Source organism: Cucumis sativus, unplaced genomic scaffold (assembly GCF_000004075.3).
Source record: "Cucumis sativus cultivar 9930 unplaced genomic scaffold, Cucumber_9930_V3 scaffold99, whole genome shotgun sequence".
NCBI classification, from domain to species: Eukaryota; Viridiplantae; Streptophyta; class Magnoliopsida; order Cucurbitales; family Cucurbitaceae; genus Cucumis; species Cucumis sativus.
Window position 1 is genome coordinate 29,534 of NW_022279586.1, and position 72,089 is coordinate 101,622.

General features: G+C 37.7%; 2 protein-coding genes and 1 long non-coding RNA gene across 16 annotated transcripts in view; 1 reads left to right on the forward strand and 2 right to left on the reverse strand.

Moving 5' to 3' along the window:
* Positions 1–823: 823 nt before the first annotated feature.
* Positions 824–47,248, reverse strand: LOC116406416 (meiotic recombination protein SPO11-1-like). Of its 12 annotated transcripts, none has more exons than XM_031890128.1 (17): positions 44,134–44,198; positions 43,656–43,889; positions 29,410–29,495; positions 29,209–29,308; positions 28,601–28,674; positions 28,406–28,507; positions 28,115–28,188; positions 27,817–27,833; positions 27,537–27,606; positions 27,410–27,446; positions 5,375–5,422; positions 5,211–5,269; positions 5,115–5,146; positions 4,922–5,027; positions 4,659–4,779; positions 4,478–4,541; positions 836–1,181 (listed from the first exon to the last, which is right to left on the reverse strand). In XM_031890128.1, exons 2-17 carry the CDS (start codon positions 43,739–43,741, stop codon positions 1,178–1,180), a joined length of 1,080 nt encoding a protein of 359 aa, XP_031745988.1. In that variant the 5' UTR covers positions 43,742–43,889; positions 44,134–44,198; the 3' UTR covers positions 836–1,177. The 12 variants fall into 12 exon arrangements, with proteins under 12 accessions (XP_031745990.1, XP_031745987.1, XP_031745988.1 ...); XM_031890121.1 differs by lacking the exon at positions 836–1,181 and adding exons at positions 4,086–4,389; positions 47,197–47,248 and having other exon boundaries at positions 4,478–4,779; positions 44,134–44,192; XM_031890122.1 differs by lacking the exon at positions 836–1,181 and adding exons at positions 4,086–4,389; positions 47,197–47,220 and having other exon boundaries at positions 4,478–4,779; positions 44,130–44,192.
* On the forward strand, positions 16,064–16,771 carry LOC116406419. The gene is made up of 2 exons (XR_004219419.1): positions 16,064–16,122; positions 16,359–16,771. It is a non-coding gene; the product is annotated as an uncharacterized LOC116406419 (long non-coding RNA).
* A 19,528-nt stretch (positions 47,249–66,776) lies between the features above and the next one.
* The window catches only part of LOC116406418 (meiotic recombination protein SPO11-1-like), a 22,908-nt gene continuing 17,595 nt past the window's right edge, over positions 66,777–72,089 (reverse strand). Inside the window, exons 10-18 of one of the 3 annotated variants that reach the window (XM_031890134.1) lie at positions 69,195–69,495; positions 68,870–68,955; positions 68,669–68,768; positions 68,061–68,134; positions 67,866–67,967; positions 67,575–67,648; positions 67,277–67,293; positions 66,997–67,066; positions 66,777–66,906 (exon numbers count right to left, since the gene is read on the reverse strand). In XM_031890134.1, coding sequence (XP_031745994.1) covers positions 66,853–66,906; positions 66,997–67,066; positions 67,277–67,293; positions 67,575–67,648; positions 67,866–67,967; positions 68,061–68,134; positions 68,669–68,768; positions 68,870–68,924 — 546 coding nt within the window. In that variant the 5' untranslated portion in view covers positions 68,925–68,955; positions 69,195–69,495 and the 3' untranslated portion in view covers positions 66,777–66,852. The remainder of the gene's footprint in view (positions 66,907–66,996; positions 67,067–67,276; positions 67,294–67,574; positions 67,649–67,865; positions 67,968–68,060; positions 68,135–68,668; positions 68,769–68,869; positions 68,956–69,194; positions 69,496–72,089) is intronic. The other 2 variants (XM_031890135.1, XM_031890133.1) reach the window with 2 other exon arrangements.

A 72,089-nucleotide genomic window follows, 5' to 3' on the forward strand; every position in this document is an offset into this window, starting at 1 on the left:
GTAAAGATGTAATTGACAGGCATAATGATTCTGCGAAAAAGACTATGTTATGCGAAGCACATACTATGCAATTTGGTGAATAACGAACAAAGTGAATTTTCTGATGATTTACGAATTGTTGATAAAATTGAGATGTTGAAGGATGCCTAATGCCTTCAGTGATTGTTTTAAACCTAAAGATATAGTGATTGACTTGCATATTATTTATATCGCTTGATTTGGTAAAATGTGTATATTGCGTTAAGGTGAAGTTGACCTTTCAAATGTTTTGTTTTGTTTTATCCCCTTCTCTCAAATAGTGAAGAGTATCCAGCGTTGAAGTTTCAGTCTTGATTGTCTACTGTGTCTTTTGAAAACTCTTTATTTTGATAGTGGTCACTGTCAACTCGCATAGTATATAGTAGCTAGGCAAGGAGAGTATAAGTGTTGTTTAAAATTATGTTTATTGGTTTTGTAAAGAATGTTGTATAAAGTACTAAATATACCTTATTATTTGAAATATCAATGAAGTTTCCACATTTCATCTAAGTCCATATTCCACATTCAAATTTTACAGTTGTTTTTAGTTCCGCTTACTAGGCGTTTTATGTGTTGCTTCATGGAGAATCTCGTGTAGAATGTCTAGGCGGTCTCGCCTCCACTCCATCACATAGAGTGTTTAGAGCAAGCGTGATATTTAGAATTTTGCAACGTATTATTTGTTCCTTTAATATACATAAGTATCTATAAATTTTTCGCCTCTCAAGAAATCCATTTGTTCCTGTAATATGTGTTCAAAATGTGTTCATTTGTTCCTTTAATAAGATCAATTTGAACTTTTGAATGAACTTTGAACTTTGAAATCTTCATCGACTTTTAAAAATGAAAATTAGTTTACATTACGGAGAGATTAAAAAAAAAATTCTCGCCAACCCAACCCAGATTTCTTGAGTCGGGTTGGGTTGGATTGGATTGGATTGGATTGATCCTTGCATATTAAATCGATAGGGTTCATTTTATGACAACCTGGATACTTTGGATTGGTCTACAATTTTTCTCCAACCCAGCCCAACTTGACTTATGTGCACTTCTACCAACGGTTGAAAACGATTTGGTAACGGCTCAAACAATTCACTTATTTTATTCCTCACCTCACCATGCCGGACCAACTGGATAGATGGCAGCAGCATGACCACTCTCACCTATACAAATCAAAAAATTGTTGTTATAAGCAGGAGTTCACAATTTTACTCCGAACTAAAGGTTAGTCTCTTACGGTCATTTGAGTGAAATACTAGTTTCTTCAAGTAACGATGTATAAAGAGAAACCAATTATTTCGTGGTTTGGTCTATATATAAACTCCTTTATACATGAGACTTCTACTCACATGTCTTCACAACAACAATATGATTTATATTATCAATAACACTTGCATCTCATGTAACAAGTACAAAGTGAAGTTGTGTTAGCAGGATAAGATAGGCACCCAACATTTATCCATTTACTGTAGAGACCTTTTAGGATAGAACTTGAACATGCACCACTTTGTATGTTAACCACGTACTTTTCAAGTGACATCATATTACCTTGAATCTTAGTTTATTAGATTGAATTAATACGGTTTAATTGTTAAATAAACTACTTCTTATTTTATTAGATAAATAATTTGTGTTATGAAACTATAAACCATGAGATACACTAGATTTTGGGTTTTGACCAAATCCAAATCCCAACATTATGTCGTTACAATACTTCCATAGCAGAAATGTGCCCACTGAACCCACGCTTATCTACAAAAAGAACACTTTTTTTTTTTTGTGTACAATAACTCGTGGACGAAAGATGGAACCTACAAAAATGATTGCTGCAAGGGGAATGAGTCGTAGACAAAGAATTGAATGCTCTAAGTTCCTATTGCACGGTGTTAACATCATATAAGCAAAGTAATAGACACAGCTTCACCTCTAATAATTATAATGGTTGTCTTTGTACAAGAGAAATGTAGAGTAAGCATTAGAATTTGAAATGATGAGAAGGAAGTGAAAACCCCCTTTGTTAGGGAAAATAAAATCTTTCATTATTACTCACATAATTCAATTTATATATATGTGTGGTTTTTCTTTATTGTTCATTTTGCTTTCAGTTGGTACAATCTAGTGGTTGCAATCTTTGTCCCACATGTCACCAACCAACTTCTAGCTTTGTAATTAATATGTTATTAAATGTATAACATCAAATCTTATTTTAAACTATTTTTATTTCCTAAATTGTGGCTATTATTCTCATGACTATAATTTACAAAATTAGATGTTTAAAATGATTACACGATTATGTGGTTTCTTAAAAAATAAATGTGGTATGTGTTCATTTTTCATGTAGGGACAATTCAAATTTATAAATTGTGCCCATGCAAAAAAAAAAAAAAAAAAAATGCCTCTCATGAAATTCATTCTTTACCTCACCCAATCTGTGTTTGCCTCTCTTTTTTTATTCTTTTATAATAAGAAAGGTAACATGTTATTATTAGGGTTATTTTCAAATATAGCAAAAAAACCAAAATATTTATAAAATATCATAATATATCTATAATAAACCACAACAGATCAGGATAGATTATTATTCATATATATTTGTATCATGATAGATACAATTTTTCACCAATAAATTGGGATATTTAATTATATAGTTAACAAATATGGGAGTAAAAGGGTACTGAAGAAGAGAAGGAAAATAAAATGGAAAATAGAGATAGGTAAGACGATATTAATGATTTATAACCATAGGAGTTTTTTTTTTCCTTTCTTTTTTTATAACTTTTTTCTAATTAAAGGTATTTTTTACACTTTTAAAACTTTATGAGTACTTCAACCCCGAAATACTAATAGATGTATCTTTTTAACACATTTTGAAAGTGGAAGGATATTTTTGAAAATTTTGAACTTTACGAACATTTTTAACTGAAAGTGTAAAATTCAAGACATTTTTTATATATATAATCTAGCCTAATTTGTTTTAGTACATAAAGTGGAACTATTGCCATTCAGCAACTTTGTGTGATATTGGCTTTATTTGAAGGATATCTTCAACAAAATTGTCAATTGTTGTAGTCTCAACGGTTGGATCATGCTAAATTTTGGTCAGCTCGTTGGAAATACATTTTCACGTTTTGAACTATGGTTTGTTTATGGTAACTATTAAACATAATTGGTAAAACTAGGTGATTTTCATTCAATCCTCTCAATGGTTGATCTCTAATGCATGAAAATGTTGGCAGGTCATGAATCTTCGTATCATTGATTTGAGTTCTTACAATTTATTGAAGTTGAGAGGATGTGACAAGGGTGAACTTCTCACAAGTATCGTAGTTTTCACTCTACACATCCAATGAGTTTTCCACGTATAATTTGTGTGTTATTTTCTTTTAGTCTTCCAAATTTTCATGATTTACTACGGTCTATTATTAGTTGATTCCTTGGTAATTAATTGGTGAAGTATTGGAGTAATGTTGTTTAGTTTATTGTTTTGGAAGTGATTCTAGTGAGTTTGCTGATAGTACTTGGATACTATCAACATGGTTAATTTTAAAATCACACAGAGAGAAAAAATATGATTTTATGTCAAATAAATTTTCTCATCTTAAAAAATTTTAAAAACATTTCAAATATTTCAAATCCTATTGCACACAAAATAATAAATAATAATTTATCAAATATGTTTTCTAAGTCAAGACACATCTTAAACATAAAATTAAAAGTTAATAGACCTATTAGATATGAAACTTTTTAGAAGCTCGTGGCCAAACATTTCTATTGAGATGGATTTGATCATTTTTGCTGGCTTTGTTCATTTTGATCTCTTTTGTCATATGTCTACTTACACCATTCCAACAAAATTGTCAAATTTATGAATTCAAACTCCCCTGACATCTTGCTTTGCTAGGAAAATTCAGGGAATTTATCCTACTCAAAGTTTCACCGTCTTGACTTAAACAAACACCTAATATTTGAAAGATCAATGATCTGGGATCATGAAACTTCTAATGACAATTTTATGGGGTGCTGAAATGTAATCGAGATTATGAAGAATTAGTTGAATGAAAATTGGATGGTGAAAAATATGAAATCGATCGAAAATATGGTTAAGTCGAAGCTGGGTTTAGTATTATAAATTGGATCAAAAACATTTGATCCAAATATGAGTTTTTTATACTAACTCATTCCATTACGGTTCCAAATCAACCCCATGTTGGTAGAGTGTATGGATTGGTAATTACCTATGAGTTCAACAGTGTTAGTTCACTTTCAATTTTGGATGGTAAATACTCGTCGGACAAAAATGAAATATTGTGCACAGACAGTGCTTCTATCTCAAATTTCACCCCTCTTTCCAGCATTGACTCCAATTCCAACCTAAGGGAGGAAGTACTCTTTGTAGAAAATGGCAATGCATGTAACAATGATAAAAGAAAACTAGAGCTGTAATGGTAGAAAATTTTACCTCCAATGTTGTACCTCTCTACGCAAGTAGCATCTTTGTAACAAGGCTTCAGTTCTACTCTTGTCTGACAGGTTAAACATGACCTTCAACATATCAGAAATACAGAAAATAACATTTGAAAATGCAGTGTGCGTGTGTGTGCGTGTGTGTGCGCGGTGTGCCTGCATGAGAGATCCCGCACCCTTGAAAGTCAATGGGATGAGACATTGTTCTGGCAGATTGTATTTCTCAAAATCTGAAGCAAAAGCTCCAAGCCATCGTAGTTGTGGGATTTTGAGATACTTTGCATCGTAGGCCATTTGCTTTTGGAAAGGAAATGGGTCGAAAACATTGAAGGGAAAGTGAGTTATCATGCTCTCATTGTTTCACATGTGATACAACTGGTTAGTTCGCAGTTCGCATTAAATAATTTAGTAGATAAATTGTTCAATTGAGGAGTCTAACCATAGAACCGAAACGATATGTCGTCAGAATGTCAAAACCGTATGGATCACAATCTACCAAACAAAATGCAGGCAATGCCAAAACATCAACGAGAAGCCGCAAAAACCTGATCAATACATGTGTGCATATTTCAATGACTCACATCATCAATTAAAAAAGGAGATTGCCATGTTTATGACTATAATTTCTTTACCTTCTACTGGGAACATCTGGATATCCACGTCCCTAAAAGAAAAAAGTTAGCATTTGAGTAGGAGAAATTTCAAGTTTGTAGGACTTGTGTGCTCACCGTGATTACAATGCACCGGTTTCTGCTGCAGAACCGGTCATTTGCTAAACGCTGAAAAACTGCACGCTCAAAAAATGAAACACCAGATACTTTAAATGATCAAAGTGAAAGTTAATATTGAGCTTCCTTGAACAGTGACCAGCTTTTATCACTATAGCTTTGACCTGATTCTTTCTCTACAACGAGTATGTAATCTGCAGCACTAGTAATATCTGCATATAAAAATAAAAAATAATCATAAAGCATGGAGAACTCGGTCAAAATGCTTTTAAGAAGAGTAATACTTGGATGCATCCAAGGATTTAAAAATTTACCCCACTCTCATTACATAACATAAAAAATTAATTGAAATATTTTTTAAAAAAAGTAGAAAGAGTCTGTATGACCCCCAATCGTTCACATATATAAAAGGAGGGGCAGAAACGAAATGAACAAACAATTAATGATGAGGGAATGATGGAAAGGGATCATTCGAGTGGGGCCCATGTGCAGGAATGAAAGATTGATGTAAGGAGGTATATAAATAGGTCTTTTCAGGATTGGGTAGGTAGGTTTTATTTTCTTTATGTCAAGTCGGCTGCCATAACCTGGGGAGGATATCCAGCTATCACAAAAGGAAGCTGGGTATGTTCTTTACTATTTATCTTGTTATTTTGGATATTGCGACTAGTGTAATCTTTTGGCTTATACATAAATAAAGTTTAGCAGAGTGTTGTCTCTGTTTTGCCATTATGTGTGTGGAAATATTTGTGTGTGTTTAGTAGAGTCGTTACATCTGGTATCAGGGCCACCACACTGGGGTGGTAACACGTCTAATGGCTCAGCGACAAATTGAAGAAAGGGTAGATGTGAAGGAAAAAGAAAATATGGGCTTAAAGGAAATGATCCTATAGATGAAGAAATCGATGAATCGAACGGCGGATGAAATGCGAGAAGGCCACATGTACAAAAGAAGAGAAGAGTGAGGGACTGACGATGGCTCGATGTTCAAACTTAAAGGAAGGGTAGAGGACACAGAGACAACCATGGAAGCCAATGTAGGTAACACAGACCGTAGTAAGTACAAGAAGCTTGAAATGCCAATGTTCACGGAGGTGAATCTCGAATCCTGGGCATACCGTGCAAAGCATTTTTTTGAAATTAATAACCTACTTGAAGCGGAGAAAGTCAAGGTGACCTTTGTTAGTTTCGGACAGGAAGAAGAAGTAGATTGGTATAGGTGGAGCCACCATCGAAAGAAGGTTGAATCCTGGGAGGACTTGAAAGTAAGGATGTTCGAATTTTTCAATGACACGGGACAGAAGAGCTTAGGGGCACGACTTATCCGTATCAAGCAAGAAGGATCTTATAGTGATTATGTCAAGGAATTCGTTGAATCCACTGCCCGACATGGCAGAAAATGTACTCCAAGACGCATTTTTTACTGGGCTCAAACCATCACTACAAGCTGAAGTGATTAGTAGACACCCTCAAACCTTAGAGGAGTGTATCAAGGAGGCTCAACTCGTGAATGATAGAAATTTAGCCTTACAATTAGCCAAGGCAAATTGGGGCAAAAGTGAGCTCAAAAGAAGTGAGAGCACACACAAGAATCAAAGTAAAAATGAGAAGAATGAGCCAAAGAAAACGGAGTTTGCCATGAAATAAATAATCATTCCGGTTAAAGGGGTTACCAAAAAAATGATCTACCATTTAAGAGGCTATCAGACACAGTTTAGAGCAAGGCTTGACAAAGAGTTGTGATTCAAATGTAATGAAAAATATTCACCCGGCCATAAATGCAAGGTCATAGAAAAAAGAGAGTTGATACTTCTTATACTTAATGAGGAAGAGAGTAACGAGGAGGAAGCTCCTGCAGAGGGTGAGGCCGCTGAGGTTGAATTAAGAGCTATCACGGGAGTCACGTCCAAGAGAACTATGAAATTGAAAGGTCAGGTGAATGGAAAGGAGGTAGTAATCCTTATTGACAGTGGCGCGACAAATAAAAGAATGTGCAGGTGGGTCCCACTGGGTAGGAATTTGAGGGTGAGTATAAATAGAATGATTGAGAAATAGGGATAGGTATCTTTTTGGTTATCTTTTAAGTAAGGGAGGCGGCAGCAGTCGATAGGAGAGGGGTATCCTTCTTGTGAAGGGTGCTGGTATGTTCTTGTTGTTCATTGTTCTTGTTTTCATTCCTTATTGTAGCTGTAACTTTGGGCTATATATATAAATAAAGGATCATAAGGTGCTGTCTCTGTTTAGCCATAGTTGGGTATTTTATTAGAAAGGGTGTAGAATCCTAACATTTGGTATCAGAGCCCGACAAAAAGAAAAAACTGGGGGTGGTTACGCGTCGCATGGCACAAAGACAAATGGAGGAACGAATGGAAGGAACCGAGAAGGAGCTGCTGAGCATGAAAGAAATGCTACTGGAAATGAAGAAATCTATGGAAAGACTGACAGAGGAACTAAGAGAGAATCATAGCTATAAGAAAAGAGATGAATCCGGAACATCTGATGGATCCAGCATGAAGTTGAAAGGAAAAGTAGAAGAATCGGAAGTCTGTAATGAGGTAAATGGAAGCAATGTGGATCGAAGTAAGTACGCAAAGTTAGAAATGCCTATGTTCTTAGGTGAAAATCCAGAATCCTGGGTATATAGAGCAGAACATTTCTTTGAGATGAACAACCTGCCAGAAAACGAGAAGATCAGAGTGGCGGTGGTCAGTTTTGGGCAAGAGGAAGTGGACTGGTACAGGTGGACGCATAATAGGAAGAAAGTAGAGTCATGGGAAGATTTGAAAGGGAGGATGTTTGATTTCTTCAAGGACTCAGGACAAACAAGTCTAGTGGCACGCTTGATTAGGATTCAACAAGATAGATCCTACAGTGAGTATGTGAAGAAATTTGTCACATATTCAGCTCCCCTCCCTCACATGGAGGAAAGTGTGTTACGCGATGCTTTTCTGACCGGTCTGGAACCCAATCTTCAGGCAGAAGTCGTTAGTCGTTACCCTCGAACATTGGAAGATTGTATGAGGGAGGCTCAACTAGTCAATGATCGGAATGTAGCAATGAAATTGACTAAGATCGAGGGCAGGACAGTGGAACCAAAGAAAAAAGAAGAGTATGCAGGAAAAATCCAAGATGGAACAGACAAAGGCTACATGAGGAGGACAGATTTCCCCATAAAACAAGTAACTATACCTATTAAGGGTAGTTATCAAAAAAATGAACCTCCTATCAAACGACTTTCAGATGCAGAATTCAGGTCCAGATTGGATAAGGGCCTATGTTTTAAATGCAATGAGAAATATACACCAGGGCACAGATGTAGAGTGAAGGAAAAAAGGGAGCTGATGTTATTTATCATGAATGAAGAGGAGAGCAAGGAAGAGGAAGGCAAGATGGAAGAGGAACCAGGGGAAACAGTGGAATTAAACCATCTGGATTTTGCTGGGGGAGGAAATAGAATTAAAGACAATCCATGGGATGGCATCGAAGGGAACGATGAAGCTGAAGGGAAATATAAAGGGCAAAGGAGTGATAGTGCTGATTGATAGTGGAGCAACCCATAATTTTATACATAACCGGACAGTAAAGGAAAAGAACTTATATTTGGAAAAAGGTAACCCGTTTGCAGTTACAATTGGAGATGGCACCAAGTGTACAGGCAAGGGTGTTTGCAAGAGAGTGGAATTGGAACTACAAGGGGTGGTGGTGGTGGCTGATTTTTTTGCTATTGAGTTGGGAAATGTGGATGTAATATTGGGTATGCAGTGGCTGGATACAACAGGCACCATGAAGATACATTGGCCATCTCTAACAATGTCCTTCTGGTTAGGCAAACAGAAAATTATCTTGAAAGGAGACCCATCCCTCATCCAAGCAGAATGTTCCCTGAAAACCATTGAGAAAACGTGGGAAAATGAAGATCAGGGTTTTCTGTTGGAATTCCAAAAGTATGAAGTAGACACGGAGGTGGAAGTGGAGCAGGAAATGAAAAGGGACGAGGAAGAGATTCCAATGATTAAAAATCTGTTACAACAGTATGCAGACATCTTTGAGGATCCAAAAAAACTACCCCCTAAGAGAGAAATAGATCACCGTATATTGGTTTTACCGAACCAAAGGCCCATCAATGTCAGACCATATAAATATGGTTATGTACAGAAGGAGGAAATTGAGAAATTGGTGGTGGAAATGCTGCAAGCAGGTGTGATACGTCCCAGTCATAGCCCTTACTCCAGCCCTGTTTTATTGGTCAAAAAGAAAGATGGAGGGTGGCGCTTTTGTGTAGATTACCGGAAACTCAACCAAGTAACCATATCGGACAAATTTCCTATCCCAGTGATAGAAGAACTGCTGGATGAATTACATGGAGCCACGGTTTTCTCAAAACTAGATCTGAAGTCCGGTTACCATCAAATAAGGATGCATAAGGAAGATGTTGAGAAGACCGCGTTCAGAACACATGAGGGTCACTATGAATTTTTGGTAATGCCCTTCGGTCTTACAAACGCACCAGCCACCTTCCAATCCTTGATGAATCAGGTATTCAAACCTTTTTTAAGAAGGTGTGTATTGGTATTCTTCGATGATATACTTGTATATAGCAAGGATATATCAGAACATGAGAAACATCTAGGGATGGTATTTGCAGTGTTAGGGATAACCATCTATTTGCAAATAAGAAGAAGTGTGTCATAGCTCACTCCAAAATCCAATATTTGGGGCATATAATTTCGAGTAAAGGAGTACAGGCTGATGAGGAGAAGATCAAAGACATGGTGAAATGGCCTCAGCCGAAAGATGTCACGGGTCTGAGAGGATTTCTGGGATTATCGGGCTATTATCGTAGGTTTGTGAAAGGATACGGAGAAATTGCAGCCCCCTTGACCAGATTGTTGCAAAAGAATTCTTTTGCGTGGGATGAACAAGCAACCGAGGCTTTTGAAAAATTAAAGATGGCCATGACTACTATCCCGGTGCTAGCACTGCCGAATTGGGATCTACCTTTTTTAATCGAAACAGATGCTTCAAGGACAGGATTGGGAGCTGTACTTTCACAGAATGGTCACCCCATAGCCTTCTTCAGCCAGAAATTGTCGACACGAGCTCAGGCCAAGTCCATTTACGAAAGAGAACCGATGGCTGTAGTATTATCAGTGCAGAAATGGCGTTATTATCTATTAGGAAGGAAGTTTACAATTATCTCATATCAAAAGGCATTGAAATTTCTCCTAGAGCAGAGGGAAGTACAACCCCAATTTCAGAAATGGCTGACCAAACTGCTGGGATACGATTTTGAAATATTATACCAACCTGGATTACAAAACAAAGCAGCAGATGCCCTTTCTAGGATGGAATATCCGCTGGAAGTAAACTCCTTGACGACAACTGGCATTGTAGACATGGAAGTGATAGACAAGGAAGTCAACCAAGATGAGGAATTACAGAAAACCATTAAAGAATTGAAACAGAATCCAGAGGGAATTAGCAAATTTAGCTGGGAGAATGGGAAACTGTTCTACAAGAAGAGAGTGGTATTATCAAAGAAGTCGTCAGTGATCCCCACATTGCTGCATACATTCCATGACTCCATCTTGGGAGGACACTCGGGATTCTTGAGGACATATAAAAGGATGAGCGGAGAGCTGTACTGGGAGGGAATGAAGGCTGATATAAAGAAATACGTGGAACAGTGTGAGATTTGTCAAAGGAACAAATATGAGGCCACGAAACCAGCAGGGGTATTACATCCACTTCCTGCTCCGGAAGCCATACTAGAAGAATGGTCAATGGATTTCATAGAAGGGTTACCGAAGGCAGGGGGAATGAATGTGATAATGGTGGTGGTAGACAGATTGAGCAAGTACGCGTATTTCATCACTATGAAGCACCCTTTCACAGCTAAACAAGTGGCGACGACATTCATTGAAAAGATCATCAGCAAGCATGGGGTTCCAAAATCCATAGTATCCGACAGGGATAAAGTTTTCATTAGTCATTTTTGGAAGGAGTTATTTACAACTATGGGAACTAAACTGAAAAGAAGCACGGCGTTCCACCCACAAACAGATGGGCAAACGGAAAGGGTAAACCAATGTCTGGAGACATACTTGAGATGCTTTTGCAATGAGCAACCTCAAAGGTGGCATAAGTTCATTCCATGGGCTGAACTGTGGTATAACACTACTTTCCATTCATCCATACGTTCCAACCCTTTCAAGATTGTATATGGAAGGCAACCACCCCCGATTCTATCCTACGGAACCCGAAAAACTCAGAATGATGAGGTAGAAATAATGCTCAAGGAGAGAGATCTGGCATTGAACGCCTTGAAGGAGAATCTTCACTTAGCCCAAAACCGCATGAAGAAATGGGCAGACACCAAAAGAAGGGAATTGAAGTTCAAGGTGGGTGATGAAGTATACTTAAAGCTCAGACCTTATAGGCAGAGAACCTTAGCTCGGAAAAGGTGTGAAAAGCTGGCTCCAAAATTCTACGGGCCTTACACAATCATTGAAGAGATAGGAGAGGTGGCCTATAGATTGAAACTTCCACCAGAGGCGAGTATTCATGATGTGTTCCACATCTCACAGTTGAAGCTCAATTTAGGTAAGCAGAAGGTTGTGCAGCAACAGCAACCTATGTTGACAACAGATTTCGAATTACAACTATGGCCAGAACAGGTATTGGGAATTCGCTGGAACAAAGAATTGGGAGCTAACGAATGACTGTTATGTTCTTGTGAAGGGTGCTGGTATGTTCTTGTTGTTCATTGTTCTTGTTTTCATTCCTTATTGTAGCTGTAACTTTGGGCTATATATATAAATAAAGGATCACAGGGTGCTGTCTCTGTTTAGCCATAGTTGGGTATTTTATTAGAAAGGGTGTAGAATCCTAACATAGACACCCTCAAACCTTAGAGGAGTGTATCAAGGAGGCTCAACTCGTGAATGATAGAAATTTAGCCTTACAATTAGCCAAGGCAGATTGGGGCAAAAGTGAGCTCAAAAGAAGTGAGAGCACACACAAGAATCGAAGTAAAAATGAGAAGAATGAGCCAAAGAAAACGGAGTTTGCCATGAAATAAATAATCATTCCGGTTAAGGGGTTACCAAAAAAATGATCTACCAGTTAAGAGGCTATCAGACACAGAGTTTAGAGCAAGGCTTGACAAAGAGTTGTGCTTCAGATGTAATGAAAAATATTCACCCGGCCATAAATGCAAGGTCACAGAAAAAAGAGAGTTGATACTTCTTATACTTAATGAGGAAGAGAGTAACGAGGAGGAGGCTCCTGCAGAGGTGAGGCAGAGGAAATGATAGAGCTGAATCAATTAGATTTGAATGAAGCCGCTGAGGTTGAATTAAGAGCTATCACGGGAGTCACATCCAAGAGAACTATGAAATTGAAAGGTCAGGTGAATGGAAAGGAGGTAGTAATCCTTATTGACAGTGGCGCGACAAATAATTTCATCAGTCAAGAGTTGGTGGAAGATCTGCGATTAGTCATTGATCCAAGTACCCAATTTGGAGTAACCATTGGAGATGGTACACGTTGTGAAGGAAAGGGAACCTGTAAGAGGGTAAAATTGAGGTTGAAAGAGATAACGATCATAGCTGACTTCTTAGCTTGGAACTAGGGAATGTGGACTTGGTGTTGGGAATGCAATGGCTGGATTCTACTGGAACCATGAAGGTGCATTGGCCATCCCTAACTATGACATTCTGGACAAAAGGAAGAAGAGTAATACTCAAAGGGGATCCTTCACTCATTAAGGCAGAATGCTCGTTGAGGACCCTAGAAAAAACATGGCAGACAAGGGACCAAGGATTCCTTTTAGAACTACAAAACTATGAAATCGAATGGGAGGATGAGTATGAAGAAAAAACCGAGCAAAAAGGAGATGAGAAAGAACTACCCATGGTTCAAAGTTTACTCAAACAATACATGGACATATTTGAATCACCCGAGGGTTTACCTCCCAAGAGACCGATTGACCATCGCATATTAACCATGCTAGATCAAAGGCCAATCAACGTTCGACAAGTATGGACATGTACAAAATGAAAATTGAAAAATTGGTGATAGAAATGCTACAGGCAGAGGTGATTAGATCGAGTAACAGCCCTTACTCCAGTCCGGTGTTATTAGTGAAAAAAAAAATGGGGGTTGGAGATTTTGTGTGGACTACCGCAAGCTAAACCAGGTAACAGTATCAGACAAATTCCCTATCCCGATAATTGAAGAACTACTAGATAAACTACATGGGGCAACTATGTTCTCCAAATTAGATTTAAAATCAGGATACCATCAAATAAGGATGAAGGAGGAAGATGTGGAGAAACAACATTTCGCACTCACGAAGGACACTACGAATTCTTAGTTATGCCCTTCAGCCTCAGCAATGCCCCAGCCACATTCCAATCTCTAATGAATCAGGTATTCAAACCCTTTCTTAGGAGATGTGTTCTTGTATTTTTTGATGATATTTTAGTCTATAGTGCTATATAAATGAGCATGTGAAACATTTGGGAATGGTTTTTTCAATACTGAAGGATAATTAATTATTTGCAAATAGAAGAAAATGTGTTATAGCACACCCCCAAGTTCAGTATTTGGGGCACATAATTTCTAGCCGAGGAGTTGAAGCTGACGAAGAAAAGATTCGAAGCATAATTAATTTGCCACAACCAAAAGACATCACTGGCTGAGAGGATTTCTAGAATTAACCGGTTATTATAGAAGGTTTGTGAAGATTTATGGGGAAATTGCAGCACATTTAACTAAGTTACTTCAGAAGAATGCATTCAAATGGAATGAGGAAGCAACATCAGTCTTTGAGCAACCGAAATTAGCAATGACAACCATATCAGTCCTAGCACTGCCTGATTGGTCATTGTCGTTTACTATTGAGACTGATGCTTCAAGAGTGGGATTAGCAGTGGTGCTGTCACAAGGAGACATCCTATCGCCTTCTTCAATCAGAAACTATCAAGAGCCCAATCTAAGTCTATATATGAAAGGGAATTGATGGCAGTTGTTTTATCAGTGCAGAAATGGAGGCACTACCTACTGGGAAGGAAATTCACTATTACTTCAGATCAGGAAAGCTCTCAAATTCTTGTTAGAACAAAGGGAGGTTCAACCTCAATTTCAGAAATAGTTAACAAAACTCTTGGGCTATGATTTCGAGATATTGTATCAACCGGACTTGCAGAATAAAGCCGCTGATGCTCTTTCAAGGAAGGATCAAACCGTGGAATTGAACACAATGACTACAACCGGCATCGTTGATATTGAGCTAATAGAGAAGGAAGTTGAGAATGATAAAGAACTCCAAGAGATCATAGCAGAGGTGAAAGGGGGTGGACCAGGGAGGGAAATATCAATGGATTAATGATAAGCTGCTGTATAAAGGAAGGATAGTGTTATCACGACATTCCTCCCTCATTCCTAGGTTGTTGCACACCTTCCCATGACTCCATACTAGGAGGTCATTCCGATTTCTTGAGAACTTACAAAAGGATTAGTGGAGAATTGTTTTGGAAGGGAATGAAAGCAGATGTGAAGAAGTACGTGGAAGAATGTGACATATGCCAACAAAACAAATTCGAAGCTACCAAACCAGCCAGAGTTGCAACCCATTCCCATTCTCGAGAGGATATTGGAAGATTAGACAATGGATTTTATAGAAGGACTACCCTTAGTTGGAGATATAATGTAATTATGGTGAACCATTGTTTCCTGCCAGTCTGTACCATTGGGTCTATCAAATAACATTCGGGTTTGACGAAAACCGAAGGTTACACGATTGGTTTTGTGTCTTTTTCCAATTTTGCAGCTGTTTGGATTGATTTTCTCTTGTTCGAGTGGACTACAATCAACGTGTGACTTCAATATGGCCGACATAAAAAATTTGGTAGTCTCCAACGTACCCTTGGCCTCTAAGATCACAGAACATAAGTTAAATGGATCCAATTATTACGATTGGCGCGGACAATTTTATTTTATTTGAGAAGTACTGATATGGATGATCATATGACTGAAGATCCCCCAAAAGATGCAAAGCAGAAGAAGGATTGGCTTCGTGATGATGCCCGTTTATATCTTCAGATCAAGAATTCAATTGAGAGTGAGATAATTGGATTGGTTGATCACTGTGAGTCTATTAAAGAACTTTTGGAATTTTTGGATTTTCTATACTCAGGTAAAGAGCAAGTGCATAGAATGTTTGAAGTTTGTATGCAATTTTTTCGTGCGGAACAGAAAGCTGAGTCTGTCACCAGCTACTTTATGCGGCTTAAGAAGATCATTGTCGAGCTTGGCTTGTTGTTACCTTTTAGTCCTGATGTTAAAGTTCAACAAGTTCAACGAGAGAAGATGGCTGTTATGATTTTCCTGAATGGACTCTTACCTGAATTTGGAATGGCAAAGACACAGATTCTCTCTGACTCCAAGATTCCATCATTAGATGATGCCTTCACTCGAGTCCTTCGCATTGAAAGCTCTCCGACTAGTGTGTCTATTCCTCAACCCAGTAGTGCTCTCTTTAGCAAGAACAATAACCCTCGGGCACCTCAGAGGAATAGTACTGATCATCGAAAACCAGAGCCTGTAGAGATTGTTTGTAACTACTGTCGTAAGCCAGGCCATATGAAACGTGATTGTCGGAAATTGCTATATAAGAATAGTCAACGGTCTCAACATGCTCAGATAGCCTCCACATGTGATATACCAGAGGCGTCAATTACTATTTCGGCAGATGAGTTTGCTAAGTTTCAGAATTACCAAGAGTCATTACAAGCGTCATCTTCCTCTACTCCGATTGCATCCACTGTTGCCCCAGGTAATATAAAGTATCTTCTTACATCATCTACCAAATGGGTCATAGACTCTGGTGCCACAGCTCATATGACAGGTAATTCTCACCTATTTTCTAGACCGTTGTCCCCTGCCCCTTTTCCATCGGTTACATTGGCCGATGGCTCCACATCTTCTGTTCTTGGCTCTGGCACTATTCACCTTACCCCATCATTTTCTCTCTCTTCTGTGTTACATTTGCCTAACTTATCCTTTAATTTAATTTCTACTAGTCAACTTACTCATGACCTAAATTGTGTTGTCATGTTCTTTTCTGGTTATTGCTTGTTTCAGGATCGTGTGACGAAGAAGATTATTGGTAGAGGATATGAGTCAGGAGGCCTTTATCTCTTTGATCATCAAGTATCGCAAGCTGTGGCGTGTCCTGTCGTTCCCTCTCCTTTTGAAGTCCATTGTCGTTTAGGTCATCCATCTTTGTTCGTGTTGAAGAAACTTTATCCAGAATTTAGGTCTTTGTCCTCTTTAAATTGTGATTCGTGTCAATTTGCGAAATTTCATCGTCTTAGTTCGAGTCCTCGAGTCGATAAACGAGCAATTGCTCCATTTGAGTTACTTCATTCTGATATTTGGGGTCCGTGTCCAGTTGTATCTCAAACAGGCTTTCGTTATTTTGTTACTTTTGTTGACGATCATTCTCGTCTAACTTGGTTATATTTAATGAAAAATCGTTCTGAGTTATTATCTCATTTTTGTGCCTTTCATACTGAAATAAAAAACCAATTTAATGTCTCTATCAAAACTTTGTGTACTGATAATGCGGGTGAATATTTTTCTCATTCTCTTGGCTCTTACTTGTGTGAAAATGGCATTATTCATCAATCTTCCTGTGCTGACACTCCATCTCAAAATGGTGTTGCAGAGCGGAAAAATAGGCATTTACTTGAAACTGCCCGTGCTTTATCGTTTCAAATGCATGTTTCAAAAATCTTTTGGGTTGATGCTGTCTCTAGAGCTTGTTTTTTGATTAATAGAATGCCTTCCTCTGTTCTTAATGGTGAGATTCCCTATCGTGTTCTTTTTCCTACCAAGCATTTGTTTCCTATTGCTCCTAAGATATTTGGTTGTGTCTGTTTTGTTCGTGACGTTCGTCCTCATCATACTAAGTTAGATCCCAAATCCTTGAAGTGTATCTTCTTGGGTTATTCACGTGTTCAAAAGGGTTATCGTTGTCATTGTCCTACCCTTAAAAGGTATCTGGTTTCGCCTGATGTTGTCTTTTTTGAAGATACACCCTTTACTTCATCACCATCGAGTTTGTGTCAAGGGGAGGATGACAATCTTTTTATATATGAGGTTACCTCTCCCACACCATCCTTGTCTACTGATGTGCCTCCTTCCCGCCCGTTGATTTCTCAAGTCTACTCCCGACGACCTCCACCACAACCTTCAGACTCATGTCCTCCATCAATGCTTCCTTCATCATGTGATCCAGCGCCAAGTGATGATCTTCCCATTGCTCTTCGCAAAGGTAAACGCAAGTGTACTTACCTTGTTTCTTCCTTTATTTCCTATCACCAGTTATCTCCCTCCACATATGCGTTTATTACGTCTCTTGAGTCCACATCTATTCCTAACTCTGTTCATGAAGCTTTGTCTCATCCTCGCTGGCAAAATGCAATGATTGAGGAGATGACTGCTTTAGATGATCATGGTACTTGGGATTTGGTATCTTGTCCTGCAGGAAAGAAGGCCATTGGTTGTAAATGGGTATTTGCTGTCAAGATGAATCCTGAGAGAACAGTAGCTCGTTTAAAGGATCGCCTAGTTGGGAAAGGTTATGCTCAAATCTATGGCACTGATTATACAGATACATTCTCTCCGGTTACCAAGTTCACTTCCATTCGCATATTTCTTTCCATGGCTGCTACCAATAAATGGTCGTTGCATCAAGTTCACATTCAGAATGCTTTTCTTCACCCTGATCTTCAAGTGGAAGTTCATATGGAACAACCACCAGGGTTAGTTGCTCAGGGGGCGAGTGATAAAGTATGTCGCCTTCGAAAATCTCTGTATGGTTTGAAACAGAGTCCTCGTGCGTGGTTTGGTAAGTTTAGTCAAGCCCTTGTATGCTTTGGTATGAAGAAGAGTACATCTGATCATTCAGTTTTCTATAGCCGATCTGAGAAGGGTACAGTTCTACGAGTTGTATATGTTGATGATATTGTTATTACTGGAAATGATGCATTGGGTATTTCGGCTCTCAAAACTTTCCTTCGGGGTCAGTTTTATACAAAAGATTTGGGCCAATTGAAATATTTTTTGGGCATTGAAGTGATGAGAATCAAGAAAGGTATTTATTTGTCTCAACGAAAATATGTACTTGATTTGTTGTCTGAAATAGGAAAATTAGGCGCCAAACTTAGTGGCACTCCAATGATGCCAAATCAGCAACTTGTTAAAGAAGGACAATAATGTAAAGTTTCTGAGAGATATCGGAGATTAGCTGGGAAGTTCAGTGAGGATAGGAGATCGACTTCTGGATATTGTGTTGTTCGAGTGTTGAGTCAGGATCTAGGAGATTAGTGGGAAATTGAGTGAGGATAGGAGATCGACTTCTGATACTATGTTGTTCAGTATTGAGTCATATGGCACAATCAGTGGTGAAATAGTACCGATGCACCAGCTATTATATGAGATAGGCTTCAGTATTACCAGCTAGTGATAATCAAGCTGCACTTCATATTGCATCTAATCCAGTATTTCATGAACGAACTAAACATATTGAGGTGGATTGTCACTTCATTCGTGAGAAAATCCAAGATTGGGTTGGTGTCCACAGGATATGTGAAGACCGGAGAACAATTGGGAGATATTCTAACTAAAGCTTTAAATGGAACAAGGATAAGCTATCTGTGCAACAAGCTGGGCATGATCGACATATTTGCTCCAGCTTGAGGGGAGTGTTATGATATATATATATATACATATGTCCTTTATTGTAATTTTACATAGTCTCTAGGGTTGTTAAATTTGGTAGTATGGGGTTCCATCTCAAAACCAATTGGCAATGAGAGGAGTAGCCCATCTACCTTATATGGAGTACGAGTCCCCTTGGTTTTTCCAATGTGGGACTCTCAACTTCTCCAACAGATTTTATAGAAGGACTACCCTTAGTTGGAGATATAATGTAATTATGGTGGTAGTTGACCTTTTAAGTAAGTACTCCTACTTCCTAACTCTTAAACACCCAAAACAAGTAGCTTCTATATTTATGGAAAGAGTAGTCAGCAAACATGGCATTTCCAAGTCTATTATTACAAATAGTTATAAGATTTTTTTTACCAATTTCTTGAGGGAGTTATTCACCACCAAGGGCACGCTTTTAAAAAGAAGCACGACTTTTCATCCGCAAACAGACGGAAAAACAGAAAAAGTAAACAAGTGTCAGGAGACCTATCTAAGGTGCTTCTGTAATGAACAGCCGAGAAAATGGGACAAGTCGATTCCTTGGGCAAAGTTGTGGTACAACACCACCTTCCATACGTCTACCAAAGTAACTCCTTTTCAAACTGTTTATGGCAGACCCCCCCCCCATTATTATCGTATGGGATGAATAAATCTCCAAATAATGAGTTAGAAGCCATGTTAAAAGAAAGAGACTTAGCAATCAATGCCTTGAACGAAAATCTTTGTGCAGTCCAAAACCGAATGAAAAAAAATGGCAGATCGGAATCGGAGAGAATTGAAGTTCAAGGTAGGGGATGAAGTCTATTTGAAACTAAGACCCTATAGACAACGCTCATTGGCTAGAAAGAAGTGTGAGAAACTAGCGCCAAAATTTTATGGGTCGTACAAGATTACAGAGGAGATTGGAGAGGTCGCGTACCGTTTGAAGTTACCAGCAGAAGCTGTCATTCACAATGTGTTCCACATTTCTCAACTGAAACTGAAACTCAGAAAACATGTAGTCCAACGTCAACAACCTATCCTAACTGAGGACTTCGAATTGCAGTTGTGGCCAAAAACTGTGTTGGGAGTATGCTGGAATAAAGAGCTGAGTGGAAATGAATGACTAATTAAATGGAAAAATCTACCAGATAGAGAAGCCACGTGGGAATCAGTCTATCTGCTGAATCAACAGTTTTCTAATTTTCACCTTGAGGGCATGGTAAACTTGGAACCAAGGGGTATTGTAAGACCTCAATCGTTCACACATATAAAAAGAGGAGCAGAAAGGTAAATGAACAAACAATTAATGATGAGAGAATGTGTAAGGATTCTACTTGAATCACACAATTGTTTGTTCATTTACCTTTCTGCCCCTCCTTTTATATGTGTGAATGATTGGGGTCTTACAATACCCCTAGGTTCTAACTCACCTTGTCCTCAAGGTGGAAGCTAGGGAACTGCTGATTCAGTAGATATACTGATTCCCATGTTGCCTCACTATCCGGTAGATTCTTCCATTTGACCAGCCATTCATTTCCACACGTCTCCTTGTTCCATCATACTCCCAACACAGTTTCCGGCCATAATTGTAATTTGAAGTCCTCGGTTAAATATAGGCGGTTACTGTTGAACGACATGTTGTTTTCCCAACTTCAGTTTCAATTGGGAAATGTGGAAAACATTGTGAATTACAGCTTCTGGTGGTAGTTTCAAACGATACGTGACCTCCCCTATCTCCTCAATAATCTCATACAGCCCATAAAATTTCGAAGCTAGCTTCTCACATTTCTTTCTAACTAATGATCTTTGTCTATAGGGCCGTAGTTTCAAATAAACTTCATCACCAACTTTGAACTTGAGTTATCTGCGATTCTGATCTACCATTTTTTTCATTCTGTTTTGGGCTGTACAGAGGTTTTCTTTCAAGGCATTGATTGCTAAATCTCTTTCTTTTAACATGGCTTCTACCTCATTATTTGAAGATTTTTCATCCCATAAGATAACAATGGAGGGGAGGTGGAGGGTATTAATATAATTAGATTATTCTTAGGAGATTATTCTGGAGATATTATTCTGGAGATATTATTTGATATTATTTCCTTAAGTGTATTTCTCTATGGTTATATATAGGCTTGTATCTCTATTAAATAATCAATGAAAGATAGATTAATTCCATAAAATCAACATGGTATCAGAGCAATAGGGTTTTAGTCTCCTTGTATTCTAGCCGTCACATTCCCGCTCGTCTGCCTCCGTTGATTCGTCGACGGAGGCAGAGCCATACCCATCATCAATCAACACATCATGTCTCCAAGTAATTCGCTCTGCCTCCTAGATCAAAATCTGCATCTCTGATTCTGCCGCCGCCGCCACTACTCCTTCCGCCATCACTGCTCCTTCCATCCACACAGTTCGTCGCACTCTCGACCCATATCCGCTCTCCATTCGTCCTCACTTAGATCTACTTGTGCGCACATTGCAAGCACCAATTTGTTCGTGCATCTCTGTTCGTGTCTTCGACTTCCAGATCCGTGTTTTATTTCATCTTTCGCCTTCGAATCATACTGTTCCAGATCAGACCGACCTGCCGCCGCCGCCCTTTACTCGTACCAAACAATCTCTTTCGATTGAAGACTCCCGATCCTGAAGAGGTGAATCTTTGTTCAGATCCATGATCCACCGCTCCGCTCCACTCACAGCCGACGACGCACAGGTTCGGCTCTTGTCCGCTCTCCATTTGTGAAGCTCGCCGTCATGAAACGCATCTTCTCTTTTTGCGAAGAACGCCGCAAAGCTCTCTATCTACTCAACCTCTCAGCTCTCTTCAGTTTTCGTTCTGTTCACCCAGATTTCCTGTTCAGTTTGATTCTGACTTGCTTTAGTTTAGTTCGTTCAGTTCCATTCTGATGACGGAACGCTCCTGCCCAATTCAGACCACGTTTTCATCCTGATTTGGTTCTACTTTGCTTCAGTTTTGCTCTTTCATTTTGCCCCCGGAGTTCTTGTTTCGTTCTTCCTAGGTTCTGTTATAGATCTCTATACGAGGATCTATGTTTCTATCCCAGAAGTTCTTCGTTTCGCTCTTCGTGGGTTTGTTTTAGCCTAGAAGTTCTTTGTGTGTTTGTTCTTCGGGTTTTTTATTCTATTCTAGATATATTGTTTCTTTTCTTAGTTCTTAGCAAACTCAAGTTTGTGATTTCAACCTTGAGTTTGAGGGAGGGTATTAATATAATTAGATTATTCTTAGGAGATTATTCTGGAGATATTATTCTGAAGATATTATTTGATATTATTTCTTTAAGTGTATTTCTCTATGGTTATATATAGGCTTGTATCTCTATTAAATAATCAATGAAAGACAGATTAATTCCATAAAATCAACAGAGGGGAGGTCTGCCATAAACAGTTTGGTAAGGAGTTGTTTTGGTGGACGCATGGAAAGTGATATTATACCATAACTCTGCCCAAGGAATTAGTTTATCCCATTTTCTTGCATGCTCATTGCATAAACATCTTAGATAGGTCTCTAGGCACCTATTTACTCTCTCGGTTTGTCCATCAGTTTGCGGGTGACATGTTGTGCTTCTTTTCAAAAGTGTGTCCATGGTGGTGAATAACTCTTTCCAGAAATTGCTAAGAAAGATCTTAACCCGATCGGTAATAATGGACTTGGGAATACCATGTTTGCTGATGGACTTGGAATACCATGTTTGCTGACCACTCTTTCCAGAAAAATGGAAGCCCATTGCTTCGCTGTGTACGAGTGTTTAAGAGTTAAGAAGTAGGAATACTTACTTAAACGGTCAACTACTACCATAATTACATTACATCCCTCGCTAAGGGTAGTCCCTCTATGAAATCCATCCAATCTTCCAATATCTTTTCAAGAATGGGAATGGGTTGTAGCACTCTGGTAGGATTGGTAGCTTCGAATTTGTTACGTTGGCATATGTCACACTCTTCCACATATTTCTTCACATCTACCTTCATTCTCTTCCAAAATAGTTCTCCACTAATCCTTTTGTAAGTTCTCAAGAATCTGGAGTGTCCTCCTAGTATGGAATCATGGAACGTGTGTAGTAGCCAAGGAATGAGAGAGGAGTGTCGTGATAGCACTACCCTTCATTTATATAACAGCTCCTCATTACTCCACTAGTACTTTCCTCCTTGGTTCACCCCTTTTTTAGCTCTACTATAATTATCTGGAGTTCTTGATCGTTCTCAACTTCCTTCTCTATAAGTTCTACGTCAACAATGCTCGTTGTCGTCATTGTGTTCAACTCCACAGTTTGATCTTTCCTTAAGAGTGCATCAGCGGCTTTATTCTGCAAACCCGGTTAGTATAATATCTCGAAATCATACCTCAAGAGTTTAGTTAACCATTTCTAGAATGAGGTTGAACTTCCCTTTGTTCCAACCAGAATTTCAGAGCTTTCTGATCTAAAATAATAGTGAATTTCCTCACCAGTAGGTAGTGCCTCCATTTCTGCACTGAGAGAACAACTGCCATGAGTTCCCGTTCATATATGGACTTAACTTGAGCTCTTGAGGAAAGAGCTCAAGTTTCTGACTGAAGAATGTTATAGGGTGTCCTTGTGACAACAGCGCTCCTAAGCCTACTCCTGAAGTATCAGTCTCAATTGTAAATGGATGTGACCAATCAGGCAGTGCTAACACTGGTATGGTCATCATTGCTAATTTCAGTTGTTCAAAAGTTGCTATGGCTTCCTCATTCCACTTGAACGCGTTCTTCTGAATTAACTTAGTTAAGGGCGCGGCAATCTCCCCATAACTCTTCACAAACCTTCGATAATATCCGGTCAGCCCTAGAAATCCCCTCAGCCCAGTTATGTCCTTCGGTTGTGGCCAATTAATCATGCTTCGAGTCTTTTCCTCATCAGCTTCGACTCCTCTACTGGAAATCATGTGCCTCAAATACTGAACTTGGGAGTGGGCTATTACACATTTGTTTCTATTTGCAAATAGTTGATCATCCCTCAATATGGCAAATACCATCCCCATATGTTTCATATGCTCGTCTATATTAACACTATAAACTAAAATATCATTAAAAAAAGACAAGAACACATCTTCTGAGGAAAGGTTTGAATATTTGGTTCATCAAAGATTGGAAGGTGGCCGGAGCATTAGTGAGACCAAAAGGCATCACTAAGAATTCGTAGTGCCCTTCGTGCGTGCGAAAAGTTGTCTTCTCCACATCTTCCCCCTTCATTCTTATCTGATGATATCCAGATTTAAGATCTAATTTAGAGAATAATGTCGCCCCATGTAGTTCATCTAGGAGTTCTTCAATCACCGAAATGGGGAATTTGTCGGCCACGGTTACTTGATTCAGTTTACGGTAGTCTACATAGAATCTCCATCCATATCCTTCTTCTTCACCAATAGTACTGGGCTAGAGTAAGGGCTGTGACTTGGCCGAATCACCCCTGCTTGTAGCATTTCTATCACCAGTTTTTCAATCTCTTCTTTTTGTACATGTCCATACTTATATGGTCGAACATTGATTGGTCTGTGATCGGGTAAAGTCAAAATGCAGTGGTCTACGGTTCTCTTGGGAGGTAAACCTATTGGTAGCCTAAATATGTACGTGTATTGATTGAGTAATTGTTGAACCATGGGTAATCCTTCATCATCTCCTTTTAACTCACTTTCTGTTTCATATTCCTCTTCCCATTCAACTTCATAATTTTGCAATTCTAAAAGAAATCATCGGTCGCCTGATTGCCATGTTTTTTCTATGGTCCTCAACGAACATTCTGACTTGATGAGGGAAGGGTCCCCTCAGTGTTATTCTTCTTCCTTTTTTCCAAAATGTCATGGTTAGGGATGGTCAATGCACCTTCATGGTTCCTGTCGAATCAAGTCATTGCATCCCTAAAAGTCTACATTTCCCAGTTCCACCGCAAGAAGTCAGCTATGACTGTTAACTCCTTCAATTTCACTTTTACCCTCTTACATATTCCTTTTCCTTCGCAACGGGTGCTGTCTTCAATGGTTACTCCAAATTGGGTTCTTGGATCAATGCCCAACCGCAGTTCTTCCACCAACACTTGACTGATAAAATTATTGGTCGCACTGCTATCAATAAGGAGTATTACCTCTCTTCCATTCATTTGTCCTTTCAATTTCATAGTTCCTTTGGACGTAACTACCGTGATCACCCTTAATTCAATCTCAGCAATCTCATTCAAATCTAATTGATTCGGTTCTATCACTTCCTCTACCTCATCCTCTGTGGTCGCTTCCTTTTCGTTACTCTCTTCCTCATTCAATATAAGTAGCATCAACTCTCTTTTTTCTCTGACCTTGCATTTATGGCCGAGTGAATATTTTTCATTACACCTGAAACACAGCCCTTTATCAAGCTTCGCTGTGTCTGAAAGCCTATTTACTGGAGGATCATTTTTTTGGTAACCCCTTTTACCGGAATGGTTATCTGTTTCATGGCAAACTCTGCCGTCTTTTGTTCAACCTTCTCATTCTTACCTTGAATCTTGCCTGTGTTCTCACTTCTTTTGGGCTCAATCCTACTCAATTCATCCATAGCCAGTTGTAAGGCTAGATTTCTATCATTCACCAGTTGAGCTTCCTTCATACACTCCTCTAAAGTTCGAGGGTGTCTACTAATCACTTATGCTTGTAATGCGGCTCGAGACCCGTCAAAACGCGTCCTGTAGTACACTTTCGGCCATGTCAGGGAGTGGAGCTGAATATGTAACGAACTTCTTAACAAAATCGCTATAGGATCCTTCTTGCTTGATACGGATCAGTCTTGCCCCTAAGCTATGTTGTTCGGTGTCATTGAAAAAATCAAACATCCTTCCTTTCAAGTCCTCCCATGATTCCACCCTCTTTCGGTGGTGGCTCCACCTATACCAATCTACTTCCTCTTGTCCAAAACTCACAACTGCTACCTTGACCTTCTTCGCTTCAGGTAAGTTATTAATCTCAAAGAAGTGTTCCGCCCGGTAAGCCTAGGATTCGGGATTCACCCTTGTAAACATTGGCATTTACAGCTTCTTGTATTTACTTCGGTCCACGTTACCTCCACTATTCTCTGCAGTCGTCTCTGTATCCTCGAGCTTCTCTTTAAGTTTCAACATCGGACCTTCAGCAGTCCTAGCCTCTTCTCTTCTTTTGTAACTGTGGTTTTCTCGCAGTTCATCAGCCATTCGATCCATCAACTTCTTCATCTCCAGCATCATCTCCTTTAAACCCATAATTTCTTTTTCAGTCCCATCTACCCGTTCCTCTATTTGTTGCTGAGCAATGAGGCGCATGACCACCCCCAGTGTGGTGGCTCTAATACCAAATGTAAGGATTCTACTTGACTCACACAAATATTACACCCTCACAATGGCAAAACAGAGGCAGCACTCAGTAATCTTTATTTATATATAGGCTAAAACAGTTACACTAGTCACAATATCCAAAACAGTAAAGAACATACCCAACTTCCTTTTGGGATAGCTAAATACCCTCTCCAGGCTATGGCAGCCGACTTGACAAAGGATAAAATAAAACCTACCTATCCAATCCCTAAAAGACCTATTTATATACCTTCTCTCATCATTCTTTCATTTATGTGCCTGGCCCCACTCGCACAATCCTTTTCTATCATTCCGTCGTCATTAATTGTTTGTTCATTTACCTTTCTGCCCCTCCTTTTATATGTGTGAATGATTGGGGGTCTTACAGAATGATGGAAAGGGATCGTGCGAGTGGGGCCCATGCGTAGGAATGAAAGATTGATGTAAGGAGGTATATAAATATATCTTTTCGAGATTGGGTAGGTAGGTTTTATTTTCTTTATGTCAAGTCAACTGCCATAGCCTGGGAGGATATTCAGTTATCACAAAAGGAAGCTAGGTATGTTCTTTACTGTTTATCTTGTTATTTTGGATATTGTGACTAGTGTAATCTTTTGGCTTATACATAAATAAAGTTTAGCAGAGTGTTGTCTCTGTTTTGCCATTTTGTGTGTGGAAATATTTGTGTGTGTTTAGTAGAGTCGTTACAGAGTCATGTAACAAATTATGATTACACAGGGATAGGTGATGGCTAAGATGCATATAAGGATTTTCCTTTCAAGAATATCGAGGAAAGGAATTCCATAAGAACAATATAATTTAAAGGTATCATTCCAAGCGTCTAATTTAGGCTCTAATCTAGCAGACTGACTAAGTTATAAATTAAAAGCGGTAAAGAGTTAACGTGGAAACCTAAGTACTAGGAGAAAACCACAACCTAACTTTCTTATTATTATCTCATATGAACAAAAGATACAAAGGAGAAAAAAAAAATAAACAAGTTTAAGATAAAAAAGAAGAGAATATTAGGGTTAATCTTTCCTTGGGCTTAAAGCCCATTAATTCTAACATTATATATCTAGTATCAGGAAGACAGCGTACCTATAACTTCTTCAACTTGAACAGGAATAAAGTGGGCCTGTAAGAGGTTGAGATGCATACATGCAAATCAGTTACAGCTGAGAGTGACTAAAGAGGCAATTGTTTTGTGAAGAATAATAATGTTTACACTGTTAGGCTTCTTCAAGCAATCAAATCTTCTGCCAGCTTCTGAGAATCTCAACCAACCCATCACCAACCTATAAAAAAGTGACTATGTCAAGATTCAGTTCTTAAATTTCTTCCTCAATGAAAATGTCAAGATTCAGTTCCTAATTTTCTTCGACAAGGAAAACAGATTGCAGCACTAAGAGGATATTTAACAGAATCTAATGGTATAGAAAACCCTGACGTGGGTATCAACCCACAAGGAAAACAGCTTCTGAGAATATGTTTTCCTCGATACTTACCCATTACCAACAGAAACCTGAGAAAATACAAGTTTAAATGTCAGAAACAGACATAAACTATATGATTAAAAGAAGAATGCAATTGATCGGCAAGAGTATCTTCCTAATTCAACACCTAATAGTGATGCAAGACAACAAGAAACGATTGTGCATTTATTTTATCAAAGAACAGGCTTTTGTGGCACGCAGCCAACCCTGAATACTATACTGAGATTGGATCCCACATGAACCAATATAATCATGGAGGAAAAGAAGATATGTAAATTGGAGCCAAAGTAAAATGAAGTGCAGCACCAACCACATTCAGATTATGCCGGCTACATTGCAAAAGAATGCAGATGTCGTTGATTGCCCGGTCAACAACTGACTGATCTGAAAAATATTCATCATTATATGAGGAAGTCAATGTCATTAAGCTCTGGTGTACAATAACCAAGCAAAACAAGGAAAGGTTCAGAAAATCTCCTGCCACGAACTTGATGAAATCATAAATTTGAAGGATATGTTGAAATTCAAATTTTCTGAACAGGCATGCAAATTAATTGTTGTAAGATGTTGCATCTTAGAACATAATTGCGGGTTTGATTACCTGTAAATATAGAGGGATGCATATAATATATATCTCTCTTTGAGCTATGTCTATTTTCTCCCAGAAGCTGCTGAATTATGAGTAGAACTCTAAGCAAGACATCTGATAGAACAAAATAATATCAAATACAAGTGTACTCTATAGTCTGTACAGATTATGATTTTGTAGTATCATTCATCGGAATAACTAATTCACCTAGTCTACGGACGTGGCTTTCCCTTTGAAGTGTTAGAACATCCTTCCCTTCAGATAAATTGAACCTACAACAACTGCATAAAAAATTAGCGAAAAATCATCTAAACGTCTCTTTTGGTACAAATATCGTTTTCAAAACACAAGTCCAATTTCAAGATAGTGTCATCTTCACATTCAAGAACTATAACTTTCTTGAAAAATAAAAATATTATGTCTAAAAACTAAAGAATGACTGAAAACTAGGTCATAAACATAAAATGCATTTGAGTTAAGAATTGAGATTGAGCAGTGACTTTTGAAAATGACAAATCATAGCTAAACTATGCAACTCTGCTTCAAGTTCTAGAGATATATTCGCATCTGAAGTAACACTGATTTTCTGCTGGTATTTTGTGAGCGACTACTGATTTGGCCTTCGACACGATCCAATAGACCCGGTAGTAGATAAATAATCGAAAACTATAGAAATTTTTCGCACGAATAGGGAAATGAATATTCGTAGTCTAGTAAAGCACTTAATAACATTGTAGATCATGAACTTTATTTGGTTACCAATTCGAAGATTCAAAAGATTGGAAGCAAAATATTCTATACAGAAAATTACGAACCAGTTTTCAAGGGAATTGGAGCAGTAACTTTTGAATCGATCGATGGCGATCATCCTGGAGCTTCCATTGCTCAGTTCGACGATCATAGATCTCGTTAGCTCTGCAAAAGATTGTATTGGAAAACGGAAAGAAAATAGCAACGACGAAACAGAAATCAACTGGAATGAATATGAGAATCAGAAAAATCAATGGAATTGCGACCTGTGATTTTTCTCATTACTTCAATTCTCTCCAAGCTTCCTCGGTTTCCCTCCATTTTTCTTCGATGCGATTGGTTTTGAAGTGGCCTGTGGGTGTACGCATTAGTTTAGGGGGAAAAGAGTGAAAAAACTTGGGGAATGGTCAAAAATAGGCCAAACGTAGGCCAAAAATGGGGTAAAAAAAGAGTTTTAGAATTGGTATTAAAAAAGTTGAGATTTATGATAAATTTGGGGTGAAATGACGAAAATATTCTTATTTAATTTCTTCTTTCCTCTTTTCTTCAACCTAAAAACAGAACAACGCTAAAAAAACGTAAACTTGAACCTCCCGCTTTTGAACTCATTCGCTTATACAGTTCCTTCAACTTGGTGCCTCTAGTGAACGTCTCTTCTCTTCCATCCATTTCTTCTCCACTTCCATCCATTTCTTCTCCACGACTCTCCACTCTTTTCCGATTTCAAATTTTTTACCGAACCTCTCCATTTCTTCTCCACGGGTCTCTGTTTTAGTTTCGACTTCAACTCTGGTGAACGCTTCTCCACTCCTTTCCGATTTCAGCTTTGTTTTCACCGGACCTCTCCATTTCTTCTCCACTCCTCTCCGTTGGCAGTGTCGTATCCATCATCTTTGAAGTCAAGTGAGTAATAAAATCTGAGTTTTTTTTTATAAATCATTTTTTTTAAGTTGTCTGTTGAAATATGAGTTTTTTGTTGGGCACATTTTAGATATATCATTAAATTTGTAGAGAAGAAATGCATATGTCGTACAGGCACACACACATAGAGAGTCGTAGGAACATGAATTCCGTTTAGAATGCATGTTTAACTAGTTTACAGAGCTTTAATGGTTTAGGGTTAACAATTTTATTAGACTTGGCAAATAATAACCTTGAATTGTTTATCTCGCACCTACCAAAATTTGAGTAGAAGTTTCAAGAGGAGAGTGCTACCCTTCCTAAACCGTTTAGAATGCATGTTTAGCTAGTTTACTGGGCTTTAAGAGTTTAGGGTTAGCAATTTTATTAGACTTAGCAAGTAATAGCCTTGAATTTTTTATCTCGCGCCTATCTCACACCTACCAAAATTTTAGTAGAAGTTTCAAGATGAGAGTGCTACCCTTCCTAAACCGTTTAGAATGCATGTTTAGCTAGTTTACTGGGCTTTAAGAGTTTTAGCTAGTTTATTGGGCTTTAAGAGTTTAGGGTTAGCAATTTTATTAGACTTAACAAGTAATAGCCTTGAATTTTTTATCTCGCACCTACCAAAATTTGAGTAGAAGTTTCAAGATGAGAGTGTATCCATATTTAATAAGTCTCTTATGCAATTATATTTGATTTGTTTATTTTTTATGCAGGCTTCAGTATGACTTCGACATCAACTGACGGTCTCATGTATAAGATTGACCATTCTCATCATTTTCATGCTATAGTAAGCAGTTTACATCATTTAGAAAATAGTACGCGTAATATAAAGGCAAAATTGAAACCGGATCGATTAACATTTGATATTTGTCTTATTGTCTTATTGTATTTCGGTCTAACATAAATACATATACATGCATGTGGACTTTTTTTCTTTCCAGCAATTATTAGTTGCGAAGTGGCATGAATACCAATAATGTATTAAAGAGAATCGACCATTTCACTGGAAGGAGGAGTATCGATTGGTTGACTATGTTGTCGGATCAAAAGAAGACTTTCAAGATCCTTGGGCGAATGTTGATTACATTTACTCTTCATTCAATATCCATGGTAATCATTGGATTCTATTATGCTTTGGACTTGGTCAGTTGTCAAGTTAAGCTTATTTCTATGATGAAAGATGCTTTTATCCCCTCCCCAAAGAATATCATTAGCATATTTATGTTAATTCAATTTCTGCTAACTAATTCTTGCATAGCATACTGGTTTGATAATTAAAGTAAAGTTTCTGATCATGGAGGTTTTCAAGTTGTAATATGTATTTATGTTTTAGGTAGATTCCCAAACTTTGAAGAAACGCTGCAGTACTAAGGTAATTGAACGTTGTAAGGCAGAGCATTGAGGCTTACCAGAGCCAAGGTATCTTCTTCGGTAACAAGTAAGGATATGTCCTGATACTACCTTTCTTTTGTTATTGAAGTTTATTGTTCCTTCTCTCTTGTTTGGTGGTTGTAGCACCTATATTGATTTGTACTTCTGTTAATTAATTATAGTCCTTCTCTCTTGTTTGAGTAATTATTGTCTACCATTGTGTCAGCAAAGGCTTCCCGTGGAAATTTAGTTTGTTGTGTTGCATGTCCAAGATGATTTTTGTGATTTTAGTATTAGATACATAAAAGGGATTTTGCATCACCACATGAATGTACTATTTCTAAATATGAACCTACAATAACCCCAAATGAATACCGAATTAAATTTGGAAACAAGGCAGACTAGAGAGTGAGATGGAGAGTGTTTGTGTGTGCTTTAGAGTAGTTTTAAACACATTTTTTTAGGTTTGTTTAAGACTAAGTTTGTTTCACTTGCCATAAGACTAAGTTTGGTGTTAAAGTGCATTTTCACTCATTTTGAACTTTTTGTTAGTTTGTGAGTTACGAACTTACACTTAAGCATTGTTAGTTAATTTCAAACAACATTTTGTCAGTTTGTTGTGGAACTAAGTTTATTTAGACATTTGATTGACAGTGTTGGGCTCTCCAAGTGCTTTTTTCCACACTTTCTTGAAATTTTGGTAGGTTGTGAGTTACGAACTTACGCTCGAGTATTGTTTGGTCCATTTGAAAGCTTATACACATTTTGAACTCTTTTTAAGATAACTTGAAACTAAGTTCATTGCACTTACATACTTCGTTGCATGTTTAGGAGGTAAAAGTACCTTTTTCACACTTTTCAGCTACGAAATGTTTGGTAGGTTGTGAGTTACAAACTTACACTTAAGCATTAAAAGGTTATCCTGAAAATTCAAGTGATACTTACACACGTTTTGAATACATTTTAGGTTAGATTGAGTTTGATGCACATGGTTGTCATTTTTGGTCTTGAAATGCTGTTTTCAACCTGTTTGGTAGATTATGAGTTAAGAACTTACACTTAGAACTTGCTAACATCGTTTGAAACATCTCAAGTAATACCATAAAGCAACTTTGGAGCACGTTTTAGGTTGGTTTGCATTAAGTATGTTTAACATGCATAATTGATTGACATTTTAGGACACAAAACGCATTTTCACTCATTTGAAATATTTGTTAGTTTGTGAAATTACGGAACGTGACACTTAAGCATGATTAGAGAATTTCAAACAACATTTTGTGAGTTTGGCTGGAACTAAGTTTGTTTAGACATTTTGATTGACATGTTGGGTCTCCAAATAGATTTTTTCCTCACTTTTTGAAATTTTGGTAGGTTGTGAGTTACGAACTTACGCTAGAGTATTGTTTGGTCCATTAGAAAGCTTATGCACATGTTGAACTCTTTTTAAGATAACTTGAAACTAAGTTCATTGCACGTACATACTTCGTTGCCGTTTTGGGTCCTAAAGTACCTTTTCACACTTTTTGAAATATTGTAGATTCTGAGTTACAACTTACACTTAAGCATTACTTGGCTATTTTCCAAAATTCAAGTGATACTTACACACGTTTTGAATACAATTTGAGGTTAGATCGAGTTTGTTACACTTGGTTGTCATTTTGGGTCTTGAAATGCTTTTTTCAACCTTTTTGGTAGATTACGTATGTAACGAACTTACACTTAGGATTTGCTTGGTCGTTTTCAAAACTCAATGTAAGACATAGGCAAGTTTGAGCACAATTTAGGTTGGTTTGCATTAAGTTTGTTTCACGTGCAATAATTGGCTGTCATATTAGGTCTCAAAGTGCATTTTCACTCATTTTGAACTTTTTGTTAGTTTGTGAGTTACGAACTTACACTTAAGCATTGTTAGTTAATTTCAAACAACATTTTGTGTTTGTTTGGAACTAAGTTTGTTTAGACATTTGATTGACATGTTGGGTCTCCAAGTGCTTTTTTCCACACTTTTTGAAATTTTGGTAGGTTGTAGAGTTACGAACTTACGCTCGAGTATTGTTTGGTCCATTTGAAAGCTTATACACATTTTGAACTCTTTTTAAGATAACTTGAAACTAAGTTCATTGCACTTACATACTTCGTTGCCGTTTTGGGTCTTAAAGTCACCTTTTTCACACTTTTTGAAATTTTGGTAGGTTGTGAGTTACAAACTTACACTTAAGCATTACTTGGATTGTTTTGAAAATTCAAGTGATACTTACACACGTTTTGAATACATTTTAGGTTAGATTGAGTTTGTTGCACTTGGTTGTCATTTGTTGGTCTTGAAATGCTTTTTTCAACCTATTTTGGTAGATTATGAGTTACGAACTTACACTTAGGATTTGCTTGGTCGTTTTGAAAACTCAAGTAATACATAGGCACGTTTTGAGCACGTTTTAGGTTGGTTTGCATTAAGTTTGTTTCACTTGCATAATTGGTTGTCATTTTAGGTCTCAAAGTGCATTTTCACTCATTTTGAACTTTTTGTTAGTTTGTGAGTTACGAACTTACACTTAAGCATTGTTAGTTAATTTCAAACAACATTTTGTGTTTGTTTGGAACTAAGTTTGTTTAGACATTTTGATTGACATGTTGGGTCTCCAAGTGCTTTTTTCCACACTTTTTTGAAATTTTGGTAGGTTGTGAGTTACGAACTTACGCTCGAGTATTGTATTGGTCCATTTGAAAGCTTATACACATTTTGAACTCTTTTTAAGATAATCTTGAAACTAAGATTCATTGCACTTACATACTTCGTTGCCGTTTTGGGTCTTAAAGTACCTTTTTCACACTTTTTGAAATTTTGGTAGGTTGTGAGTTACAAAACTTACACTTAAGCATTACTTGGTTGTTTTGAAAATTCAAGTGATACTTACACACGTTTTGAATACATTTTAGGTTAGATTGAAGTATTGTTGCACTTGGTTGTCATTTTTGGTCTTGAAATGCTTTTTTCAACCTTTGTTGGTAGATTATGAGTTACGAACTTACACTTAGGATTTGCTTGGTCGTTTTGAAAACTCAAGTAATACATAGGCACGTTTTGAGCACGTTTTAGGTTGGTTTGCCATTAAGCTTTGTTGCACTTACACACTTGGTTGCCATTTTGGGTCTTGTAGTGCTTTTTTTACAATATTTGAACTTTTTTCCGTAGGTTATGAGTTACGAACCTACACGTAAGCTTTTTTAGGTCCTTTTGAAAGTTCAAGTGATACTTAGACACGTTTTGAACTCGTTTTAGGTTGGTTTGAAACTAAGTTTTAAACACATTTGATTGACATGTTGGGTCTGTGAAGTACTTTTTTCACACTTTTTGATAATTTTGGTAGGTTGTGAGTTACAAACTTACACTTAAGCATTGCTTGGTCATTTGAAAATTCAAGTGATACTTACACACGTTTTGAATTCACATTAAACGTAGATTGAGTTTGTTTGCACTTACACACTTGGTTCTCATTTTATGGTCTCGAAATGCTTTTTTCAAACTTTTTGTAGATTATGAGTTACGAACCTTACACTTAGGATTTGCTTGGTCGTTTTGAAAACTCAAGTAATACATAGGCACGTTTTGAGCACGTTTTAGGTTGGTTTGCCATTAAGTTTGTTGCCCACTTACACACTTGGTTGCCATTTTGGGTCTTGTTAGTGCTTTTTTTACAATCATTTGAACTTTTTTACGTAGGATTATGAGTTACGAACCTACACGTAAGCTTTTTTAGGTTGTTTTGAAAGTTACAAGTGATACTTAGACACGTTTTGAACTCGTTTTAGGTTGGTTTGAAACTAAGTTTTAAACACATTTGATTGACATGTTGGGTCTTGAAGTACTTTTATTCACACTTTTTGAAATTTTGGTAGGTTGTGAGTTACAAACTTACACTTAAGCATTGCTTGGTCGTTTGAAAATTCAAGTGATACTTACACACGTTTTGAATTCATTTTAGGTTAGATTGAGTTTGTTGCACTTACACAACTTGGTTGTCATTTTTGGTCTCGAAATGCTTTTTTCAACCTTTTTGCGTAGATTATGAGTTACGAACTTACACTTAGGATTTGCTTGGGCGTTGTTGAAATCTCAAGTAATACATGGACTACGTTTTGAGCACAGTTTTAGGTTGGTTTGCACTAAGTTTGTCTGCACTTACACACTTGGTTGCCATTTTGGGTCTTGTAGTGCTTTTTTCACAATATTGTGCAACTTTTTTCGTAGGTTATGAGTTACGAACCTACACGTAAGCTTTTTTAGGTCGTTTTGAAAGTTCAAGCTGATACTTAGACATGTTTTGAACTCGTTTTAGGTTGGTTTGAAACTAAGTTTCAAACACATTTGATTGTACCATGTTGGGATCTTGCAAGTACTTTTTACGTGTTATTGTGGCTTCGGTCGAGAGTGAAGAGTTTCCAATCAGAGTTTCCTACCAAAACACTTTCTAAGATTAAAGTAACTGAACAACTTCTGTAATTCTGCTCTCCAGAAAATACAGCCCCTCCACTTCCAGAAACTGATTAACCAACCCCCATCTTTCCTTCCATCTCTCCCTTTTAACCTCCCCCCTGTAACTAACTGTTGTCCCCACTAAGGTGGTTTCCACTCACCTCCAATTCCATCACCTGTGCACGTGCAATTCCACTTGTCTTTCTTCTGCTATATTGTATTGCAATTGGTGGTCTATCATTACTCTCCCTCTCCAAAGACACCTTGTTCTCAATGTGGGCAAATGAGGAAGCTTTTGTGTAAAATCATCACAATTCTCCCATGTAGCCTCATGAGGTGGTATTGCCTTTCCAACTAACAAGCACTTCCCACTTCTTTGTTGCCTGGATTTTTAGGATAGCCAAAATTGTCTGCTGCTAGTAACTCTTGAAATGTAGGAACATCATCAATTCCATATAGTTCGGTAAATGTCATTCCTCCCTCCATAAGCTCGACATTTTGTCAAGAAACCGTAATCAGATGGTGTCCATGTCTCCATCTATGTGTTACAGGACTCACTCTAGTCTTTGTCAAACTCGGGTCACCCCTTATAACAACATTCTTTTCATTTTGTATGAAAGTTAAAGTGAGTTTCCGCCAATCCACTTCAGTTACCCCCAATCGTGTGCAGCCATTGCATTCCAAGGACTGACATCACGATAGAACACTGATGTAGTGTTTACTATTATATTGACAATTCAAACACAACTTACAACATAAGCAAACCGTGAACCTCAGAAAATGAGTCACGTTACATATAATTCACAAACATCAAACAAAGAAAACCTCCTAATCCAAAATTCCAAACAACAAAATACTAATAAGCAAACCAGAATATAGAACACCAATCTTCTGCTTCCCCTGATCTTTCAAGGAGTATTGCAGACCTTTTCCTTCACTCCGCAAACTCACTTTAACAAAGAGGCAGCCACATTCTCAGGTACAGAAAATAAAGTAGGTAGTATGTAGGAAGGCTAACCAGAACTGAGTTGCATAAGGTTTGTCTTTCGCCTCTAGAGATGTTATATCTTTTCCACCTTTCAAGTTTCTTGTGAATTCGATCAATGACTGGTTGCCAAAAAGACTTTTGTCGAGGGTAGCCTCTCAAAGGGAGACCTAAATATATAATCGGAAGCTGGAATAAAAAAAGAAGAGTATCATCGACAAATTGAAGCAAAGGGAGGTGGATCAAGTCTTTGCCAACAAGGAAACCTTTCAAACTGGCTGTTAATATGAAGCTTGTTTATGATTTCTCCTAAAACCTCACTTACTAGGAGGAATAAAAAGGGGGAGAGGGGGTCCCCTTGACGGATACCTCTAGATGTTGTTATCCGACCTTCTAGGCTTACCATTGATGAAGACTGAATACTTTGGATTTTTTAGGCAGCCCATTATCCATGATATCCATTTGGAACTAAACTTTTTCAAAGATAAATTTTTTTTCTAAAAAGTTCCAATTCACCCTATCAAAGGCTTTTTCCAAGTCATAGTTTTAAAATCCATCCTTTTTTCCGTTTTGCCCTATAATCTTCCACGGCCTCGTTAGCAATTAATATTGGGTTAAGAATTTGCCTACCTTCAATAAAGGCGCTTTGAGTGGGGCTTATAATTGCATCCATAACTTGTTTTAGACGTTCAGATAAAACCTTTGCAACAACCTTGTATGCTAACGTAGTAAGGCTGATTGGACGGAAATCCTTGACTAGAGTCACATTCTCTTTTTTCTGCACTAAACAAATGAAGTTTTCTTGGATGCAAGCATTTAATCTTCCATTTATGTGGAAATCATACATTAGTGATTTGAAGATATCCTTGAAAATAGACCATTGGGTGATTAGGAACTTCACTATGAAGCCATCCGGGCCCGGAGCTTTATTGTTGCCAAGTGCCTTTAATGCCTTAAAGATCTCCTCCTCACTGAAAATTGGGTAACAAGAGCCTCATTCTGAATTGAGGAAACACAAGACCAATTACTGTTAATAGGGATGAATCTGTCCCCCGGAATTCTGGTATAAAGTGACTCAAAAAATTCCAGCACAAGACGTTGTCAATGTCGCGGAATGAAGTCGAGACAACCCCATCATCATTTTTTAATTCAGTTATGAGGTTCCTTCTTTTTTTCGCATTTAAAAAACCGGTGGAAGAAGCTCGTATTCTCATCACCCAAAGAAATGCCAATTGAGTTTACTCTTCTGAATAAAATTACGCTCTTCGTTTTGATAAATACTAAGTAATTCCGCTTGCAAAGCAGCTCTAGAATTCAACTCTTCTTGATTTGAATCCAATCAACTCAGCCACAGAATCATATTTTTCTAATTTTGACATCAAGGATTTCTCTGTTTTTTTTTACCTTAGCTTGCGCAGCAATATTCCAAGCTTTTACTGCCAATTTAACTGATCTCAACTGCTCATGAAGATATGAAACCAACCCATCCCTGGAAGTTAGAGTTGCTCACTATTTCAACAATAATCTGATTAGAATCACTGGACACCAACCAGCTGTTACAAAACCGAAAAGGAGAGGGACCCCAAAGAAAAGAACTAGCCTCCAAGAATAAAGGAAAGTATCCGAGAAGATGCGTGCTTTTCGAGAAACCCGAAGAATTTTCAAAACAAACATCCCACGTCTGATTTTATGAAGAATCTGTCTAATAATGATCTTCAACGAGAATTACCGTCTCTAGACCTAAGTGAACCTTCCATTTTGCAATGGAATTTCCATGAGAGAAACCATGTCAATAAACTTATTGAATCAATGACATTCCTCTAGTACTTCTGCCAAAAGGAAATCTTTCCCGGGCCCAACGAGTGATATTAAAATCCCCACCTATGCACCAGGCCACGACCGAACAATCAGCCAAGGAAGACAATTCGGGCCAAACCAATTTCCTTTCTCTGCAACCACAAGGGCCATAGACATTTGTGATCCAACAAACCTTTTTGCACAAAGTGAGGCATTTGATTGACAAAGAGAGGCGTCTTTTAATGACCTCTGTTACAGATATTTTACTGCTATCCCACATGGTAAGAATTCCCCCAGAAGATCCAACAGAAGCCACATAATCCCAGCCAATATCCTTAGAACTCCACAATGATTTTATAAAAGCCGAGTTCAAGGTGTCCTTAGATTCTTGAATCATGACTACAATTGTTGATGAATTTTTTAAGTGCTGCACGTTTAGATGAGTTGTAATATGCATTATGCATATATGTGGTTCCTGAGTTTGTATAAATATTATTTCTTATAGTGTCATTTAGTTTCTTTAAAATATTAATAATAATAAATATAAAAAACAGTTTCTTTTACGAAATTTTATACACTGTCCAACTTTTTACTGAATCAAACTCCAAAAATATGGTGAATCCAAAAATAATTAAAGAAATTGTAATGTATAACCAAATAACTTGTATATTTTGTGAATACAACATAGTTCTGATTTTTTTTTATCTTTACACTTATTTGTTTGTGGTGAAAAATTGTTTTATAAAGGATTAGGACTTTAGTGAAATAACTCTCAAATTCCCTAATGGATAGCCAGTTTTAATACTCCTAACGTATGCAACTTTAGTGGAATCTGGATGGATATTAATTGGAATAACTCCTAACGTCAAATAAAAAGCCTACATCATAAACTTCTTTTTAAAGGAACATGACTCTTTTAATTGGATAAACAAGTCCTCTGGACGGGGTCCATATGAGAAAAGAACTTCTAGAAAAGTTTGTTATCAATGATCTTTGTCAATATTCTTCCTTTGCAAAATGAACCAAAAATCTAGTGCAATATTCTTCGTACCTCCTACTCATCCTCTAGACTTGTTTATCCATTGAACAAAAACAAAGGCTCCATAAGATAGGGTATTTTTGGGATATTGCCTACAATCAAGCGAAAATCTATCTATATATTTTTTTGTGCCCAACTACTTCTATCTTAGATTTTTATCTTTCTATATATTCTCATTTACAAAGATCAAGCCTAGGTCTTGAACTTTTTCCATAAGAAGTGGAATCCTCTACTAGAGGTGCTGAGAACGATAATGTACGAGTCAGTCCGTGAAAAACTCACAACTGCTACGTGGGCTTCTTCATCCTAATCGAATTTGCGGAAATTCCATCATCTATCCCATGAAAGGGAAATAGAATTGATTATGTATAATAATGAGTTACTTTGAAAGGAGTGCAAAAGAAAGGCAGAGGAGAAAAGGCGAGACCAAAAGCTTTACCGTCTTCTTTTGGAGCAGGAAGCCTCATTCCTTCTTATTTCCTTTTATTCATTCCCAGTTTCAGCTCTTCTTGCTAAGGATGGATCACTCTTTCATTCATGAGGTAATTAGATAAGTGGCTTAAAAGGAGAAATAGATAGTCGAAATACCGTAGGTATTAGCTCAAATTCAGAAATGCAAGGTTTTGACTCCCTCGCTCCTATGCCTTCCTATGCCTTTCATCCTAAAGTTTCTGAAACTTCCTTTTATTTCCAGGTAGACTTTTGAGAGCAGGAAGACAACTAATCATGCTGGTTGGAGTCTCCAACGAGTATCTGGATCTCCCCTCCTCCTCAAACCTTTTTTCTTAAATGCGCTTCTCACGCATATTGAATTGTGCCTCTTGGCACTACCCATAATGATCCTTCTCATTATTTAAGTGCATTTGAACCTTCTAAGCTCGATCTCTTGTGATAAATGGACATGATACCTTCTTACAGAAAGACAATTGTACCAGTTTGTAATTAGGTTCTGCGTTGAAGACCTTATTTGTAAAGCTCTCTAGAAAATAGATTGAAAACGAAGTGAAAGAATTTCATTTTGATGCTTCACTCAATTTTTTGGAGGTTTCGAAAAAGAACTGAAGGGGTACGATCGACACTACGGGGTGTGGCTCATGGTTGGTTAAGCTAGTGGCTATCTCATTGCTTATGAGAATTTCACATTCATACTCTTCAGAAAGGTTTTCTCGTATTTGGCATCCAACCTGAATGGACATCTAGAATGGTTAATAATTTCTTCATGCCTTGCTTAGCTTCTTCCTGATTCCCAAACTAACGACACAAAGGCAAGGAAAAGAGGTGTGAAAATATATTGATAGTCGCGGCAAAGGTTGAGGTCTCAAGAATCTTCCCCTAATCTCATCTACTCTATGGTTGTCCTATATTCATGTATATCAAGAAAAGCTAAAAGATAGACACCCATTCACTTTATATTAGTGTACATAAAGTCAAATTATTCGATCTGACATTCTTCCATTTCCTAAAGTCCTAAAAACAAGGTGCGTGCAGACGCGAGGTTCTAATTGATCAGTAGTTGAAGGAGAGAAAGTAGCTTATTTGCTAAGAAATTCTTTATTACTATGGTATGATGAACAAGTAAGAAGGAGGGAAGGAAAAAGTCCAACAAAAGGAACCTACGACAAGGAAGGAAAGCCTATTACCCACAAGAGTGCAGAATCAAGGAAAAGTTTGCGGGTACGAGCTCTCTTTCATTCGTCGAACTCAAGCAATCTCCGTTTTACACCTCTACTAAACTGAATTAATTGGCTTTTCCAAAACTAGTAAAAAAACATAGTAAACCTTGGACCTATGGCTATCCAACCAGGTCTTTCCACATAAATGGGTAATGAGGTAGAAAGGAATAGCGAAGATCAGTTAAAGATCAAGAGGCATCAAAATGAAATTCTCCTTATATCTTTTCTTTCGAGATGATTAACTTCCTTATTTTTATATCTTGAGTCTATCTTCTTCTTTCTTTATGTAAGACCCAAACTTTGGGTAGTGTAGTCTTTTTACAAAGAGTTTAAGAGGTTTGAAAGAAGGAAAGTTTTTGGTTCAATATCAAAGAATAGTACTTTTTAAGGCGTATTGATGTTGACTTGGCAAAATGGGTTTTAGAGGTTAGGGTTTAGGGTTTTGTGTGTTTAAGAGTTGGCAAGAAAGAAGGTATTAAAGAGGTTAGGTGTTTTAGCTAACTTCAGAAAGCGAGTTTCTCACAACTCGGAAAATTACACTCAATCTAGACTTGAAAAACCTCATAATTTGAGTCTAGTTTATTGAAGAAGGTTGCTGGGCGTTTTGGATATGAGAAAGTTGACGTTTGGACAAAAGAAGGCAAAAGGGTCAGTTTGCGAGTGAATCTGAGCAAGCTACACTCTTAGAACGCTACAGAACGCATCGTTTGGCGTTTTCTTCCCTCAAAATTTCAGGAAAAATTTTTTAGGGAAGAAAACACATTTAGAGAAACTTTGTAGAAGAAAGTTTTGTCAAAAGAGTTATGGATTTTAAGTTATAACTTTTCTAAGTTGGGTTATGTAGTTTGGGCGAGAAACTAGGTGAGATGACCTTGGAAGTTAACTATGCGTTTTGGACAACTATGTGGCATGATAAGGGCAAGCGGTTTAAGGTTTTAGTGAGGTGTAAAACCTTGTTAGCATGCATTTTAAGGTGTAAAGTAAGTAGGAGGTTCCTTAAGAAGGTTTAAGGTGAATTTAAGCAACTGATGAGGTGTCAACTTGTACTCATGCAATGAACTCTATAAATAGGCCAAATTTAGTATTAAGTTTCTCACAATCCACTCGAGTGTTTTGAGTGAAATTAGTCTTAAAAGTTTTCATTTTGTAGTCTATTTTCTAAGTTGGGGTTTTTGATTTAATTTGAGTAACGGAGAGTTGCGTTTTGGCGGTAGAAAGCAAGAAAGGTCAGAATACAGGTGGTTCTGAACAATGTGAACTTCCAGAGGGCTGTAGAGTACATCCGTTGGAATCTGAAGTTGAAAATTTTAGGTATGAATAACAAGACGTTTTTCAACAACTTTGTAGAAGGATATATGTTTATTTGAGTTCTGGATTTTAAGTTCTAAAGCTCTTGCCGAATTATGGTTGATTAATCATTGATGTCCTTAAAAGTAGAAACGTGACATATCATGTATGCCCTTAAGTATCTCAAGCTTGTGTAGGCCAAGTTCAAAAAAGAAAATCAATTATGTTTAATAAGGAAGAAATAAAATATAACTTGTACAAATATTCTGAAAATCAAATGAATAAATGGAGTAAACACAAACTACAATTATAAACATCCAGAAGGGTCAAATGTCTACGAATTGACTAATGAGATTCAAAAATACCAGTCATGCTTGCATAACTGACTGAAAAAAATGTAATGTTTCCAAAAGATGCCGCATATCTCAAGTCCATTATAAGAAAACCTAATGTTCTTCAGTTTGTAGTATCAACAATGCATGAGTAGTGTTAAACATGTTATTTCATTTAGTTTGCGAACTAGTATGACCTTCCTCTATTCTCATTCATTCATCATCGATCAAACAAAGTTTAAAGAAATTTGATCACAAAAGCTCTTTCAAACTAAAAAAATAAAAATAAAAACAAACAAATAGATTAAAAAAAAATTAATTATACCAAACAAGGAATAATTAACTAAACAAAATGTAAGGGATTGAATCTTAAGAAAACAAATTACTAAAACCATATCTGATACAAATTTAGGGGGTTTTTTTGTCTATCAAATAAACCAATAAAACCAATCAACTTCAAGAATTAAAATTCACAAAAATAATTCAATAAAAGAATGGCAAAAAGACCTCAATATCACAAAATTAATAAGACGGAATAGATGCATTCGTACAAACTTGTTTTATTGCATGCTCACCACCCCTTCCAAAATTTATTTGATAAAAATTTAGTAAACTTAAAACACAGACAATAACAAAATTGTTGCAAACCTGCATTTACTGGTCAATGTCTTTAAATAAGCATTCTCTGACGTCAATTCTTGATTTTTAACTTCATAAGCAATCCACCTAACCATGAGACAATTATGAGAATATGTTCATTTAACCACTAACAATCATGCTCATGCACAAACATTTAAAATAGAGGTTTTAACATACTATCCTTTTATAGAAATCGTTATCAGTTTTCTTGCCATTCCAAGTTCCACGTCGTCACCCCTCTTTCTGTTCATATCATACATTACAAAAGCCAGTAAATGAAAGGAATGATTCCATTAGTCGGGTAAAATATTGATAAATAACTTAAAATATACTTGTAGCAAATTCATTATCTCCGTTCCTGATATAGATGCTTTCTTTTTCTCCATTAAGACTTGATACTTTGGTTTAGACATACAAAAACTCCTATATAACCTGAATCCAACTTGAGCCTAGAACCGAAAAATAACCTAAAAGGTATCTCACACACAATTTGATGTACTCCTTTTCTTTCTTCTTCACCTCAGGTATTTGTTGAGTTCCTACTTGCTTTGCACACAAACAGAAAACCAACATTAGTACTAAAATTAATTACATAGAAACTAGTATCTATCTCACAGCATCCAACTACCATAACCTGATTGCCAATAACCCTTCCTCAGGAGTTCAACATTTTCCTACTGTAGCTTGTCAATTTGAGCTTTAAAAGCAGCCTTACCTTTGGCTTCCTGTGGAAAAGAACTTCCTTGTTCAATGTTAAATAGAGAGAAATCATAGAATTTAGACAAGTCTCGAGATTGTACTATTCGTGTAACTGTTGCAATCTCCCTATCTTTAAACTTGTACTACCGACTTTAGCCTCTCAACTTTGATGTCTTCACAACATCAGATATGATTTATATTGTACCCTGACACAAGAATATAAAGGTGACTGAATACACGGAACCATGGTTGTGTGAAGGAATATTAAAAAGCTTTGCAACATTATTACCCTGAAATGTAGAGACCTTTTATTCCATATCTTAAACCAATCTCCCACAACAAGAAATGAACCAAAATTAGAAACAGCAGCTCTTTCAACACTACCGAAAGACATAATCTCACGAAGACACTTAGTTTATAAAATCGAATCTTTAACGCATCACCATTCTCATCAAATGTTAAACAAATCTCCTTCTTAATTCCAATTATTTGATAAGCGAGAAAACAAAATAGATCATTAAGTAACACAAATTCACGAAAAATCAAACATAATAGATCGTTAAATTGAAATGTGACGGTAGAACTTGACTAAGCCTGATCCTCTTAGCTCAGAAGACAAGGACGGGTCGTGTTATGAGAAATGTCAAGGTAGACTTAACTAAAACTTAACTAAGCATGGATAACAGAGTAATTTTTCTTTCCATTCCAACAAATGCAAAATGAAAATCACAAAAGAATCTCACATAATACAAATAAAAAATTCTTCCATTATCTTCTTCAGAACACAAGCATCTCTAATCTCCACCACCGACAAAGACCCAAGACATTAAAATTAAGAACATATAGAATCAAAAGCAACACAAAAGACCAAAGAGAGAGAGAAAAAGATGGTTCAACATCTAATAACCATAATGATAGAACAATCAACAACAAACTAATGTCATATCTCATCAAATTTTTCCAAAAAATGAAATAAAAGAGAAAGGAAGTAAGAATCAGACAAGCCAACGATACCATGTCTATTTTTGCATTTGAATTTTTCCTACCTCTGTTAAGTTCCAAACATGTTTTCGAGTCATTGGAAATTACTTTTTATGTTACAAAATCACTTGGTAAAAGTATAGACACAAACGAACGTTAATATGCCATGAAATATCACTTTTAACAAAACATTTAGCTTTGTAAAAATCAATTTTGTTAACTAGTTTCGTAAAAACACTCTCAAATATGTCTTCCATAACCTGGTTTAAGTTTTCAAGAAAAATGACTAATGGGCCAGGATACTCATGCCATGGAGTGGCAAAAAAGAGGTTGAGCTTTGTATTTTAAGTATCATGTTGATGAAGACATGTAAAAGGTCTTATGATACATATCAGTTGAGAAAACAAGTAATAAAAGAGAAATATTTGAGTGTATCAAGAAAGCACCAATACATATAGAAGCTTAAGCTAATGGATAAGAGAGTAAATTTAACATAACATCCAACACTCTTTCTCACTTGTGAGTTTGCAAATATGAAAACCTAGAGCCACGCTAAGTGAGAATGTAAGTGCGTATATTCATGAAATAAGATGTTAGCTCGTAAGACATTGATTTGAAGTAAATAAGATATAGCAATATAAGAATAGATACGTTGTGGTACGTTATACCAACACATAGATTTTAACTGTTAAATCAAAAAAGAAAAAACAAAAACAAAAACCAAAAACAAACAATAAAAGGCATTATTAAGGCGTAGTTATATGTATCATGGTAATTAACATTTTTAAGCAAAGCTAGATGGACTCACTGGCTACAAGAAATAGACAATAATTTGGATAAAGGCAAGGCTAAGGAAGGGATCTCGAGTGATAGAAAAAGAGACGAAAAGGGACAATAAGGGTACCATAAAAGTAATGGAAATTTTTAATTGGACAAACCATTCAACGTAATTCCCCCCCACGGTAACTTGGTCCATAAATTTCATAAAATCTAATCACTCCTTCCAACCTGTCCTTCCCATTCATCTAAATTCCCTTTGACTCCTTAACAAAACAACCCGATTATTTGCTTACATGATCAATCATCATTTATATTCCCTCTCTTTTTCTGTGTACAAAACACCTTAGATTCTCTTCTAATTCCACCCTAAGAGAAACCTGAAATTTATCACCTACTGCACAGCCTAATATCTTCCATTGTCATTGTAGCGTTTAGGCTTAGAGGTAGATGACATCCAAATGAAATACTTTAAAAGTACATAAAGTACAGCACTTGGAAATCACCAATCTAAGATGTGATAAGATCTCTACTTCACCCCTAGTAAGCACAGAAATACTGAGAAATTAAAAAGAAACTGTAATAAGAACACAAGAAGAAGAAAATATTACGTATTGTTGATGAACTTACTTTGAGTCAATCACGAATTCAACACATCTCATCTAACCATTTAACTTTGTTGGCATTTCAAACATGATGAACATTTCAATTCAACTCTTTTGTCTCTTGAGTACTGTAAGCTTTAGACTGATGATTATGTATTCAATCCTCTTCAAGGGAATTCTATGGTCTTGCATGAAAGGGTTTGGTAGGAATTCTTTCTTTTTCTCCATTAAGACTTGAGTTTAGACATACAAAAGCTCCTATCTCAGTTGTAAATAATAAACACCTCTAACAGAGTCCAACTTGAGCCTAGAACCGAAAAATAACTAAAAGGTTCTCACCTGCAATTTGATGTACTCCTTTTCTTTCTTCTTCATCTCATGTATTTGTTGAGTTCTTACTTGCTTTGCACACAAACAGAAAACAACATTAGTACTAAAATTATTACATAGAAACTAGTATCTATCTCACAGCATCCAACTACCATAACCTGATTGCCAATAACCCTTCATCTGGAGTTCAACATTTTCCTACTGTATTGTTGTCAATTTGAGCTTTAAAAGCAGCCTTACCTTTGGCTTCCTGTGGAAAAGAACTTCCTTGTTCAATGTTAAATAGAGAGAAATCATAGAATTTAGACAAGTCTCGAGATTGTACTATTCGTGTAACTGTTGCAATCTCCCTATCTTTAACTTGTACTACCGACTTTAGCCTCTCAACTTTGGTCTCCAACCTTGATATATCTTAATGTAGCCTGCCACAAGAAAATAAAGGTGACTGAATACAGGGAACCATGGTTGTGTGAAGGAATATTAAAAAGCTTTGCAACATTATTAACCTGAAAGTGAACTACATTTATTCCATATCTTAAACCAATCTCCCATAACAAGAAATGAACCAAACATTAGAAACTAGTAGCTGGATTTCAACACTACCGAAAGACATAATCTCACGAAGATCACTTTTGGCAATAAAATCGAATCTTTACACGCATTCCACCATTCTCATCAAATGTATGAATTCAAATCTCCTCTTAATTCCAATTATTTGATAAGCGAGAAACAAAATGAGATCATTAAGTAACACAAATTCACGAAAAATCAAACATAATAGATCATTAAATTGAAATGTGACGGTAGACTTGACTAAGCCTGATCCTCTTAGCTCAGAAGACAAGGACGGGTCGTGTTATGAGAAATGTCAAGGTAGACTGAAATCTCACTGTAAGTCACTAGTCAAATAAACCAACAGTTTTAAAACAAAGCAAAACAATAACAAAAACCCACAAAGATGTTGTAACGACAGTAAGACATATTGGTTATGATAAACATATACTACTATGAGTTAGGAAGATCATGGATCCAGCCAAAATTATAGATGAATCAGTGATAATCAAAAGTTGAAATCAGTGATATCGAATATTTCTTTAACCCAATATGTTTAAGGTTGCATTTTGTTGTTTCTCACACACATCTTGTGACTATGATCAAAGCGTTGAAAGTGCAAGAATATAAGTTATAGAATAGATAGATTCAAATATATTAGCAATATTTTTGCTGGGTACATTTCAGATTTTGGAAGGTAAGAAATTATATGGAATGATAAATCAAATATAGTTCAGAGACATGGCACCTTTTCCTCACGTAGCTCCACTAAAACAAAGTGGTAAAGGGGAGAAAGCTAAAAGTGGTAAATGCCTTCTTCGCTAAAATGTGGCAAATGCCTTCTTCTTTCAAACATGAAGAGATTGATCACAAAGTCAAGTTGAAAGCTAAAAAAACTAAAGCCTCTAATTGGCAGAAAATTTTGTTTCACAAAATTATGCTTATGAAAATTACTTATGACTAAACTTCTTTGTAACAATTGATAAAAATGTTCTTGAAAACTACTTTTTCTTTCCTAGTCTTTTAAACAGAAGAAACAAACAAAACTAAAAGCAAAATTATTAGAAAATGTGCCTAAATGGACAAATAGTCAGTAGGAAGAAGAGGTGTTGCAATATATTAGGTTAAAATGTTGAACTATGATGCTAACTAGAAGAGAGCAGACCACCGCACCCTGATGAAAGTCACATGGGATGAGACATTGTTCTTGGTCAGATTGTATCTTCTTCAAAATCTTGAAGCAAAAGCTCCAAGCTCATCGTAGATTGATGGGATTGATTGAGATTTACTTATGCATCTGTAGGCCATTTGCTTTTGGAAAGGAAATGGGTCGAAAACATTGAAGGGAAAGTGAGTTATCATGCTCTCATTGTTTCACATGTGATACAACTGGTTAGTTCGCAGTTTCGCAGTTAAATAATCTTAGTAGACTAAATTGTTCAATCATGAGGAGTCTACACCATAGAACCGAAACGATATGTCGTCAGAATGTCATTATAACCGTATGGATTCACTAATCTACCAAACAATAATGCAGGCAATCGCTCAAAACATCAACGAGAAGCCGCAATTAAACCTGATCAATGACATTGTGTGCATATTTCTAATGACTCACATCATCAATTAAAAAAGGAGAATAATGCCAATAGTTTATGATCTATAATTTCTTTGACCTTCTACTGGGAACATCTGGGATATCCACGTCCCTGAAAAGAAACGCAAAGTTCAGCATTTGAGTAGGAGAAAATGTTCAAGTTTGTAGGACTTGCTCGTGCTCACCGTGATTGACAATGCAACCGGTACTCTCTGACTGCAGAAACCGGTCACTCTTGCTAGAACGCTGGAAAAACTGCACGCTCAAAATTTATGACAACTACCAGATACCATTTAAATGATCATATACTGTGAACAGCGGTGCCTAAATCATTGAGCTATTCCTTGAACAGTGATCGCATGAGCTTTTAATGCACTATAAGCTTTGACCAATGATTGCTTTCATCGTTTTACAACCGATTTGTATGTAAACTCATGCATTGCAGCTCAGTAAATAGTCTTTGCATATAAAAATAAAAAATCAATCATAAAGCATGGAGAACTCGGTGCAGAGCAAGTGCCATAGTTTAAGAGAGAGTAATCCAATCTTGACGACTCCTGACATTACCAAGGAGTTTAGAAAATTTACCTCCAACTCATCATTACTTATCGAACCCGGCAGTAAAAAATCTAAACTCTGAAATATTTATCTCATCAAAAAAAGCTACGAAAGAGTCATGTATGAAAATCCCCCAGAAATCGAGGTTCACATATATAAAAGGAGGGGCAGATAACGACAATAGAACAGTAACAATTAATGACCTTTGAGGGAATGATCGGAAAGGGATCATTCTGAGTGGGGCACCATCGTCGCTCTAGTGAATGAAAGAACTTGATGTAAGGAGGTATATCAAATCTACGGTCTTTTCAGGATTGGGTAGGTAGGTTCTTATTTTCATTTATGTCCAAGTCGGCTGCCCAATTGTCAACCTGGGGAGGATATCCAGCATCCGATCACCAAAAGGAAGCGTGGGTATGTTCAACTTTACCTATTCTTATCCGCTTCGGTTATTTTGGATCCATTGTGACTAGTGTAATCTTTTGGGCATTCATAACATAAATGCCCATAAGTTTAGCAGCAGTCGTTGCTCCTACTGTTTTGCTCATTAACCCTGTGTGTGGAAATATTTGTGTGTGTTTAGTATGAGTCGCTATAGCATCCTTGGTATCAGGGCCATCCACACTGGGGTGGTGAACACGTCTAATGGCCTTCACCGCGACAAATTGAGAGATAAACGGGTAGATGTGAACGCCGCGAGAAAAGAAAATATGTCGAGCTTTCAACACCGGAACATGATCGATCTTACTAGAGTTGAAGAAATCGATGAATCGAACGGCGGATGAAATGCGAGAATAGGCCACATTGTACACAAAGAAGAGAAGAGTTCGAGGGAACTGAACCGATGGCTCGATGTTCAAACTTAAAGGAAGAGTGTGAGAGTGAGTGCGATTGCGATGAGAACAACCATTGCGAAGCCAAGTGCTACGGTGAACACAGACCGTAGCTAAGGGTCACAAGAAGGCTTGAAATGTCAATGTTCATCGAAGGTTGAATCCTCGAATCCTGGGCATACCGTGCTAAAGCATTTCTTTCCCTTGGGCGAAATTAATTAACCTACTTGAAGCAGAGAAAGTCTATAGAGTGAACCTATTGACTTAAGGTTTCGGATATGGAAGAAGAAGTAGGATTGAGATAATTAGGTGGAGCGCACCATTCGAAAGAAGGTTGAATCCTGGGAGGACTTGGAAAGTAAGGATTGTTCGAATTGATTTTTTCAATGACACGGGACACGAAGAAGCTTCAGGGGCATTTTGCACTATCACTCCGTATCAAGCAATTGTTTAAGGATCTTTATAGTGACATCATATGCACATAAGGAAATTCGTTTAGCTTAATTCAGCTCCACTGCCCGACAGTGGCAGTTAAAATAGTACTGCCAAGGGTACGCAATATTATATTACTAGGGCTTCGAACCAGTCACTACAAGCTGAAGTGATTAGTAGACTGTGAGACCCCCAATCATTACAATACGTATGTTAGGATAAGGGATTATACTCCACCAACATTGATAAGGAGAGAGACCATTCTGAGTGGGAAATAGAAAGAATGTGCAGGTGAGGTCCCACTGGGTAGAGAAATTTGTAGGGTGAAGTATAAATAGAATGATATGAGAAATAGGGATAGGTATCTTTTTGGTTTAGTCTAATCTTAAGTAAGGGAGGTCGGCCAAGCAGCCACGATCAGGAGAGGGGTATCCTTCTTGTGAAGGGTGCTGGTAATGTTCTTCGTTGTTCATTGTCATCGATTAGTTTTCATTCCTTATTGTAGCTGTAACTTTGGGCTATATATAATAAATAAAGGAAATTTGCACGTATGGCTGCTGTCTAAACTGTATATTTTAAGCCATAGTTGGGTATTTTATTAGAAGAGGGTGTTAGAATCCTAACATAGACAACCCTCAAACCTTAGAGGAGTGTATCAAGGAGGCTCAACTCGTTGAATGATAAGAATATTTTATGCCTTACAATTAGCCATAGGCAGATTTCGGGGCAAAAGTGAGCTCAAAAGAATGTGAGAGCAATCCATCATTTCATTAGGACTATTATTCGAAAGTAAACAATGTAGGAAGAATGAGCCAAAGAAAACGTTCAAGTGTTGTTCCAGTTCGAAATAAATAATGTCATTCCGGTCACTAAGTAGGTATACCAAAAAAATAGATCTAAACCAGGTTAACGAGGCTATCACTGTACACACGAGATTTAGAGCAAAGGCTTGACAAAGAGTTGTGCTTCAGATGTTAATGAAAAATGTGCATTCAACCTCGGCCATAAAAGCCTTTGAAGGTTTCACTAGAATAAAAGTTAGAGTTGATAACTTCTTGATTTCGATCTTTAGGATATTGTAGTTGCAAGTAGAGTTGAACGAGGATCGGATGGACTCCATGCAGAGGTGAGGCAGAGGAAATGATAGAAGTTGTTAATCTCCAGATTGATATGAACTTTGACATCTTGAGAGCTCGCTGAGGTTTGAATCTTAAGAGCTTCAGTACATGGGAGGTTCAATTCTTTATCCAACGAGAGACCCCTATGAAATTGAAAGGTCATGGTCTCGATTTATAGAGAAATTGGATGGGCTTTAGGTGAACTTGGGCTCATTTGATTGCTACAGTTGGACTTGCGACAAATTAATTGTTGGGCTTGGACTTCAGTCCATTTCAGAGTTGAGTTGGAAGATCTGCCGATCTAGTCATTCGACTTGGCCAAGTACCCAATTTTTTTGTTGGATGTGAATCCAGTTGGAGATGAGTACACGTTGTGAAGGAAAGGGAAACACTGTATATGAGGGTAAAATTGATTGTGTTGATAAGGAGTAATTTAATCGATCATAGCTGACTTCTTAGCAATTGAAACCTTTTAGGGAATTGTGGACGTTGGTATGTTGGGTGAATCGCGAAAACGATAGGCTGGAATATCTGACTGGAACCATGGATTAGGTGCTAGTTAATAGGCCAATTCCCTCATACTATGACATTCTGGACAAAAGTGTGAAGAAGATGTAATACGAAGTTTGGTCAATTTATATGGTGGATCACTTCAAGCTTCATCTAAGGCAGAAATGCTCGTTGAGGACCGCTAGACTGAAAAACATGGCAGACGAAGGGAGCCAAGGAGTTCCTTTTAGAACTACAAAACTATGAAATCGAAAATGGAGATGGATGAGTGATCGACAGCAAAAAACCGAAGACAAAAATGGAGATAGAGAAAGAATCTACTGCCATGGTTCAAAGATTTAACTGCAGATACAGATACGATGGACTGCAGTATTTGAATCACCGCGATGGAGTTTAACCTCCACATATCGAAGACCGAGTTGGAGATCCGATCGGCTATATTACATCCATGCTGGAGATCCAATCGACTGCGCCACATCAACGTTCGACAATGTAGATGGACATTGTACAAAATGGAGCAAATTGAAGAAGAAGTTGGTGATAGAAGATGCGTACATGGCAGATGGTGATGTAGATCGAGATAACAGCCCTTACTCCAAGATGCCGGTGGTTATTAGTGCGGCACATCAAAGATGATGACGACCACATGGGGGTTGGAGATTTTGATGGCTGCGACTACCGCAGAGCTGCAAACCATGGTAACAGTATCAGATCAAATTCCCTATCCCGATAATTGAAGAACTACTAGATAAACTACATGGTGGCAACTATGATTCATCCAAGATTATGACTTTAAAATCGAGGATACACATGATGACAAATGCAACGGATGAAGGAGGAAGATGGTGATGACTGCAATACATGGACATTTCGACACTCACGGAAGCGACACTACGAAGATTCTTATGGTTACTGCCACTTCGAAGCCTCAGACAATGACCCCAGCAACACATTCCAATCTCTAATGAATCAGGTATTCAAACCCTTTCTTATGGAGATGATGATTCTTGTATTTTTTGCAGATGGATATTCTTACGACTGCTACACGTCGAAGATGCATATGATAACGATTGAGACATGTCGAAGATGCATTTGGTGACAACTGCGTTTTTTCAATACTGAAGGATAATGTAATTATTTGCAAATCAGAGATGAAAATGATGATTATAGCAACACCCCCAAGATTCAGATGATATTGAGGGCAACACCTAGGATTTCTAGCCGAGGATGTTGAAGTCTGCATGAAGTAAAAGAATTTGAAGCATGATTAATTTTGGCCACAACACAAAAGACATCATCTGGCTGAAGAGGATTTCTTTAGAATATAACACGTGTTATTATATGAAAATGAGTCCTCTCGGTGTAAGATTTATGAGAAGAGGAATCATCTCGGCAGCAACACATTTAAAAGCTGAAGATTACTTCAGAAGAATGCATTCAAATGGAGATGAGGAAGACAAACATCAGTTCATTTGCAGCAACCGAGAGATTATGCAGATGACAACCATATCAGCTGCTAGCACTTGCCTGAATTGGTCATTGTCGTTTACTATTGAGACTGATGCTTCAGGAGTGGGATTTCTTAGGAGTGGTAGCTGCTCATCAAGGAGACATCCTATCGACCTTACTTCAATCAGAAACTATCAAGAGCCCAATCTAAGTGCTACTGATATGAAAGGGAACTTGATGCTGCCTACGTATCGTTTTTATCAGTGCAGAAATGGAGGCACTACCTACTGGGAAGGAGAATTCACTATTATTTCAGATTCAGTGATTAAGCTCTCAAATTCTTGTGGACTAAGAGCATCATGCAAGGGAGGCTCTTGCGATAAGGACCTTTACACATTTCAGAAATAGTTTCGAACAAAACTTCTTGGGCTTATTGATTTCGAGATATTGGTGAATACAACCAGACTTGGCTTCAGAATAAAGGGACCTGCTGATGCTTCTTTCAAGGAAGGACTTCCAAACCGTGCGAATTGAGACACAACTGACTATCAACTCGGCATTATTTTCGTCATGAAGTGATTTGAGCTTAATAGTTAGAAGGAAGTTGAGATATTGATCACAAGTAACTCCAAGAGATCATAAGCAGAGGTTGAAAGGGGGTGGACCAGGGATGTGGAAATATCAATGGATTAATGATAAGCTGCTGTATGAAAGGAAGGATAGTGTTAATCACGACATTCCTCCCTCATTCCTAGGTTGTTGCACAACCTTCCCATGACTCCATACTAGGAGGTCATTCCGATTTCTTGAGACGATCTTAGACAAAAGTGATTAGTGGAGAATTGTTTTGGATAGGGAATGAAAGCAGATGATGAAGAAGTGACGTGGAAGAATGTGACATATGCCAACAAAACAAATTCGAAGACTACCAATACCAGCCAGAGTTGACAACCCATTCCCATTCCCGAGAGGATATTGGAAGATTATCGACAATGGATGTCTTATGAGGACCTCATCTTTTCCTTAGATTGGCTTAGACTTATACATGTAATTATGGTGAACCATTGTTTCCTGACCAGCTTCCTGTACCATTGGGTCTGATGCAAATAACACTTCGAGTTTGACGAAAACCGAAGGTCTACACGATTTACGAGTTTTGACTGTCCATTTTTCGCAATCATTTGCAATAGGCTGTTCTTGGATTTGATTTTCTCTTTGTCTCGATCGTGGACTACAATCGAACGTGTAGAGCTTCAATATGGCCGACACTAAACAAAGTTTTGGTAGTACTCACAACGTTATGTCCCTTGCGGAACACTCTAAGTCATCACAATTACAACATGATTAGTCTGAGCTAATGGATCCATATCTATTACGATTGGCGTTTCAGGAGCCAATTTTATATTTAGTTTGAGAAGTACTGATATGGATGATCATATGATTGAAGAATCCCCCAAAAGATGCAAAGCAGAAGTAAGGATCATCGGCTTTCTGTGATTGATTCGCCCGTTTGTATTCTGTCAGATCAAGAAGTTGCTAATCTGAGAGTGAGATTAATTGGATTGGTTGATCACTGTGAGGATCTGGTTAAAGAACTTTCTGGAATTTCTTTAAGGGATTTTCTATACCTCTAGGTAAAGAGCAAGTGCATAGAATGTTTGAAGTCTTGTAGTGCAAGATTTTTTCGGGGTTGCAGGAACAACGAAAGACTGAGTTCTGTCACCAGCTGTAATCTTTATAGCGGCATTAAGAAGATCATTGCCGAGCTTGGCTTGTTGAATTAAAAAACCTTTTAGTCCTCTACGAGTGTTACTAAGTTCCATATCAAGTTCAACGAGTAGCAAAATCGGCAAATGTGTATGATTTTATCCCCTGCAAAATATAGAGCTCTTACCAATGAATGCCTTGGGTGCACATCTCGGCTAAAGACATTTCTATGAGCTTCTCTCTGCACTCCAGGCTTAGAGCTCTCCATCATTTATGTAGTTGATGCCTGGCTCACTCGAGTCCTATTCGCTATTTGTCAAAGCCATCATGCCGACGATACGCTGTGTGCTGTAAATTCGCTTCAGAAAGTCCCAGTCAAGTTGCTCCCAACTATCAATGGATTCATGTTCAAGAACAATGAACCCTTCGAAGGCGTTACCTTTCAGAGTTCGAATAGTACTGATTCATCGACAAATCTCAGAGCCTAGTAGGAGATTCACATGTTTCAGTGAACTGAGCAACGTGTTGTCTTGGGTAAGCCAGGCCATCAAACTGTTGAAACGTGATTGGTCGGTATCAATTCGGCATTATATAAGAATAGTCAACGGTCTCAACATGCTCAGATAGCCTCCACATGTGATATACCAGAGGCGTCAGTTACTATTTCGGCAGATGAGTTTGCTAAGTTTCAGAATTACCAAGAGTCATTACAAGCGTCATCTTCCTCTACTCCGATTGCATCCACTGTTGCCCCAGGTAATATAAAGTATCTTCTTACATCATCTACCAAATGGGTCATAGACTCTGGTGCCACAGCTCATATGACAGGTAATTCTCACCTATTTTCTAGACCGTTGTCCCCTGCCCCTTTTCCATCGGTTACATTGGCCGATGGCTCCACATCTTCTGTTCTTGGCTCTGGCACTATTCACCTTACCCCATCATTTTCTCTCTCTTCTGTGTTACATTTGCCTAACTTATCCTTTAATTTAATTTCTACTAGTCAACTTACTCATGACCTAAATTGTGTTGTCATGTTCTTTTCTGGTTATTGCTTGTTTCAGGATCGTGTGACGAAGAAGATTATTGGTAGAGGATATGAGTCAGGAGGCCTTTATCTCTTTGATCATCAAGTATCGCAAGCTGTGGCGTGTCCTGTCGTTCCCTCTCCTTTTGAAGTCCATTGTCGTTTAGGTCATCCATCTTTGTTCGTGTTGAAGAAACTTTATCCAGAATTTAGGTCTTTGTCCTCTTTAAATTGTGATTCGTGTCAATTTGCGAAATTTCATCGTCTTAGTTCGAGTCCTCGAGTCGATAAACGAGCAATTGCTCCATTTGAGTTACTTCATTCTGATATTTGGGGTCCGTGTCCAGTTGCATCTCAAACGGGCTTTCGTTATTTTGTTACTTTTGTTGACGATCATTCTCGTCTAACTTGGTTATATTTAATGTCTCTACAGCTTGTTTTTTGATTAATAGAATGCCTTCCTCTGTTCTTAATGGTGAGATTCCCTATCGTGTTCTTTTTCCTACCAAGCATTTGTTTCCTATTGCTCCTAAGATATTTGGTTGTGTCTGTTTTGTTCGTGACGTTCGTCCTCATCATACTAAGTTAGATCCCAAATCCTTGAAGTGTATCTTCTTGGGTTATTCACGTGTTCAAAAGGGTTATCGTTGTCATTGTCCTACCCTTAAAAGGTATCTGGTTTCGCCTGATGTTGTCTTTTTTGAAGATACACCCTTTACTTCATCACCATCGAGTTTGTGTCAGGGGGAGGATGACAATCTTTTTATATATGAGGTTACCTCTCCCACACCATCCTTGTCTACTGATGTGCCTCCTTCCCGCCCGTTGATTTCTCAAGTCTACTCCCGACGACCTCCACCACAACCTTCAGACTCATGTCCTCCATCAATGCTTCCTTCATCATGTGATCCAGCGCCAAGTGATGATCTTCCCATTGCTCTTCGCAAAGGTAAACGCAAGTGTACTTACCTTGTTTCTTCCTTTATTTCCTATCACCAGTTATCTCCCTCCACATATGCGTTTATTACGTCTCTTGAGTCCACATCTATTCCTAACTCTGTTCATGAAGCTTTGTCTCATCCTCGCTGGCAAAATGCAATGATTGAGGAGATGCCAAATCAGCAACTTGTTAAAGAAGGAGAATTATGTAAAGATCCTGAGAGACATAGGAGATTAGTTGGGAAGTTGAACTACTTAACAGTGACTCGACCAGACATTGCATATTCTGTAAGTGTTGTAAGTCAATTCATGTCTTCCCCTACAGTGGATCATTGGGCTGCAGTAGAGCAGATTTTGTGTTATCTAAAAGCTGCTCCTGGACGTGGGATCCTATACAAAGATCATGGACATACGAGAGTTGAATGTTTTTCTGATGCTGATTTGGCGGGGTCTCGTGAGGATAGGAGATCGACTTCTGGATATTGTGTTTTTGTAGGTGGAAACTTAGTTTCATGGAAGAGTAAGAAACAAAATGTTGTTTCTCGTTCGAGTGCTGAGTCAGAATATAGAGCTATGGCACAATCTGTGTGTGAAATAGTATGGATTCACCAACTATTATCTGAGATAGGCTTCAGTATTACCGTGCCAGCTAAATTATGGTGTGATAATCAAGCTGCACTTCATATTGCATCTAATCCAGTATTTCATGAACGAACTAAACATATTGAGGTGGATTGTCACTTCATTCGTGAGAAAATCCAAGATGGGTTGGTGTCCACAGGATATGTGAAGACCGGAGAACAATTGGGAGATATTCTAACTAAAGCTTTAAATGGAACAAGGATAAGCTATCTGTGCAACAAGCTGGGCATGATCGACATATTTGCTCCAGCTTGAGGGGGAGTGTTATGATATATATATATATACATATGTCCTTTATTGTAATTTTACATAGTCTCTAGGGTTGTTAAATTTGGTAGTATGGGGTTCCATCTCAAAACCAATTGGCAATGAGAGGAGTAGCCCATCTACCTTATATGGAGTACGAGTCCCCTTGGTTTTTCCAATGTGGGACTCTCAACTTCTCCAACAGATTTTATAGAAGGACTACCCTTAGTTGGAGATATAATGTAATTATGGTGGTAGTTGACCTTTTAAGTAAGTACTCCTACTTCCTAACTCTTAAACACCCAAAACAAGTGTCAGGAGACCTATCTAAGGTGCTTCTGTAATGAACAGCCGAGAAAATGGGACAAGTCGATTCCTTGGGCAAAGTTGTGGTACAACACCACCTTCCATACGTCTACCAAAGTAACTCCTTTTCAAACTGTTTATGGCAGACCCCCCCCCCCCCCCCCCCCCCGCCATTATTATCGTATGGGATGAATAAATCTCCAAATAATGAGTTAGAAGCCATGTTAAAAGAAAGAGACTTAGCAATCAATGCCTTGAACGAAAATCTTTGTGCAGTCCAAAACCGAATGAAAAAAAATGGCAGATCGGAATCGGAGAGAATTGAAGTTCAAGGTAGGGGATGAAGTCTATTTGAAACTAAGACCCTATAGACAACGCTCATTGGCTAGAAAGAAGTGTGAGAAACTAGCGCCAAAATTTTATGGGTCGTACAAGATTACAGAGGAGATTGGAGTTTTCCCTTCGAAGTTACCAGCAGAAGCTGTCATTCACAATGTGTTCCACATTTCTCAACTGAAACTGAAACTCAGAAAACATGTAGTCCAACGTCAACAACCTATCCTAACTGAGGACTTCGAATTGCAGTTGTGGCCAAAAACTGTGTTGGGAGTATGCTGGAATAAAGAGCTGAGTGGAAATGAATGACTAATTAAATGGAAAAATCTACCAGATAGAGAAGCCACGTGGGAATCAGTCTATCTGCTGAATCAACAGTTTTCTAATTTTCACCTTGAGGGCATGGTAAACTTGGAACCAAGGGGTATTGTAAGACCTCAATCGTTCACACATATAAAAAGAGGAGCAGAAAGGTAAATGAACAAACAATTAATGATGAGAGAATGTGTAAGGATTCTACTTGAATCACACAATTGTTTGTTCATTTACCTTTCTGCCCCTCCTTTTATATGTGTGAATGATTGGGGTCTTACAATACCCCTAGGTTCTAACTCACCTTGTCCTCAAGGTGGAAGCTAGGGAACTGCTGATTCAGTAGATATACTGATTCCCATGTTGCCTCACTATCCGGTAGATTCTTCCATTTGACCAGCCATTCATTTCCACACGTCTCCTTGTTCCATCATACTCCCAACACAGTTTCCGGCCATAATTGTAATTTGAAGTCCTCGGTTAAATATAGGCGGTTACTGTTGAACGACATGTTGTTTTCCCAACTTCAGTTTCAATTGGGAAATGTGGAAAACATTGTGAATTACAGCTTCTGGTGGTAGTTTCAAACGATACGTGACCTCCCCTATCTCCTCAATAATCTCATACAGCCCATAAAATTTCGAAGCTAGCTTCTCACATTTCTTTTAAATAAACTTCATCACCAACTTTGAACTTGAGTTATCTGCGATTCTGATCTACCATTTTTTTCATTCTGTTTTGGGCTGTACAGAGGTTTTCTTTCAAGGCATTGATTGCTAAATCTCTTTCTTTTAACATGGCTTCTACCTCATTATTTGAAGATTTTTCATCCCATAAGATAACAATGGAGGGGAGGTGGAGGGTATTAATATAATTAGATTATTCTTAGGAGATTATTCTGGAGATATTATTCTGGAGATATTATTTGATATTATTTCCTTAAGTGTATTTCTCTATGGTTATATATAGGCTTGTATCTCTATTAAATAATCAATGAAAGATAGATTAATTCCATAAAATCAACATGGTATCAGAGCAATAGGGTTTTAGTCTCCTTGTATTCTAGCCGTCACATTCCCGCTCGTCTGCCTCCGTTGATTCGTCGACGGAGGCAGAGCCATACCCATCATCAATCAACACATCATGTCTCCAAGTAATTCGCTCTGCCTCCTAGATCAAAATCTGCATCTCTGATTCTGCCGCCGCCGCCACTACTCCTTCCGCCATCACTGCTCCTTCCATCCACACAGTTCGTCGCACTCTCGACCCATATCCGCTCTCCATTCGTCCTCACTTAGATCTACTTGTGCGCACATTGCAAGCACCAATTTGTTCGTGCATCTCTGTTCGTGTCTTCGACTTCCAGATCCGTGTTTTATTTCATCTTTCGCCTTCGAATCATACTGTTCCAGATCAGACCGACCTGCCGCCGCCGCCCTTTACTCGTACCAAACAATCTCTTTCGATTGAAGACTCCCGATCCTGAAGAGGGTGAATCTTTGTTCAGATCCATGATCCACCGCTCCGCTCCACTCACAGCCGACGACGCACAGGTTCGGCTCTTGTCCGCTCTCCATTTGTGAAGCTCGCCGTCATGAAACGCATCTTCTCTTTTTGCGAAGAACGCCGCAAAGCTCTCTATCTACTCAACCTCTCAGCTCTCTTCAGTTTTCGTTCTGTTCACCCAGATTTCCTGTTCAGTTTGATTCTGACTTGCTTTAGTTTAGTTCGTTCAGTTCCATTCTGATGACGGAACGCTCCTGCCCAATTCAGACCACGTTTTCATCCTGATTTGGTTCTACTTTGCTTCAGTTTTGCTCTTTCATTTTGCCCCCGGAGTTCTTGTTTCGTTCTTCCTAGGTTCTGTTATAGATCTCTATACGAGGATCTATGTTTCTATCCCAGAAGTTCTTCGTTTCGCTCTTCGTGGGTTTGTTTTAGCCTAGAAGTTCTTTGTGTGTTTGTTCTTCGGGTTTTTATTCTATTCTAGATATATTGTTTCTTTTCTTAGTTCTTAGCAAACTCAAGTTTGTGATTTCAACCTTGAGTTTGAGGGAGGGTATTAATATAATTAGATTATTCTTAGGAGATTATTCTGGAGATATTATTCTGAAGATATTATTTGATATTATTTCTTTAAGTGTATTTCTCTATGGTTATATATAGGCTTGTATCTCTATTAAATAATCAATGAAAGACAGATTAATTCCATAAAATCAACAGAGGGGAGGTCTGCCATAAACAGTTTGGTAAGGAGTTGTTTTGGTGGACGCATGGAAAGTGATATTATACCATAACTCTGCCCAAGGAATTAGTTTATCCCATTTTCTTGCATGCTCATTGCATAAACATCTTAGATAGGTCTCTAGGCACCTATTTACTCTCTCGGTTTGTCCATCAGTTTGCGGGTGACATGTTGTGCTTCTTTTCAAAAGTGTGTCCATGGTGGTGAATAACTCTTTCCAGAAATTGCTAAGAAAGATCTTAACCCGATCGGTAATAATGGACTTGGGAATACCATGTTTGCTGATGGACTTGGGAATACCATGTTTGCTGACCACTCTTTCCAGAAAAATGGAAGCCCATTGCTTCGCTGTGTACGAGTGTTTAAGAGTTAAGAAGTAGGAATACTTACTTAAACGGTCAACTACTACCATAATTACATTACATCCCTCGCTAAGGGTAGTCCCTCTATGAAATCCATCCAATCTTCCAATATCTTTTCAAGAATGGGAATGGGTTGTAGCACTCTGGTAGGATTGGTAGCTTCGAATTTGTTACGTTGGCATATGTCACACTCTTCCACATATTTCTTCACATCTACCTTCATTCTCTTCCAAAATAGTTCTCCACTAATCCTTTTGTAAGTTCTCAAGAATCTGGAGTGTCCTCCTAGTATGGAATCATGGAACGTGTGTAGTAGCCAAGGAATGAGAGAGGAGTGTCGTGATAGCACTACCCTTCATTTATATAACAGCTCCTCATTACTCCACTAGTACTTTCCTCCTTGGTTCACCCCTTTTTTAGCTCTACTATAATTATCTGGAGTTCTTGATCGTTCTCAACTTCCTTCTCTATAAGTTCTACGTCAACAATGCTCGTTGTCGTCATTGTGTTCAACTCCACAGTTTGATCTTTCCTTAAGAGTGCATCAGCGGCTTTATTCTGCAAACCCGGTTAGTATAATATCTCGAAATCATACCTCAAGAGTTTAGTTAACCATTTCTAGAATGAGGTTGAACTTCCCTTTGTTCCAACCAGAATTTCAGAGCTTTCTGATCTAAAATAATAGTGAATTTCCTCACCAGTAGGTAGTGCCTCCATTTCTGCACTGAGAGAACAACTGCCATGAGTTCCCGTTCATATATGGACTTAACTTGAGCTCTTGAGGAAAGAGCTCAAGTTTCTGACTGAAGAATGTTATAGGGTGTCCTTGTGACAACAGCGCTCCTAAGCCTACTCCTGAAGTATCAGTCTCAATTGTAAATGGATGTGACCAATCAGGCAGTGCTAACACTGGTATGGTCATCATTGCTAATTTCAGTTGTTCAAAAGTTGCTATGGCTTCCTCATTCCACTTGAACGCGTTCTTCTGAATTAACTTAGTTAAGGGCGCGGCAATCTCCCCATAACTCTTCACAAACCTTCGATAATATCCGGTCAGCCCTAGAAATCCCCTCAGCCCAGTTATGTCCTTCGGTTGTGGCCAATTAATCATGCTTCGAGTCTTTTCCTCATCAGCTTCGACTCCTCTACTGGAAATCATGTGCCTCAAATACTGAACTTGGGAGTGGGCTATTACACATTTGTTTCTATTTGCAAATAGTTGATCATCCCTCAATATGGCAAATACCATCCCCATATGTTTCATATGCTCGTCTATATTAACACTATAAACTAAAATATCATTAAAAAAAGACAAGAACACATCTTCTGAGGAAAGGTTTGAATATTTGGTTCATCAAAGATTGGAAGGTGGCCGGAGCATTAGTGAGACCAAAAGGCATCACTAAGAATTCGTAGTGCCCTTCGTGCGTGCGAAAAGTTGTCTTCTCCACATCTTCCCCCTTCATTCTTATCTGATGATATCCAGATTTAAGATCTAATTTAGAGAATAATGTCGCCCCATGTAGTTCATCTAGGAGTTCTTCAATCACCGAAATGGGGAATTTGTCGGCCACGGTTACTTGATTCAGTTTACGGTAGTCTACATAGAATCTCCATCCATATCCTTCTTCTTCACCAATAGTACTGGGCTAGAGTAAGGGCTGTGACTTGGCCGAATCACCCCTGCTTGTAGCATTTCTATCACCAGTTTTTCAATCTCTTCTTTTTGTACATGTCCATACTTATATGGTCGAACATTGATTGGTCTGTGATCGGGTAAAGTCAAAATGCAGTGGTCTACGGTTCTCTTGGGAGGTAAACCTATTGGTAGCCTAAATATGTACGTGTATTGATTGAGTAATTGTTGAACCATGGGTAATCCTTCATCATCTCCTTTTAACTCACTTTCTGTTTCATATTCCTCTTCCCATTCAACTTCATAATTTTGCAATTCTAAAAGAAATCATCGGTCGCCTGATTGCCATGTTTTTTCTATGGTCCTCAACGAACATTCTGACTTGATGAGGGAAGGGTCCCCTCAGTGTTATTCTTCTTCCTTTTTTCCAAAATGTCATGGTTAGGGATGGTCAATGCACCTTCATGGTTCCTGTCGAATCAAGTCATTGCATCCCTAAAAGTCTACATTTCCCAGTTCCACCGCAAGAAGTCAGCTATGACTGTTAACTCCTTCAATTTCACTTTTACCCTCTTACATATTCCTTTTCCTTCGCAACGGGTGCTGTCTTCAATGGTTACTCCAAATTGGGTTCTTGGATCAATGCCCAACCGCAGTTCTTCCACCAACACTTGACTGATAAAATTATTGGTCGCACTGCTATCAATAAGGAGTATTACCTCTCTTCCATTCATTTGTCCTTTCAATTTCATAGTTCCTTTGGACGTAACTACCGTGATCACCCTTAATTCAATCTCAGCAATCTCATTCAAATCTAATTGATTCGGTTCTATCACTTCCTCTACCTCATCCTCTGTGGTCGCTTCCTTTTCGTTACTCTCTTCCTCATTCAATATAAGTAGCATCAACTCTCTTTTTTCTCTGACCTTGCATTTATGGCCGAGTGAATATTTTTCATTACACCTGAAACACAGCCCTTTATCAAGCTTCGCTGTGTCTGAAAGCCTATTTACTGGAGGATCATTTTTTTGGTAACCCCTTTTACCGGAATGGTTATCTGTTTCATGGCAAACTCTGCCGTCTTTTGTTCAACCTTCTCATTCTTACCTTGAATCTTGCCTGTGTTCTCACTTCTTTTGGGCTCAATCCTACTCAATTCATCCATAGCCAGTTGTAAGGCTAGATTTCTATCATTCACCAGTTGAGCTTCCTTCATACACTCCTCTAAAGTTCGAGGGTGTCTACTAATCACTTATGCTTGTAATGCGGCTCGAGACCCGTCAAAACGCGTCCTGTAGTACACTTTCGGCCATGTCAGGGAGTGGAGCTGAATATGTAACGAACTTCTTAACAAAATCGCTATAGGATCCTTCTTGCTTGATACGGATCAGTCTTGCCCCTAAGCTATGTTGTTCGGTGTCATTGAAAAAATCAAACATCCTTCCTTTCAAGTCCTCCCATGATTCCACCCTCTTTCGGTGGTGGCTCCACCTATACCAATCTACTTCCTCTTGTCCAAAACTCACAACTGCTACCTTGACCTTCTTCGCTTCAAGTAAGTTATTAATCTCAAAGAAGTGTTCCGCCCGGTAAGCCTAGGATTCGGGATTCACCCTTGTAAACATTGGCATTTACAGCTTCTTGTATTTACTTCGGTCCACGTTACCTCCACTATTCTCTGCAGTCGTCTCTGTATCCTCGAGCTTCTCTTTAAGTTTCAACATCGGACCTTCAGCAGTCCTAGCCTCTTCTCTTCTTTTGTAACTGTGGTTTTCTCGCAGTTCATCAGCCATTCGATCCATCAACTTCTTCATCTCCAGCATCATCTCCTTTAAACCCATAATTTCTTTTTCAGTCCCATCTACCCGTTCCTCTATTTGTTGCTGAGCAATGAGGCGCATGACCACCCCCAGTGTGGTGGCTCTAATACCAAATGTAAGGATTCTACTTGACTCACACAAATATTACACCCTCACAATGGCAAAACAGAGGCAACACTCAGTAATCTTTATTTATATATAGGCTAAAACAGTTACACTAGTCACAATATCCAAAACAGTAAAGAACATACCCAACTTCCTTTTGGGATAGCTAAATACCCTCTCCAGGCTATGGCAGCCGCCTTGACAAAGGATAAAATAAAACCTACCTACCCAATCCCTAAAAGACCTATTTATATACCTCATCTCATCATTCTTTCATTTATGTGCCTGGCCCCACTCGCACAATCCCTTTCTATCATTCCGTCGTCATTAATTGTTTGTTCATTTACCTTTCTGCCCCTCCTTTTATATGTGTGAATGATTGGGGTCTTACAGAATGATGGAAAGGGATCGTGCGAGTGGGGCCCATGCATAGGAATGAAAGATTGATGTAAGGAGGTATATAAATAGATCTTTCGAGATTGGGTAGGTAGGTTTTATTTTCTTTATGTCAAGTCAACTGCCATAGCCTGGGAGGATATTCAGTTATCACAAAAGGAAGCTAGGTATGTTCTTTACTGTTTATCTTGTTATTTTGGATATTGTGACTAGTGTAATCTTTTGGCTTATACATAAATAAAGTTTAGCAGAGTGTTGTCTCTGTTTTGCCATTTTGTGTGTGGAAATATTTGTGTGTTTAGTAGAGTCGTTACAGAGTCATGTAACAAATTATGATTACACAGGGATAGGTGATGGCTAAGATGCATATAAGGATTTTCCTTTCAAGAATATCGAGGAAAGGAATTCCATAAGAACAATATAATTTAAAGGTATCATTCCAAGCGTCTAATTTAGGCTCTAATCTAGCAGACTGACTAAGTTATAAATTAAAAGCGGTAAAGAGTTACGTGGAAACCTAAGTACTAGGAGAAAACCACAACCTAACTTTCTTATTATTATCTCATATGAACAAAAGATACAAAGGAGAAAAAAAAAATAAACAAGTTTAAGATAAAAAAGAAGAGAATATTAGGGTTAATCTTTCCTTGGGCTTAAAGCCCATTAATTCTAACATTATATATCTAGTATCAGGAAGACAGCGTACCTATAACTTCTTCAACTTGAACAGGAATAAAGTGGGCCTGTAAGAGGTTGAGATGCATACATGCAAATCAGTTACAGCTGAGAGTGACTAAAGAGGCAATTGTTTTGTGAAGAATAATAATGTTTACACTGTTAGGCTTCTTCAAGCAATCAAATCTTCTGCCAGCTTCTGAGAATCTCAACCAACCCATCACCAACCTATAAAAAAGTGACTATGTCAAGATTCAGTTCTTAAATTTCTTCCTCAATGAAAATGTCAAGATTCAGTTCCTAATTTTCTTCGACAAGGAAAACAGATTGCAGCACTAAGAGGATATTTAACAGAATCTAATGGTATAGAAAACCCTGACGTGGGTATCAACCCACAAGGAAAACAGCTTCTGAGAATATGTTTTCCTCGATACTTACCCATTACCAACAGAAACCTGAGAAAATACAAGTTTAAATGTCAGAAACAGACATAAACTATATGATTAAAAGAAGAATGCAATTGATCGGCAAGAGTATCTTCCTAATTCAACACCTAATAGTGATGCAAGACAACAAGAAACGATTGTGCATTTATTTTATCAAAGAACAGGCTTTTGTGGCACGCAGCCAACCCTGAATACTATACTGAGATTGGATCCCACATGAACCAATATAATCATGGAGGAAAAGAAGATATGTAAATTGGAGCCAAAGTAAAATGAAGTGCAGCACCAACCACATTCAGATTATGCCGGCTACATTGCAAAAGAATGCAGATGTCGTTGATTGCCCGGTCAACAACTGACTGATCTGAAAAATATTCATCATTATATGAGGAAGTCAATGTCATTAAGCTCTGGTGTACAATAACCAAGCAAAACAAGGAAAGGTTCAGAAAATCTCCTGCCACGAACTTGATGAAATCATAAATTTGAAGGATATGTTGAAATTCAAATTTTCTGAACAGGCATGCAAATTAATTGTTGTAAGATGTTGCATCTTAGAACATAATTGCGGGTTTGATTACCTGTAAATATAGAGGGATGCATATAATATATATCTCTCTTTGAGCTATGTCTATTTTCTCCCAGAAGCTGCTGAATTATGAGTAGAACTCTAAGCAAGACATCTGATAGAACAAAATAATATCAAATACAAGTGTACTCTATAGTCTGTACAGATTATGATTTTGTAGTATCATTCATCGGAATAACTAATTCACCTAGTCTACGGACGTGGCTTTCCCTTTGAAGTGTTAGAACATCCTTCCCTTCAGATAAATTGAACCTACAACAACTGCATAAAAAATTAGCGAAAAATCATCTAAACGTCTCTTTTGGTACAAATATCGTTTTCAAAACACAAGTCCAATTTCAAGATAGTGTCATCTTCACATTCAAGAACTATAACTTTCTTGAAAAATAAAAATATTATGTCTAAAAACTAAAGAATGACTGAAAACTAGGTCATAAACATAAAATGCATTTGAGTTAAGAATTGAGATTGAGCAGTGACTTTTGAAAATGACAAATCATAGCTAAACTATGCAACTCTGCTTCAAGTTCTAGAGATATATTCGCATCTGAAGTAACACTGATTTTCTGCTGGTATTTTGTGAGCGACTACTGATTTGGCCTTCGACACGATCCAATAGACCCGGTAGTAGATAAATAATCGAAAACTATAGAAATTTTTCGCACGAATAGGGAAATGAATATTCGTAGTCTAGTAAAGCACTTAATAACATTGTAGATCATGAACTTTATTTGGTTACCAATTCGAAGATTCAAAAGATTGGAAGCAAAATATTCTATACAGAAAATTACGAACCAGTTTTCAAGGGAATTGGAGCAGTAACTTTTGAATCGATCGATGGCGATCATCCTGGAGCTTCCATTGCTCAGTTCGACGATCATAGATCTCGTTAGCTCTGCAAAAGATTGTATTGGAAAACGGAAAGAAAATAGCAACGACGAAACAGAAATCAACTGGAATGAATATGAGAATCAGAAAAATCAATGGAATTGCGACCTGTGATTTTTCTCATTACTTCAATTCTCTCCAAGCTTCCTCGGTTTCCCTCCATTTTTCTTCGATGCGATTGGTTTTGAAGTGGCCTGTGGGTGTACGCATTAGTTTAGGGGGAAAAGAGTGAAAAAACTTGGGGAATGGTCAAAAATAGGCCAAACGTAGGCCAAAAATGGGGTAAAAAAAGAGTTTTAGAATTGGTATTAAAAAAAGTTGAGATTTATGATAAATTTGGGGTGAAATGACGAAAATATCCTTATTTAATTTCTCATTTCCTCTTTTCTTCAACCTAAAAACAGAACAACGCTAAAAAAACGTAAACTTGAACCTCCCGCTTTTGAACTCATTCGCTTATACAGTTCCTTCAACTTGGTGCCTCTAGTGAACGTCTCTTCTCTTCCATCCATTTCTTCTCCACTTCCATCCATTTCTTCTCCACGACTCTCCACTCTTTTCTGATTTCAAATTTTTTACCGAACCTCTCCATTTCTTCTCCACGGGTCTCTGTTTTAGTTTCGACTTCAACTCTGGTGAACGCTTCTCCACTCCTTTCCGATTTCAGCTTTGTTTTCACCGGACCTCTCCATTTCTTCCCCACTCCTCTCCGTTGGCAGTGTCGTATCCATCATCTTTGAAGTCAAGTGAGTAATAAAATCTGAGTTTTTTTTTATAAACCATTTTTTTTAAGTTGTCTGTTGAAATATGAGTTTTTTGTTGGGCACATTTTAGATATATCATTAAATTTGTAGAGAAGAAATGCATATGTCGTACAGGCACACACACATAGAGAGTCGTAGGAACATGAATTCCGTTTAGAATGCATGTTTAACTAGTTTACAGAGCTTTAATGGTTTAGGGTTAACAATTTTATTAGACTTGGCAAGTAATAACCTTGAATTTTTTATCTCGCACCTACCAAAATTTGAGTAAAAGTTTCAAGAGGAGAGTGCTACCCTTCCTAAACCGTTTAGAATGCATGTTTAGCTAGTTTACTGGGCTTTTAAGAGTTTAGGGTTAGCAATTTTATTAGACTTAGCAAGTAATAGCCTTGAATTTTTTATCTCGCGCCTATCTCACACCTACCAAAATTTTAGTAGAAGTTTCAAGATGAGAGTGCTACCCTTCCTAAACCGTTTAGAATGCATGTTTAGCTAGTTTACTGGGCTTTAAGAGTTTTAGCTAGTTTATTGGGCTTTAAGAGTTTAGGGTTAGCAATTTTATTAGACTTAACAAGTAATAGCCTTGAATTTTTTATCTCGCACCTACCAAAATTTGAGTAGAAGTTTCAAGATGAGAGTGTATCCATATTTAATAAGTCTCTTATGCAATTATATTTGATTTGTTTATTTTTTATGCAGGCTTCAGTATGACTTCGACATCAACTGACGGTCTCATGTATAAGATTGACCATTCTCATCATTTTCATGCTATAGTAAGCAGTTTACATCATTTAGAAAATAGTACGCGTAATATAAAGGCAAAATTGAAACCGGATCGATTAACATTTGATATTTGTCTTATTGTCTTATTGTATTTCGGTCTAACATAAATACATATACATGCATGTGGACTTTTTTTCTTTCCAGCAATTATTAGTTGCGAAGTGGCATGAATACCAATAATGTATTAAAGAGAATCGACCATTTCACTGGAAGGAGGAGTATCGATTGGTTGACTATGTTGTCGGATCAAAAGAAGACTTTCAAGATCCTTGGGCGAATGTTGATTACATTTACTCTTCATTCAATATCCATGGTAATCATTGGATTCTATTATGCTTTGGACTTGGTCAGTTGTCAAGTTAAGCTTATTTCTATGATGAAAGATGCTTTTATCCCCTCCCCAAAGAATATCATTACTATTTATGTTTTATTTCTGCTAACTAATTCTTGCATAGCATCTGGTTTGATAATTAAAGTAAAGTTTCTGACATGGAGGTTTTCAAGTTGTAATATGTATTTATGTTTTAGGTAGATTCCCAAACTTTGAAGAAACGCTGCAGTACTAAGGTAATTGAACGTTGTAAGGCAGAGCATTGGGCTTACCAGAGCCAAGGTATCTTCTTCGGTAACAAGTAAGGATAGTCCTGATACTACCTTTCTTTTGTTATTGAAGTTTATTGTTCCTTCTCTCTTGTTTGGTGGTTGTGCACCTATATTGATTTGTACTTCTGTTAATTAATTATAGTCCTTCTCTCTTGTTTGAGTAATTATTGTCTACCATTGTGTCAGCAAAGGCTTCCCGTGGAAATTTAGTTTGTTGTGTTGCATGTCCAAGATGATTTTTGTGATTTTAGTATTAGATACATAAAAGGGATTTTGCATCACCACATGAATGACTATTTCTAAATATGAACCTACAATAACCCCAAATGAATACCGAATTAAATTGGAAACAAGGCAGATAGAGAGTGAGATGGAGAGTGTTTGTGTGTGCTTTAGAGTAGTTTTAAACACATTTTTTTAGGTTTGTTTAAGACTAAGTTTGTTTCACTTGCATAAGACTAAGTTTGTTTAAAGTGCATTTTCACTCATTTTGAACTTTTTGTTAGTTTGTGAGTTACGAACTTACACTTAAGCATTGTTAGTTAATTTCAAACAACATTTTGTGTTTGTTTGGAACTAAGTTTATTTAGACATTTGATTGACATGTTGGGTCTCCAAGTGCTTTTTTCCACACTTTTTGAAATTTTGGTAGGTTGTGAGTTACGAACTTACGCTCGAGTATTGTTTGGTCCATTTGAAAGCTTATACACATTTTGAACTCTTTTTAAGATAACTTGAAACTAAGTTCATTGCACTTACATACTTCGTTGCCGTTTTGGGTCTTAAAGTACCTTTTTCACACTTTTTGAAATTTTGGTAGGTTGTGAGTTACAAACTTACACTTAAGCATTACTTGGTTGTTTTGAAAATTCAAGTGATACTTACACACGTTTTGAATACATTTTAGGTTAGATTGAGTTTGTTGCACTTGGTTGTCATTTTTGGTCTTGAAATGCTTTTTTCAACCTTTTTGGTAGATTATGAGTTACGAACTTACACTTAGGATTTGCTTGGTCGTTTTGAAAACTCAAGTAATACATAGGCACGTTTTGAGCACGTTTTAGGTTGGTTTGCATTAAGTTTGTTTCACTTGCATAATTGGTTGTCATTTTAGGTCTCAAAGTGCATTTTCACTCATTTTGAACTTTTTGTTAGTTTGTGAGTTACGAACTTACACT

Bases quoted from the DNA above. Each gene is read 5' to 3' on its own strand.
- LOC116406416 (XM_031890121.1), bottom strand. From the start codon at position 43,741: ATGGTTAGGTGGATTGCTTATGAAGTTAAAAATCAAGAATTGACGTCA. The intron at 29,496-43,655 runs GTTTGCAACAAT...GTACACCCACAG, and splicing joins ACATTGACCAGTAAATGCAG to GCCACTTCAAAACCAATCGC. The intron at 29,309-29,409 runs GTCGCAATTCCA...AATCTTTTGCAG, and splicing joins AGTAATGAGAAAAATCACAG to AGCTAACGAGATCTATGATC.